The sequence below is a fragment of the Xenopus tropicalis genome, chromosome 7, assembly GCF_000004195.4.
Source record: "Xenopus tropicalis strain Nigerian chromosome 7, UCB_Xtro_10.0, whole genome shotgun sequence".
Lineage (NCBI taxonomy): Eukaryota > Metazoa > Chordata > Amphibia > Anura > Pipidae > Xenopus > Xenopus tropicalis.
In genome coordinates this window covers 11899911-11971999 of record NC_030683.2, presented here as the reverse complement: position 1 = coordinate 11971999, position 72089 = coordinate 11899911, and the positions used below count along the sequence as shown (strand labels likewise).

General features: G+C 38.1%; 2 protein-coding genes and 2 pseudogenes across 2 annotated transcripts; all 4 read left to right on the top strand.

Annotated features, from left to right (window-relative positions):
- Window positions 1-799: 799 nt before the first annotated feature.
- On the top strand, window positions 800-10749 carry LOC116412180 (olfactory receptor 8H3-like; the record flags this gene model as incomplete). The annotated part of the gene is made up of 3 exons (XM_031905819.1): window positions 800-1056; window positions 8994-9500; window positions 10641-10749. Coding segments are annotated over 3 exons (873 nt in total), but the record flags the coding sequence as incomplete, so codon positions are not given.
- A 27114-nt stretch (window positions 10750-37863) lies between these two features.
- LOC116412179 (olfactory receptor 8H3-like) lies at window positions 37864-38808 on the top strand. Its single transcript, XM_031905818.1, has one exon. The coding sequence runs from the start codon at window positions 37864-37866 to the stop codon at window positions 38806-38808; it is 945 nt and encodes a 314-aa protein (XP_031761678.1).
- A 13293-nt stretch (window positions 38809-52101) lies between these two features.
- LOC116412247 lies at window positions 52102-53951 on the top strand (annotated as a pseudogene).
- Window positions 53952-58724: 4773 nt separating this feature from the next.
- LOC101730644 lies at window positions 58725-60552 on the top strand (annotated as a pseudogene).
- Window positions 60553-72089: the final 11537 nt, after the last annotated feature.

Here is a 72089-nt window from a genome sequence, read left to right as displayed (position 1 = left end):
TTAGAGAAATGTGTATAACCCAAGAGTTTGAAAACTAACAAAATACGGATGTTAGTACATGGGCCCCTACCGGCCTGCATAAATTAAATACAAAATAGGAATATTAATATGAAGTAGTGTAATCTCTTTTATAAAGGTGACATTTGTAGCCAAAAATGTTTAATTAAATCAGCACAAAAGTAACTGAAGCTTTTACATCTCCCAATGTTCTCTCTCAACTGTTGAATTGAGTAAAACTTCTGCAAACCATCTTGTTTCTCAGCTTCTCCTCAGACTCTTTAACCTTTTTGTGCCTTCCTTGTACTTTTCAGGGTGTTGGGAAGGGCATTTACTCATATACACTGTCTCTGAGCTGGGATTAGTTCTTATGGACTGGATAAGGCTCCTCTCCTAAAGATCTGAGCACAGAAACATTAGCAGGGGGCACGGCTGTGCCTGCAACTAATAGGATCAGTTGGGTTACCAGCAATGTCCAATGGTAAGTAATAACAAAATATAATGCATATCAGACATAGATGGGGGCTCCTTTATTAATATCATTATATATTTCCATATTGGATATATTTTTTTGTAGTCTACATTCAGGAAGGAAGACTTGAAAATGACCTCAGGAACTAAAGAAAATGTTTCAATATTTATTCTCCAAGGATTCGCTGATACTCCTGAACTTCAAATCTCTCTTTTTGTGCTATTCCTTGGAATCTATCTCATCATTCTGCTGGGAAATCTCATCATATTCTTAGTCATTTCATGCAATCCTCACTTACACACCCCCATGTACATATTCTTGCAGAACCTTTCACTCATAGACATTTCTTCCACCTCAAATATTTTACCTAATTTGCTACATATTCTTCTCACACAACAAAATAACATTTCATTCTTGGGGTGTATGACTCAAATGTATGTTTTTGTCTCTTTGGCTGCCAGTGAGTACTTTCTCCTGACGGCCATGGCATATGATCGTTATGTTGCCATCTGTGATCCCCTTCATTACATTGCCCGAATGAGCAGGAAACACTGTGCTGGGCTTATAACTGCAGCATTCACTGTTGGGTTTGTTCAACCTGTTGGCCTTGTTGTCCTTATTTCTAATCTGTCATATTGTGCTTCCCGTCTTATTAACCATTTCTTCTGTGATGTCACACCATTACTACAACTTTCCTGCAGCAGCACTTTTAGTGTGGAACTTTTAATCTACGTTGAAGGCTCAATGCTGACTTTCAATGCCTTCCTCCTTACTCTGACCTCATACATATTTATCATCTCTGCTATCCTGAAAATACAATCCTCAGAGGGGAGACAAAAAGCCTTTTCTACCTGTGCTTCTCACCTGGCCTGTGTGATAACCCTTTATGGGACAGCATTTTTCTTGTATATGAGACCCACCAGAAGTTATCCCCTAAAAAACTACAATTTTTTCTCACTGCTGTACATTGTCCTGGGCCCTGTGCTAAATCCTCTTATTTACACACTGAAAAATAGAGAATTTCAATCTTCCCTAAATAAAACAAGGCAGAGATGTTTATATTTTTATTTTATTTTAGATAAGTGTTAGCTAATACCAGTCACTAATATTTCAGTCTGAAAAGGATAATTCTCAATACGCTGTGAGTAAGGGGAGTTTAATGAATAAAATAGTGATGAGCGAATCTGTCCAGAAAAATTTGCAAAACGCATTGAAGTCAATAGGTAACAAATTTTACACACAATTTTTTTTTTTACTTCAAATGCATTAAAATCAATGGGCATTTTTTTGTATCAGTGATTTTTTTTGTCTTGGCGACATTTATGTCTCGGCAACATTTTTGTTTTGGTGATATTTTTGTCTTGAAGACTTTTTGTTGCGGCAAATTTTTTTCACGTCAAAGTTTGCAGATGCCGAAATGCAGAATTTTGCTTCAAATCCATGCGTTTCACTAGTATAAAACAATTCAAACAGTGGCACTATTCCATAGGGCTAAAGTGGTTCAGTCTCATCCCATTTATTGTTTACCACACAGCACCCAACATTTCGGGGGCTCTGCCCTTTCGTCAGGTGTACAATAATAATTAATGTTTAATAAATTTATATTATGTATAGCTTATATCAGTGTTCCATCCCTTCATCAAGTGTACAGTTATACATATCTAACAGCTTAATATATCTGTGCATTGCTTACATCACAATGTAACAAGCTAGCGATGACGGAATCTGTCTTGTTTCTCTTTGCCGAAAAATTCCTGAAACAGCTGAAAAATCTGTGATATTTTCAAAATTCAATTGAGATGATGATGCCTTTTTTGAGGTGACCATAACTTTTTTTTGACGCAACTGTGACTTTCTTTTCTCTTTCAGTGAAGGTTTTCTTGCAGTAAATTTATTTTAGAAGTTTCACAGAAAAAATCGCCATACGTAAAATGAGGAATTTTGCAGCAAATCCATGCCTGGTGAATAGTTACATAGTAACAAAGTAACATAGTGAGTTGGGTTGAAAAAAGACATACGTCCATCAAGTTCAACCATAATGCCTATATATAACCTGCCTAACTGCTAGTTGATCCAGAGGAAGGCAAAAAACCCCATCTGAAGCCTCTCTAATTTGCCGCAGAGGGGAAAAAATTCCTTCCTGACTCCAAGATGGCAATCGGACCAGTCCCTGGATCAACTTGTACTAAGAGCTATCTCCCATAACCCTGTATTCCCTCACTTGCTAAGAATCCATCCAGCCCCTTCTTAAAGTTATATAATGTATCAGCCAGCACGATTCGGGGAGGGAATTCCACAACTTCACAGCTCTCACTGTAAAAAATCCTTTCCGAATGTTTAAATGGAACCTCCCTTCTTCTAAACGAAGTGGGTGCCCTCGTGTTAGCTAATATCAGGTATGCAGATAAATGAAACTCCCCATTTAACCTTTTTGGTACCCAAATCTGTAATGTCCAAATCCAATGACATTTTTGTATAGTCATTACTACACACTTTATCCAACACCATCCATCTCAAGGCAGATTGCGGCATTGTTCAAAAAGTGCTTGGGTACATTTCTGTCTCCTTTATTTTTCTTATTTTTTTTCCTGCTCCATATCTGAGCTATAATTGCTAGTATTCATTTTATGCTCATTTAATGACACCTCACTTGTTGAGAGGTCTGTTCTACACAATTTAAGGCACAAGTGCACCTAGGACCCAGTTGAATTACAAGTATGGTAACACAATTGTATGACCGTTATATGGATGAGTAACACCATCACCAGGGAAGATAGCACCACCATTGGCACATTGTCAACATGGAAATGTACCTACTGGATTGTGCCCTCCCACAAGATTTTTCACTTCCTTTTTTATACTTAAGTTTCTTGTCATTCTTAATTAACTGTCCTATATTTGTACTCTTTTTATATGAAAATAATGGGGGAACTGAAATCAAAATTTAGGATCATTTATTAGAACATCCCATTACTACTGGTTTTACCGACCAAGGTATTATCAAAAATAGTGATGAAAGATATTTGGCCACCTTTTCAGGACTTCTTAATACTCTTTTGTAACAGCTCATTTCTTGGAATAGTGCTAAACTCTTCTTTAGCCTTCAATAATTCTTTTCTACCATTGGAGCTTTTGCAAACCCTTCTTCCATTTTATCTGCCTCCTCATTTTATAACTTGTCTGCTGATTACAGGCTTACTGAGGCAGACTGAGGATCAAGAAAACAGGGGGTGGCAGATAGTGATGAGCGAATCTGTGCCATTTTGATTAATTGCTGAAAAATGTATGGAACACAGAAAATTTGCAGAATGCCATCTCCCATAGACTCCCATTATAAGCAAATAATTATAATTAAAAATGAATTCATTTTTTTCTTTAATAAACAGTACCTTGTACTTGATCTCAACTAAAGTATAATTACCCCTTATTGGGGGCAGAACAGCCCTATTGGGTTTATTTAATGGTTAAATGATTCCCTTTTCTCTGTAATAATAAAACAGTACCTGTACTTGATCCCAACTAAGATATAATTACCCCTTATTGGGGGCAGAACAGCCCTATTGGGTTTATTTAATGGTTAAATGATTCCCTTTTCTCTGTAATAATAAAACAGTACCTGTACTTGATCCAACTAAGATATAATTACCCCTTATTGGGGCAGAACAGCCCTATTGGGTTTATTTAATGGTTAAATGATTCCCTTTTCTCTGTAATAATAAAACAGTACCTGTACTTGATCCAACTAAGATATAATTACCCCTTATTGGGGGCAGAACAGTCCTATTGGGTTTATTTAATGGTTAAATGATCCCTTTTCTCTGTAATAATAAAACAGTACCTGTACTTGATCCCAACTAAGATATAATTACCCTTTATTGGGGCAAAACAGTTCCTATTGGGTTTATTTAATGGTAAATGATTCCCTTTTCTCTGTAATAATTAAAACAATCCTGTACTTGATCCCAACTAAGATATAATTACCCCTTATTGGGGGCAGAACAGTCCTATTGGGTTTATTTAATGGTTAAATGATTCCCTTTTCTCTGTAATAATAAAACAGTACCTGTACTTGATCCCAACTAAGATATAATTACCCCTTATTGGGGGCAGAACAGCCCTATTGGGTTTATTTAATGGTTAAATGATTCCCTTTTCTCTGTAATAATAAAACAGTACCTGTACTTGATCCCAACTAAGATATAATTACCTCTTATTGGGGGCAGAACAGCCCTATTGGGTTTATTTCATGGTTAAATGATTCCCTTTTCTCTGTAATAATAAAACAGTACCTGTACTTGATCCCAACTAAGATATAATTACCCCTTATTGGGGCAGAACAGCCCTATTGGGTTTATTTCATGGTTAAATGATTCTCTTTTCTCTGTAATAATAAAACAGTACCTGTACTTGATCCCAACTAAGATATAATTACCCCTTATTGGGGGCAGAACAGCCCTATTGGGTTTATTTAATTTTTAAATTATTTTTGGTAGACTTAAGGAATGGTGATCCAATTTAAAGAATGAACCCTTATCCGGAAACCCCAGGTTCCAAACATTCTGGATAATAGATCCCATAACTGTATATTGAACCATGACCACTTCACTGTTATACAAATTGACTGGACCCACCGAATGGAGAAACCTAAAGCAGCTTACCTAAAGCTGCCTAAAGCCCTGTGTATTTGCTTATACAGCTGTGCACTGAAGGAGGAAATACTAACAATATATAAAGATGTTCGTAACCTCCTAAATGAAGAATGCACTCAAAATATCGTAGGAGAGCTCCAGTAATGGACTTATCATTTCAAGGGGAATGACTTCAGGTAACTCCCCCAAACTGCGCGTATCTCACACCAAAATGAGGGGTTCCAGAGAGCACCTAAGATCACCCTTATCCATTGAACTTTCACCCACTGATGAATACACTTTAAAAAATCACTTAGTAAAGAACAGGAAGTGGGTGAAGTCGATAGAGAGGGCACTTTTCAGGAAATACTAAGTTCATTGGTACAAGGAATTTTTTTTTTTTCTCTTTTCCTGAAAAGCAGTTCTCTGTACTCAGTCTTGGTACTTTTCATTTTTACTAAGATATTCTATGATTCTGAGGTTTGCTAAAACTTCAGTCTGACTCTTCCGCCTGCCTTGTACTTTGTAGAGCATCAAGAGTGGAATTAACTCATAAACTGTCTCTGAGGTATGAGAAGTTCTTTCAGAATATCCAGCCATAGAGTACAGATGGAGCCTATTCCATTTTATCCATATGTGATACATTTTTTGCTGTAATTTGTTTTAATACAGAGGAATAAAAAATGGCAACAAGAAGTTAAGAAACTTTCAGGATTCATTACCCAAGGGTTTTCTTCTCTATTCTTTATTCCTTATTTTAGATAAGTGTTAATGCCAGTCAATAGAATAAGACAATGCTGAATACACTGCGAGTGATGGACAGTAGTGATGAGTGTATCTGTCCCGTTTCGCTTCGCCATAAAATTTTCAAAACGCATTTGTCGCGCGATTTTTTTTGTTGGCGCACCCTTTTTTTGACTCAACCGAGCCAGATTTGACATGACCGCACCCTTTTTTGATGCAGCCCTTTTTGCCGTGACCGCGCCCGATGAAATTCTCTGTTGCGAATTTTTGCTGAAGTTTCGCGAAACAATTCGCCAATGGCTTAGGAATTCGCCAATGGTTTAGGAATCACATATCTAGGTGAATGCAAGGTGAAGCTGTTTTGATTGTGCTACAAATTGACTAATTACAGAATTTTATAGTGGATTATTCCACTAGTAAATTTCCGGTGTCACGTCTCTGAAGACTTATAATGTGACATTGTGATTGGATTAATGGAAGAGTTTACATGCCAAGGGTTTACCAATCAGTTGAACTGCAGAAGCTGAGTAGTGAAACGTCTTCAGTGATTACTCAGCAAGTCCAGTTGATCTAGCTTTACGTCTACTAGATATCACTCTGTCTGCTTTATTCATGGTTCTAAAATAGATAATAGAACTGACAAGACAATAAATGAAAAGAATTCCTATCAAGGGGTGAAATGCTTCTATTTTTTTTATATATGAAAAATATAAACAAAATAACAAAAATAAATCCAAAAACCTACATACAATTTGTACATATGTAATGATGAGTGAAATTTTTTGCCAGGCATGTATTTGCTGCGAAATTCTGCATTTTGCCACTGGCAAATGTTTGCACAAAACAGGCACAAACATTTGCCATAAAAAACTTCTCCAAGTGAGGACAAAGTTGCAGTCTTATCCAAAAAGTCAGTGTCCCATCACAAAAAGTTGCTCGTCAAAATTTGTTTCTCAGTTTTTTTTACCATTTCATGAATTTTTCATGAAGTTTTTACCAAAACGGGAAAAATTAGCTCATTGCTATACAAAACTTGAGATAAACGGCAACCTAAATACTGCTAATTGCTTAATATGGTTATTCAATGGATACACAAAGTTGCCAAAGTATAAAGGGCACAATACATTCTCTACCATCAAGAGACGTGAAGGTACTGTATACATGGTTCTTAGCTGGAAAAATAATTTTTGAATGCCCCAAGGAAAAGTCATGTATTTTGTGTGCCTCTTCCTAAAAAATATATATCAATGTATGTCCAATCCAGCAGAGAGGCCAGTCGATAGTACTCTTATAAAACAAGAGGGATTTAAAGAATTTCATCAAAGTTATCTGTAGTAATAAGTCAAACCAATGGACTTGCTGTGTTTTTCTTGAAGACATTTTGCAAGTCATCCAGCTGGCTCTCTCAATTCAGAATAGAGAAAGCCAGTTGGATGACTGGCGTCTTCAAGGAAAACACAGTAAGTCCAGTTGATTTGACTTATTACTCAAGTATTTTTTTTTTACGCAACCGCAACTCTTTTTTTTTGACATGCGACAAATTTTTCGGTGACGAATTGTCTTGGAAGTTTAGCGAAACAATTTGCCAATGGCTAAATGCGTAAATTTACTGTGAATCCATGCCTGGTGAAAAAATTCGCTCATCGCTAGTGACAGGTAGCTAGAAACTCAAGATGGTAGTGGGCCATATTTGCAAAATAAAGATTACTGATCAAGGACCTGTTCAAGGGAAAGGGTTGGATACTAAAAGACATTTATTACTGGCACTAGTTTTCAAGAGACTTGACCAAGACATGAGTTGAACTTGAATCTTATTAAAGTGAATTTGTAGGTCAAACATAAATAGCCTTCAGTGGTTCCAGTGAAATATGTATGCCAGCAAAGAACCCCAGGATTCAGTTAGTGTGAAATTGTTATAATTAGAATCTATATTTCATTTTTGCTTTATTTATACATCATTGGTGCCTAGGGGATAATGCTTATATTTCCAAAGCTATGGCCTAGCCAGTAATTGAGCTAAAGTGGATATATACTCAAGGGAATGTATCTGTTTATATAAGGAAATGTAAAGGACTGTATTTCTCTATTTCTGTGGAAATGGGACACTTGAACACATTAATCAATTCTGGCAAATCGACGGTAATACTGTATTTATTGAGCTGAGGCACAATCACATTTTACCGCAGACTTTCTACAACAAAATTTCCCTTCCATGATAGAGTAATATTTGAATTCGAATGACTTTGGTTTTTTTTCTTTCATTTTTAGAGAGGAATGAAGAGGTAAAATTTCCAAATTAAAACAAGTTTTCATTTCAAGCAGAGTGTGAATTAATTGAGGAAAATCTGGGATTTTGTCATGTAAGATAAAATAAGAATGAATGTATACCTTGCTATATAATTACAGATGTGCAGAAAAAAAATAAAGTAAATGATATTTCACATGCTAGGCTATTTCAAAGATATTTTATTGTATTGTCTGTACAAGCTTTGAGTGGATATGAATGAATTTGACCTACTGGAAGGCAAAAGCCATACTAGCATAGTATTATAGTATCTCTGGGTTCAGTTTATAAGCAAACATGAACAAAGCACTTACAGTTCAACAGAAGATACACAGAACACTAATAACAACTCATCATCTATCCAAAGTCAAATCCTGAACAGATCAATAATTGTGTCATAATTCCAAAAAATGCCATCGGAAAATGAAGGAAATAATCAGGGAAACGTGTCGGGGTTCATAATCCAAGGTTTCTCTGACAATCCTGAGGTACAGCTTTCCTTTTTCCTTTTCATCTATCTTTTGATTCTCCTTGGAAATGTCACTGTTATTTTAGTGATTTCATTACATTCTCACTTACACACCCCCATGTACTTATTTCTGTTGACTCTTTCAATGAATGATATCGGTTCCGCCACTAATATTTTTCCTAAATTTTTACACACCCTTTTCACACAAAACAAGAATGTTTCCTTTTTAGGGTGCATGGCTCAGCTGTATTTCTTCTTGTTTTCGGTTGTTACTGAATACACTACACTGACCATCATGGCGTATGATCGCTATGTTGCCATTTGTGATCCTCTTCATTATATTGCTCGTATGACCCATCAACACTGCGCTCAGTTGGTAACTGCATCATTGGTTGTTAGTCTTTTGGTTCCAACTGGACATGTTGTCCTTATATCTAAATTATCATACTGTGGTTCCCACGTCATTGAGCATTTCTTCTGTGACATCATTCCATTACTTAAACTTTCCTGCAGTGACACCTTTAATGTGGAGCTATTAACATATATTGAAGGGACGCTGGTGGCTTCCAGTTGTTTTCTATTTACTTTGATCTCATACGTTTGTATCATCTCTTCTATCCTGAAAATACAGTCTTTGGAGGGAAGAAAAAAAGCTTTCTCTACCTGTGCATCACATTTGACCTCTGTGATCATTTTTTATGGGACTCTGATCTCTGTGTATGTCAGACCCACCACAAGCTATTGTCCAAATAGAGACACATTTTTTGCCCTTTTGTACATTGTACTGATCCCTCTGCTGAATCCTCTGATTTACACACTGAAGAATAGAGAATTTCAATCAGCTCTTATTAAACTATATTCAGATGGAAGGATGGGTCTTCACGATGTGGAAGGATCAAGGGGGAGGTAGTTCAACTGCAACTCACTTTATTGTGTGCGGAAGTTAAATAAATAACGGACACCAGAAGGTTCTTGCATCGAAATAGAACTGGTTTGTTGTCCAATTATTGTACAATTTTTGTTGTAGCAATTTTTTTGTGGCTGTTTCATGAAAGAATTTTCCAAAGGCGAAATGCGGAATTTTGCGGTTTGGTCCTGTATAGATCCTCATTAGCAGTGGCACATCATCATCATAATTTCATTGCCATCAACATCCAGCCAAAAAGCCTTACTCAAAGTTGGTAAGGGAAAAAAAAAGTTCTTCTAATGTTCTTCTAAGTCTAACTTTGTCAAATCATCAGTTATACTACTACTAGTTGTAATATTTCATTTTACCGTAAGAAACAATACTCCTGAGTCCTGTCGGAGTTGTTCTTGTGCTGATTACCACTAGTGCTGTGCCGATAGTTACCAAGTTTGGCCCTGTGCAGATGCTCATTAGCAGTTGTACATCATCATCATTTCATTGCCATCAACATCCAGTCAAAACGCCTTACTCAAAGTTGGTAAGGGAAAAAAATGTTCTTCTAATATTCTTCTAAGTTCTTCTGAGTCTTTCAAGTTCTTCTGAGTCTTCTAATGTTCTTCTAAGTTCTTCTGAGTCTTCTAAGTTCTTCTAAGTCTTCTAATGTTCTTCTAATTCTAATGTCTAACTTTGTCAAATCATCAATCATACTACTACTACGACTAGTAGATTAGTCAAGAATCATGAGATGCCATTGCTGCTGACTCTGAGCAGAAAAAGTAGTATGAACTCAGTCACAGTACCATTCTTTATTTTCTGTGGCAGCCCTGTTAAGTAATATATGGTGCAAAGTGTGATGGAGGAGGCAGCGTGGTGGTCTGGTCAGTGACATTGACAGTCTGAGACTGAGATTTTTTAATTTGTCACCTGCAGGTTATAACAACAAGTGCAGCTAATCAGTCCAGTCTGGAAACATTTCACAGTTAAAGAGGGTGATTGAAGGAAAGCAAAATGTAGTATTTGCTCTATAGAATTATCTCGAGGTGGCAAGGAGGCAAAACAGTATACCAAATCACCACTGTTAAAACATCTACGTGTGAGGCATTCAGCAGAGTATAAAAACATTCTATGTTTTGCTCCAGGTACTACTACTCCAGGTACCACTTCTACCATAATCACCTCTACAATGACCAGCAGCGCATCTGCAGAGGTTTCCAGTACGGTAACTCCAAATCCACCAGAAAACAGTGAGAAATCCACTTGTGTGAATTGTGGCCGAATTGGCACTTAAAGCAAGCAACAGTTAATGAGTTTACAAAAGCTTGACATCAGTGGGCCTCCAATAACCTTCATGCAGTTACAATTCACAATGCTATTGGTAAGATGATGGCAGTAGATTTGCAGCCTTACTCAATTGTTGAGGATGCTGGATTTACTGAACTGGTGAATCTCCTAGAACCAAAGTACAAAACTCCATCCCATTGTTTTTTTTCTGACAAAGTAATACCTGACATGTATGATAAGGGGATAAAGCAAGTTAGAAATGCAGTTGACAGAGCAAATGCCCCAGTTTTCACATGCGACACGTGGACATCAGAGTACACTATCCAATCATATCTCAGGTTGACAGCACATTGGATTGATGTTGAATTCAGTTGGTCATTTTAAAGTTTAAACACTCATCAAGTGCAAAAGCAAGATTTACTGGGTTGCAGTCAGAGTTAGGCTTCCAAAAACAATCAACGCACCAGAGGTCACCCCTTTAGATTAGAGGAACGGAGCTTCCATTTGAAGCAGCGTAGGGGTTTTTTCACGGTGAGGGCAGTGAGGTTGTGGAATGCCCTTCCTAGTGATGTGGTAATGGCAGACTCTGTTAATGCCTATAAGAGGGGCCTGGATGAGTTCTTGATCAATCAGAATATCCAAGGCTATTGTGATACTAATATCTACAGGTAGTACTAGTGGTTGTATTTATAGTTTATATATGTGAGTGTATAGATTGGTAGGTGTGGGTTAGGTGTGCTGGGTTTACTTGGATGGGTTGAACTTGATGGACACTGGTCTTTTTTCAACCCTATGTAACTATGTAACTATGTAAATCATAACCTTATTCGAGATGTTGTTGTTACTAGATGGAATTCTTCTTACCTGATATTTAACAGTCTAATCTTCAACAGTCTTGTCTTCAACAGTCTTCAGTTGTCTTCAACTGTCTTCAACTCAGTATGGCATGTACAGTCTGTGAATTCTGGATTTATTCAATTCATTATGTCTTCTACAACTCCTCAATCAATAAAAAGGCAGCAGTAACACATGAAACATCTCTCTTTTTTATTTTATTTTATTAAGTATGGCATAATAAAAATTACAATCAATTTCAGTTACATACATTCTTATTCTTTGGCAACTAAAAAGTGTTTACCATACATTAAAATAATTAAACAAGCTGTAGGCAAAGGCTGGCTTTCTGTAATACCCTAGCCCTGCTCTACATATGTTTCCAATGTTTTCTGTAGCTTTAGTAAATGTTTTACTATCTACTCAATAGGATTCAATAGGATTCGGTTCAGGATTTGGCAGAATCCTTCAGGGTGGATTCGGTGCATCCCTAGTATAATCTAGTATTATAAATTGCTGCACTGACCGCTGGAGAGGCAATTTTTGAAAAAAAACCACAATCATAAACTGCCAAAAAAAAAATCACATGTAAATCTCGAAAAAAAAAAACCCCCACAAAATTAAAACTTTTCTCAGAAAACCTTAATAAACGTACCAAGTACCAGTTTAATTTTAATCAACAGAAAAGGATGGCAAACATTTTTTGTATGGCACTGTCTGGGAAAGTAGTAAATGGGGGATACAGGATTCCTAGGTTTTTACATAGTGGAGGGGCGTTTGGTTTAAGAATAATTGGCCTCAGTTGGCTCATACTGGGTGGGAAGTTTGGTTTCCCAGTCTATATATAGACTGAAGATCCTATTATAAAAGGGGAAGACAACTTTTTTTTATTCCATCCCCCTGAAAGGTGAGTGCAGGTTAGGGCCCGGGTATAGATAGGCCCAATAGGAAAAGCTAGTGTGAGGATAGTTCTGTAATAGCTCGCTCCAGGAATGAGAGATAGGATTGGGTAAGCAAGTAGCCCAAGGTTCTGCTAGGGGAAATTGGAAGGATTAAGGTCCTGGTTATAACTCCCATAGAGTAGGGATTCAAGTGTACAGACTTAGGGACTACTGTAGCTCACGTAGGTTCCACTTGAAGGGCCTTATAGTTGTGATTGACCACTTATGTCAGGGGGCTCAAACTCAATTTACCTGGGGACCGCAGGAGGCAAAGTCAGGATGAGGCTGGGCCGCATAAGGGATTTCACAAAAAAAAGTCGTGAGCTGCTGATTGCGGAAATGACGTTATACCATCATAACAGTTATTATGGGAAGACGTTCTGTGTGCACAATTAGCTCCTTACGTCTTCCCATAATAACTGTTATGATGGCATAACGTCATTTCCGCAATCAGCAGCTCCCGCCGCTGTGCCTTGCATTATCCCTTGAATCGCAATAAAAATCGCGATCCATTTATTCGGCGTTGGTGCGGGCCACAAAATATTGTACCGAGGGCCGCGAGTTTGAGACCCCTGACTTATGTGTTGATTAAATCCAGTTTGATTAATGACCCCTGATGGATAAAGAAGTGTTCTTTGTACACGAGTAACTGCTGAATATTTGTGCTATATACTAACCACCTGGAAGCTGTGCTACATTGCTGTAAATTTAAAGTTGTCTGTTATCCTGAGAATCACTCAGATTCTATTTTAGTTAAATAAATAATCTAATTTAAAAAGATTATCTTATTTTTCTCTGTAATAATAAAACATTACCTTATACATTTTTCTTACTAAGCTGCATGAATCTATATTGGGGGCAAAACAATCCAATTGGGTTTATTTAATATTTAAATCATTCTCAGACTAGATCTAAATTATGGAAAAGGTTTCTTTTCTGGAAAACCTCAAGTCCCAAGCATTCTGGATAATAGATCATTTACCTGTGCATCAAAGAACCAAAAATGAATCATGATACCTCAACTTGTGGCTGGTAGCAGCTGATCACTTGTTGAAATCGGCTCTACAAACTCATGGATGTACATTGTAAAAGCAGACTAAAACCTGAGGTTAGGAAATTTGTAAAGATTCAGAAACAAAAAAAAAAAAACATCTGAGGGGACATTTACTAATCTGCCACTTTTTCGGGTCAGGCTTTTTGTCACCAAATACTCCAAGTCACAGAATGAGTTATGTCTTTTCTGAGATTTATTATGCCATAAACTTGTGACAAAGCGCGGATGACAAAAAAATAGAAGTGGGCGACAAAAAATAGACGCGGGGCGAGAAAAAAATTGTGCGACAAATGCGTTGAGAATTTTTCACCGTTTCACAAATTTAATGCAAAGCGAAACGGGACAGATTCGCTCATCACTATCTGTGATAATTCCGAATCTGAATATACTCCATCTAAAACTTGTCATGATCGTGTAGAAGTCAATAGCAGATGTCCCTTTTACAATCGGAAGATTTTTCTTTGCTTTTAAAATTTTTTTGATGATGTCTTTTGTGCGACAAAAAAGTCAGCTGAAAAAGTTGCTGTTCTTGTGACTTTTTTCACAACCTATTTGCGCTTGTGCTTTTTTAGTTCAGATCTTCTGATACATGATTTCCATTCATGGAAATGAGTTTTGTTGTAGTAAATCTGCCCCCTAGTCACATGAGATATACCCAGTGAACAGCTGCACTACTTTAACCTGTATTTTGCACCAATTATTCTTTCTTTTATGTAACAATGTTTGATAAAATGCAACTCCACGGAATAATGCAACCACCATTTGAGTATTTTTGAGGCTATGAATCAACCATATCAGATCTCAGACCAATTAACTGGACCTCATATGATTTTAGATGCCTGTAGAAAGGGCCCTGTATTGTCTCTTTGCAAGGCAGATAGAAAGGCTTCTCACAGTTGGATAAATGGCAGTTTGTGTAAGAGTCACAGTAAACATGTTGAAGAGCAGCGTAGGTGACAGGCAAGTGCAAAGTCCAATTCACAGGCCAGAGGTCAAACTAACAGAATCAAAGCAAGGGGCAAGGCCTGTGACAGGTAGTGATGAGCGAATCTGTCCTGTTGACGTAAAATACACAAAATGGCAACAAAAAAGGAACAATGTTTTTGTCGAATTTTTCAGTGACGAATTGTCTTGGAAGTTTCGCAAAACAATTCGCCAATTGCGAAATCTGGAAATTCACTGCGGATCCATGTCTGGTGGATAAATTCCCTCATCAACAGTAACAGTATTTAGAAATTCAAGATGGTAGTGGGCCATATTAGCAAAATAAAGATTACTGATCAGGCATCGTTCATGGGAAAGGGTTGGATATTAAGACATTAATTACTGGCACTAGTTTTCAAGAAAGTTGACCGAGGCATGGTTTAAATTTTGATTATGATGTAACTTGTTACGTATAATACCCACTTAGCCTAAACTTTATACAGATTTCTACATTATACTATGTTTCTCAATATATCCTTATGTAACTCATTGACTCTTTTAACCACCTTTATTCAGTCATGTGATCCCCATGTCTGTAATTTTCCAATTATAGAAACCTTTTCATTGGCTAACCTGTCTTTAAATACCTTGTCTTTTGTAATTGAATTTAGCCTATGATTAAGTATCCTTTGGTACGAAACGCGTAAGGCTTTCCATGTTTTTACATATGGATTAAATAAAATTTATACTTTTTTACTTTAAATCCTTTTTTGGCTGCTTTTTCTCTACAAAACAATTGGATACCCGGAGTGCCTGCCTGCTTCATTTTTGATTTTCCCATGAAGGCATGAGTTGAACTTGAAACTGATTAAAGTAAATTTGTAGGTCAAACATAAATAGCCTTCAGTGGTTCCAGTGAAATATGCACATCAGCAAAGAACCCCAGGATTCAGTTAGTGTGAAATTGTTATAATTAGGGGCACATTTACTAAGACACAAATTCGAATCTGAATTGGAAAAATCCGATTGGAAAACGAACATTTTGCGATTTTTTCAGCGCCTTTACGACTTTTTCGTTACCAATACGATTTGCGCGACAAAACGCGAGTTTTTTGTAGCCATTACGATGCGCTTGTATCTTGTCGCGACTTTTTCGTATTGAGCGCTCGTAAGCGGCGGCCAAAACTTTCAGACTTAGCATGATTTTGGAAGCCTCCCATAGGGCTCAATGGCACTCTGCAGCTCCAACCCGGCCCAAGGAAAGTCTCCCATAGGGCTCAATGGCACTCTGCAGCTCCAACCCGGCCCAAGGAAAGTCTCCCATAGGTTTCAATGGCACTCTGCAGCTCCAACCTGCCCCAAGGAAAGTCTCCCATAGGGCTCAATGGCACTCTGCAGCTCCAACCTGCCCCAAGGAAAGTCTCCCATAGGGCTCAATAGCACTCTGCAGCTCCAACCTGCCCCAAGGAAAGTCTCCCATAGGGCTCAATGGCACTCTGCAGCTCCAACCTGCCCCAAGGAAAGTCTCCCATAGGGCTCAATGGCACTCTGCAGCTCCAACCTGCCCCAAGGAAAGTCTCCCATAGGGCTCAATAGCACTCTGCAGCTCCAACCCGGCCCAAGGAAAGTCTCCCATAGGGCTCAATGGCACTCTGCAGCTCAAACCCGGCCCAAGGAAAGTCTCCCACAGGGCTCAATGGCACTCTGCAGCTCCAACCCAGCCCAAGGAAAGTCTCCCATAGGGCTCAATGGCACTCTGCAGCTCCAACCCGGCTCAAGGAAAGTCTCCCATAGGGCTCAATGGCACTCTGCAGCTCCAACCCGGCCCAAGGAAAGTCTCCCATAGGGCTCAATGGCACTCTGCAGCTCCAACCCGGCCCAAGGAAAGTCTCCCATAGGGCTCAATGGCACTCTGCAGCTCCAACCTGGCCCAAGGAAAGTCTCCCATAGGGCTCAATGGCACTCTGCAGCTCCAACCCGGCCCAAGGAAAGTCTCCCATAGGGCTCAATGGCACTCTGCAGCTCCAACCCGGCCCAAGGAAAGCCTCCCATAAGGCTCAATGGCACTCTGCAGCTCCAACCCGGCCCAAGGAAAGCCTCCCATAGGGCTCAATGGCACTCTGCAGCTCCAACCCGGCCCAAGGAAAGTCTCCCATAGGGCTCAATGGCACTCTGCAGCTCCAACCCGGCCCAAGGAAAGTCTCCCATAGGGCTCAATGGTACTCTGCAGCTCCAACCTGGCCCAAGGAAAGTCTCCCATAGGGCTCAATGGCACTCTGCAGCTCCAACCCGGCCCAAGGAAAGTCTCCCATAGGGCTCAATGGCACTCTGCAGCTCCAACCCGGCCCAAGGAAAGTCTCCCATAGGGCTCAATGGCACTCTGCAGCTCCAACCCGGCCCAAGGAAAGCCTCCTATAGGGCTCAATGGCACTCTGCAGCTCCAACCTGGCCCAAGGAAAGTCTCCCATAGGGCTCAATGGCACTCTGCAGCTCCAACCTGGCCTAACGAAAGTCTCCCATAGGGCTCAATGGCACTCTGCAGCTCCAACCCGGCCCAAGGAAAGTCTCCTATAGGGCTCCATGGCACTCTGCAGCTCCAACCCAGCACAAGGAAAGTCTCCTATAGGGCTCCATGGCACTCTGCAGCTCCAACCCGGCCCAAGGAAAGTCTCCCATAGGGCTCAATGGCACTCTGCAGCTCCAACCCGGCCCAAGGAAAGTCTCCCATAGGGCTCAATGGCACTCTGCAGCTCCAACCCGGCCCAAGGAAAGTCTCCCATAGGGCTCAATGGCACTCTGCAGCTCCAACCCGGCCCAAGGAAAGCCTCCCATAGGGCTCAATGGCACTCTGCAGCTCCAACCCGGCCCAAGGAAAGTCTCCCATAGGGCTCAATGGCACTCTGCAGCTCCAACCCGGCCCAAGGAAAGTCTCCCATAGGGCTCAATGGCACTCTGCAGCTCCAACCTGGCCCAAGTAAAGTCTCCCATAGGGCTCAATGGCACTCTGCAGCTCCAACCTGGCCCAAGTAAAGTCACCCTACTGAAGCTTGAATGAATCCGAATCTTTCGTACTCGGCACGAGGGCTACGAAAAAGTCGCGACAAAATAGGAGCGCATCGTAATGGGTACGAAAAACTCGCGTTTTGTCGCGCAAATCGTATTGGTAACGAAAAAGTCGTGTCAATTTCCGAAAAAGTCGCCTAAAAAATCGCCAAATACCGATCATTACGAAAAAAACGCAATCGGGCGCATTCGGCCGGATCGTGAGTAAGTAAATGGGTCCCTTAGAGTCTAAATTTAATTTTTGCTTTATTTATACATCATTGGTGCCTAGGGGATAATGCTTATTTTTCCCAAGCTATGGCCTAGTCAGTAATTGAGCTAAAGTGGATATATACTCCAGGGAATGTATCTGTTTATATAAGGAAATGTGAAGGACTGTACATCTCTATTTCTGTGAAAATGGGACACTTCAACACATTAATCAATTCTGGCAACTCGATGGTAATACTGTATTTATTGAGCCACAATCACATTTTATCGCAGACTTTCTACAACAAATTTCCCTTCCATGATAGAGTAATATTTGAATTCGAATGACTTTGGTTTTTTTCTTTCATTTTTAGAGAGGAATGAAGAGGTAAAGTCATTTTCCAAATTAAAACAACTTTTTATTTCAAGCAGAGTGTTAATTTTTTGGGGAAAATCTGGGATTTTGTAAGATAAAATAAGAATGAATGTATACTTTGCAATATACTTACAGATGTGCAGAAACAAAATAAAGTAAATGATATTTCACATGCTAGACTATTCTATTTCAAATATATTTTATTGTATCTCTCTGTACAAGCTGTGAGTGGATATAGGGGGGCTACTCCGGCTGAATTTGACCTACTGGAAGGCAAAAGCCATGCTAGCATAGTATTATAGTATCTCTGAGCAAACATGAAACAAAGGCCTTACAGTTCAACAGAAGATACACGGAACACTAATAATAACTCATCATCTACCCAAAGTCAGTTCCTGAACAGATCAATAATTGTGTCATACGACAGTTTATTCAAAAAAATGCCATCGGAAAATGAAGGAAATAATCAGGCAAATGTGTCGGGGTTCTTAATCCAAGGTTTCTCTGACAATCCTGAGGTACAGCTTTCCTTTTTCCTTTTCATCTATCTTTTGATTCTCCTTGGAAATGCCACTGTTATTTCAGTGATTTCATTACATTCTCACTTACACACCCCCATGTATTTATTTCTGTTGAATCTTTCAATTAATGATATCTGTTCCGCCACTAATATTTTTCCTTATTTTTTACACACCCTTCTCACGCAAAACAAGAATGTTTCCTTTTTAGGGTGCATGACCCAGCTGTATTTCGTCTTGTTTTCGCTGGTTACTGAATACACTACACTGACCATCATGGCGTATGATCGCTATGTTGCCATTTGTGATCCCCTTCATTACATTGCTCGTATGACCCAGCAACACTGCGCTCAGTTGATAACTGCGTCATTGGCTGTTAGTCTTTTGGTTCCAACTGGACATGTTGTCCTTATATCTAAATTATCATATTGTGGTTCCCATGTCATTGAGCACTTCTTCTGTGACATCATTCCATTACTTAAACTTTCCTGCAGTGACACCTTTAATGTGGAGCTTTTAACATATATTGAAGGGACCCTGGTGGCTTCCAGTTGTTTTCTATATACGTTGACCTCATATGTTTGTATCATCTCTTCTATCCTGAAAATACAGTCTTTGGAGGGAAGAAAAAAAGCTTTCTCCACCTGTGCTTCACATTTGACCTCTGTGATCATTTTTTATGGGACTCTGATCTCTGTGTATGTCAGACCCACCACAAGCTATTGCCCAAACAGAGACACATTTTTTGCCCTTTTGTACATTGTGCTGATCCCTCTGCTGAATCCTCTGATTTACACACTGAAGAATAGAGAATTTCAATCAGCTCTTATTAAACTATATTCAGATGGAAGGATGGGCCTTCACAATGTAGAAGGATTAAGGGGGAGGTAGTTCAACGTGACAGCTTTATCCAGTCTTCACCCGCTTTAGACATTGCACAAAATGGCTGCTTCAGGTGAGCATGCGAAGGGGAACAGGGGTCGGAGGTGCCGCTGGGCGGGTAATAGGGTGGCTGCGCTGAGGAGCACTGGCTGGGAGACACAGTTGGAAGATGCGCTGGCTGGGAGGCACAGTTTTAAGACACGCAGGCTGGGAGACACAGTTGGAAGACATGCAGGCTGGGAGGCACGAGGAGCCCAAATGAAGGGAGAATATGGTGCTGCCTATACTGGTTTTGGAGCGCATTCCATGTAACTCAGGATGTTATGGGGAGGGAAACAATCTTTCCCGCCGCGCCACCATCACAATTAACTTTCATTTGCATCAATGAAGGTGGTTTTTTGCGGTGAGGGCAGTGAGGCTGGGATATCCTCACTAGCAGTGGCACATCATCATCATCATCATCATTTCATTGCCATCAACATCCATCCAAAAAGCCTTACTCAGAGTTGGTAATGGAAAAAATGTTCTTCTAATGTTCTTCTAAGTCTAACTTTGCCAAATCATCAGTCATACTACTACTACTAGTTGTAATATTTCATTTTACAGTAAGAGACAATACTCCTGAGTCCTGTCGGATTTGTTCTTGTGCTGATTACCACTAGTGCTGTGCTGATAGTTACCAAGTTTGGCCCTGTGTAGATCCTCATTAGCACTGGCACATCATCATCATCATCATATCATTGCCATCAACATCCAGCCAAAAAGCCTTACTCAAAGTTGGTAAGGGAAAAAAATGTTCTTCTAATATTCTTCTAAGTTCTTCTAAGTCTTGTAATGTTCTTCTAAGTCTTGTAATGTTCTTCTAATTCTATCGTCTAACTTTGTCAAATCATCAATCATACTTCTACTACCACGACCAGTAGACTAGTCAAGAATCATGAGATGTCATTGCTGCTGATTCTGAGCAGAAAAAGTAGTATGAACTCAGTCACAGTACCATTCTTTATTTTCTGTTGCAGCCCTGTTAAAGAATAAGTAAACCTTTTTTTTTCTAATAATAAAATTACTCTAAGCAGCTTCCCAGATTGCCTGTCTGTGTCCCTCTGTTCTTTCTTACCTGGTTGCTGAGTTACATTCTGCTCTATTCCACTCCTTCCTTGTTCAGAGTGAAGCTCCGCCCCCACTTCCTGTTCAGGTCTCTCACTACACCGACAACTTGCCGGGGGGGGGGGGGGGGGGAGAGCCCTTCTTAGCATGCCTGGAGGCAGCAGGAGCCTGTGTATGAGCAGGCTTTTTTTTCCAGGAGGGTGGGGGCTTCTGCTCCTTCAGAAGAACTTTCAAACATGGCACATGTGACTGCAAAACACCAGGGGGAAGTGCTGAACATAGTGGATTAAGGTAGTCTTATATTAAAAATTAAGGTAGTGTAAAGTGTAGAGAATAGTAGTTTAAGGCTAAATATATGATTTGTTATTTTAACATTTACATCTCCTTTAAGTAATATATGGTGCAAAGTGTGATGGAGGAGGCAGTGTGGTGGTCTGGTCAGTGACACTGACAGTCTGAGACTGAGATTTTTTAATTTGTCACCTGCAGGTTATAACAACAAGTGCAGCTAATGGAAAAAATCCCAAAAATCAGTCCAGTCTGGAAACATTTCACAGTTAAAGAGGGTGATTCAAGGAAAACAAAATGTAGTATTTGCTCTATAGAATTATCTCGAGGTGGCAAGGAGGCAAAACAGTATACCACATCACCACTGTTAAAACATCTACGTGTGAGGCATTCAGCAGAGTTTAAAAACATTCTATGTTTTGCTCCAGGTACTACTACTCCAGGTACTACTTCTACCATAATCACCTCTACAATGACCGGCAGGGCATCTGCAGAGGTTTCCAGTACGGTAACTCCAAGTCCACCAGAAAACAGTGAGAAATCCACTTGTGTGAATTGTGGCCGAATTGGCAACTTAAAGCAAGCAACAGTTAATGAGTTTACAAAAGCTTGACAACAGTGGGCCTCCAATAACCTTCATGCAGTTACAATTCACAATGCTATTGGTAAGATGATGGCAGTAGATTTGCAGCCTTACTCAATTGTTACTGAACTGGTGAATCTCCTAGAACCAAAGTACAAAACTCCATCCCGTTGTTTTTTTTCTGACAAAGTAATACCTGACATGTATGATAAGGGGATAAAGCAAGTTAGAAATGCAGTTGACAGAGCAAATGCCCCAGTTTTCACATGGGACACATGGACATCAGAGTACACTATCCAATCATATCTCAGCACATTGGATTGATGTTGAATTCAGTTGGTCATTTTAAAGTTTAAAGACTCATCAAGTGCAAAAGCAAGATTTACTGAGTTGCAGTCAGAGTCAGGCTTCCAAATCATAACCTTATTCAAGATGTTGTTGTTACTAGATGGAATTCTTCTTACCTGATATTTAACAGTCTAATCTTCAACCGTCTTGTCTTCAACAGTCTTGTCTTCAACTGTCTTCAACTGTCTTCAACTGTCTTCAACTGTCTTCAACTCAGTATGGCATGTACAGTTTGTGAATTCTGGATTTATTACATTACATTACATTAACATTTATTTATAAAGCGCCAACATATCCCGCAGCGCTGTACAATAAGTGGGTTACATACATTGGACATACAGAGTAACATATAAAGCAATCAATAACCGATACAAGAGGTGAAGAGGGCCCTGCCTTGAATTATTCAATTCATTATGTCTTCTACAACTCCTCAATCAATAAAAAGGCAGCAGTAACACATGAAACATCTCTCTTTTTTATTTTATTTTATAAAGTATAGCATAATAAAAATTACAATCAATTTGAGTTACATACATTCTTATTTTTTGGCAACTAAAAAGTGTTTACCATATATTACAATAATTAAACAAGCTGTAGGCAAAGGCGGGCTTTCTGTAATACCCTAGCCCTGCTCTACATATGTTTCCAATGTTTTCTGTAGCTTTAGTAAATGTTTTACTATCTAATCAATAGGATTTGGTTCAGGATTTGGCAGAACCCTTCAGGGTGGATTCGGTGCATCCCTTATATAATCTAGTATAAAAAATTGCTGCACTGACCGCTGGAGAGGTAATTTTTGAAAAAAAAAACAATCATAAACTGCCAAAAAAAACACAAGTAAATCTCGAAAAAAAAACCCCCACAAAATAAAAAACTTTTCTCAGAAAAACCTTAATAAACTTACCAAGTACCAGTTTAATTTTATTCAACAGAATAGGATGCCAAACATTTTTTGTATGGCACTGTCTGGGAAAGTAGTAAATGGGGGATACAGGATTCCTAGGTTTTTACATAGTGGAGGGGCGTCTGGTTTAAGAATAATTGGCCTCAGTTGGCTCATACTGGGTGGGAAGTTTGGTTTCCCAGTCCATATATAGACTGTAGATCCTATTATAAAAGGGGAAGACAACTTTTTTTTATTCCATCCCCCTGAAAGGTGAGTGCAGGTTAGGGCCCGGGTATAGATAGGCCCAATAGGAAAAGCTAGTGTGAGGATAGTTCTGTAATAGCTCGCTCCAGGAATGAGAGATAGGATTGGGTAAGCAAGTAGCCCAAGGTTCTGCCAGGGGAAATTGGAAGGATTAAGGTCCTGGTTATAACTCCCATAGAGTAGGGATTCAAGTGTACAGACTTAGGGACTACTGTAGCTCACGTAGGTTCCACTTGAAGGGCCTTATAGTTGTGATTGAACACTTATGTGTTGATTAAATCCAGTTTGATTAATGACCCCTGATGGATAAAGAAGTGTTCTTTGTACACGAGTAACTGCTGAATATTTGTGCTATATACTAACCACCTGGAAGCTGTGCTACATTGCATTGTCTGTTATCCTGAGAATCACTCCGATTCTATTTTAGTTAAATAAATAATCTAATTTAAAAAGATTATCTTATTTTTCTCTGTAATAATAAAACATTACCTTATACATTTTTCTTACTAAGCTGCATGAATCTATACTGGGGGCAAAACAATCCAATTGGGTTTATTTAATATTTAAATCATTCTCAGACTAGATCCAAATTATGGAAAAGGTTTCTTTTCTGGAAAACCTCAAGTCCCAAGCATTCTGGATAATAGATCATTTACCTGTGCATCAAAGAACCAAAAATGAATCATGATACCTCAACTTGTGGCTGGTAGCAGCCGATCGCTTGTTGAAATCGGCTCTACAAACTCATGGATGGACATTGTAAAAGCAGACTAAAACCTGAGGTTGGGAAATTTGTAAAGATTCAGAAACAAAAAAAAAACATCTGAGGGGACATTTACTAATCTGCCACTTTTTCGGGTCAGGCTTTTTGTCACCAAATACTCCAAGTCACAGAATGAGTTACATCTTTTCATTTGAACTGAAGAAGCCACTCGGATGAGTGGTGAAACGTTTTCAAGAAAAACTCAGAAAAGTCCAGTTGTTTTAGACTTAATTCTACTAGATACTGTATCTTTTCTGAGATTTATTATGCCATAAACTTGTGACAAAGCGCGGACGACAAAAAAATAGAAGTGGGTGACAAAAAAATAGACGCGGGCGACAGATGCAGAATTTTTCACCGTTTCACAAATTTAATGCAAAGCGAAACGGGACATATTCGCTTATCACTATCTGTGATAGTTCCGAATCTGAATATACTCCATCTAAAACGTGTCATGATCGTGTAGAAGTCAATAGCAGATGTCCCTTTTACAGTCGGAAGATTTTTCTTTGCTTTTTGTTTTTAAAAGTTTTTTGATGATGTCTTTTGTGCGACAAAAAAAGTCAGCCGAAAAAGTTGCTGTTCTTGTGACTTTTTTCACAACCTATTTGCGCTTGTGCTTTTTTAGTTCAGATCTTCTGATACAGGATTTCCATTCATGGAAATGAGTTTTGTCGTAGTAAATCTGCCCCCTAGTCACATAAGATATACCCAGTGAACAGCTGCACTACTTTAACCTGTATTTTGTACCAATTATTCTTTCTTTTATGTAACAATGTTTGATGAAATGCAACTCCACAGAATAATGCAACCACCATTTGAGTATTTTTGAGGCTATTCTCAGACCAATTAACTGGACCTCATATGATTTTAGATGCCTGTAGAAAGGGCCCTGTGTTGTCTCCTTGCAAGGCAGATAGAAAGGGTTCTCATAGTTGGATAAATGGGAGATTGTGTAAGAGTCACAGTAAACATGTTGAAGAGCAGCGTAGGTGACAGACAAGTGCAAAGTCCAATTCACAGGCCAGAGGTCAGAACTATAAGAATCAAAGCAAGGGGCAAGGCCTGTGGCAGGTAGTGATGAGCTAATCTGTCCTGTTGTGCTTTGCCGTAAGATACGCAAAATGGCAACAAAATCAACAACGTGTTTGTCGAATTTTTCGGTGACAAATTGTCTTGGAAGTTTCGCAAAACAATTCGCCAGTTGTGAAATCTGGAAATTCGCTGCGGATCCATGTCTGCCGGATAAATTCCCTCATCACAAGTGACAGTATTTAGAAATTCAAGATGGTAGTGGGCCATATTAGCAAAATAAAGATTACTGATCAGGCATCGTTCATGGGAAAGGGTTGGATATTAAGACATTAATTACTGGCACTAGTTTTCAAGAAAGTTGACCGAGGGATGAGTTGCAATCCAAATACAATTATAGGGGTGATCACAACTTTTCGTGTATATAGTAAATCTTACCCAGTAGTAAGGAAAGTAATATAGTAAGTAACCTGCACCAAATGCATGAAACAATACGTAGGTCAGACTAGTATAAAGTTGAAAGATAGAATTAGAGAACATGTATTAAATATCACAAACGAAAACTGTTATACAACTGTTGCAAAACACTTTCATGAATGTTCAAACAGATCTTTCTCATACCTTAGAGTCATAGGAATTGATAAAGTAACTCCCAATCCCAGAGGTGGTAACATTTGCTCCATTTTAATAAGAAAAGAAACAAAATGGATATTCTTTTTGAAAACTTGACAACCAAATGGTTTAAATTTTGATTATGATGTAACTTGTTAAGTATAATACCCACTTAGCCTAAACTTTATACAGATATCTACATTATACTATGTTTCTCAATATATCCTTATGTAACTCATTGACTCTTTTAACCACCCTTATTATTCAGTCATGTGATCCCCATGTCTGTAATTTTCCAATTATAGAAACCTTTTCATTGGCTAACCCGTCTTTAAATACCTTGTCTTTTGTAATTGAATTTAGCCTATGATTAAGTATCCTTTGGTACGAAACGCGTAAGGCTTTCCATGTTTTTACATATGGATTAAATAAAATTTATACTTTTTTTACTTTAAATCCTTTTTTTGCTGCTTTTTCTCTACAAAACGATTGGATACCCAGAGTGCCTGCCTGCTTCATTTTTGATTTTCCCATGAAGGCATGAGTTGAACTTGAAACTGATTAAAGTAAATTTGTAGGTCAAACATAAATAGCCTTCAGTGGTTCCAGTGAAATATGCACATCAGCAAAGAACCCCAGGATTCAGTTAGTGTGAAATTGTTATAATTAGAGTCTAAATTTAATTTTTGCTATATTTATACATCATTGGTGCCTAGGGGATAATGCTTATTTTTCCCAAGCTATGGCCTAGCCAGTAATTGAGCTAAAGTGGATATATACTCCAGGGAATGTATCTGTTTATATAAGGAAATGTGAAGGACTGTACGTCTCTATTTCTGTGGAAATGGGACACTTCAACACATTAATCAATTCTGGCAACTCGATGGTAATATATATTGAGCTGAGACACAATCACATTTTATCGCAGACTTTCTACAACAAATTTTCCCTTCCATGATAGAGTAATATTTGCATTCGAATGACTTTGGTTCTTTTCTTTCATTTTTAGAGAGGAATGAAGAGGTAAAGTCATTTTCCAAATTAAAACAACTTTTTATTTCAAGCAGAGTGTGAATTGTTTGGGGAAAATCTGGGATTTTGTAAGATAAAATAAGAATGAATGTATACTTTGCGATATACTTACAGACGTGCAGAAACAAAATAAAGTAAATGATATTTCACATGCTAGAATATTCTATTTCAAATATATTTTATTGTATCTCTCTGTACAAGCTGTGAGTGGGGGGCTACTCCGGCTGAATTTGACCTACTGGAAGGCAAAAGCCATGCTAGCATAGTATTATAGTATCTCTGAGCAAACATGAACAAAGCACTTACAGTTCAACAGAAGATACACGGAACACTAATAATAACTCATCATCTACCCAAAGTCAGTTCCTGAACAGGTCAATAATTGTGTCATACGATAATACGTTCATTCCAAAAAATGCCATCGGAAAATGAAGGAAATAATCAAGGTAATGTGTCGGGGTTCTTAATCCAAGGTTTCTCTGACAATCCTGAGGTACAGCTTTCCCTTTTCCTTTTCCTCTATCTTTTGATTCTGCTTTTAAATCTCACTGTTATTTTAGTGATTTCATTACATTCTCACTTACACACCCCCATGTATTTATTTCTGTTGAATCTTTCATGGAATGATATCTGTTCCACCACCAATATTTTTCCTAATTTTTTACACACCCTTTTCACACAAAAAAAGAATGTTTCCTTTTTAGGGTGCATGGCTCAGCTGTATTTCTTCATGTTTTCGGTTGTTATTGAATACACTACACTGACCATCATGGCGTATGATCGCTATGTTGCCATTTGTGATCCTCTTCATTATATTACACAAATGACCCTGAAACACTGCGCTCAGTTGGTAACTGCGTCATTGGCTGTTAGTTTTTTGGTTCCAACTGGACATGCTGTTCTCATATCTAGATTATCATATTGTGGTTCCCACGTCATTGAGCATTTCTTCTGTGACGTCATTCCATTGCTTAAACTTTCCTGCAGTGACACCTTTAATGTGGAGCTTTTAACTTATATCGAAGGGACGCTGGTGGCTTTTAGTTGTTTTCTATTTACTTTGATCTCCTATATATGTATCATCTCTTCTATCCTGAAAATACAGTCTTTGGAGGGAAGAAAAAAAGCTTTCTCCACCTGTGCTTCACATTTGACTTCTGTGATCATTTTTCATGGGACTCTGATCTCTGTGTATGTCAGACCCACCACAAGCTATGTTCCAAATAGAGACACATTTTTTGCCTTTTTGTACATTGTGCTGATCCCTCTGCTGAATCCTCTGATTTACACACTGAAGAATAGAGAATTTCAATCAGCTTTTATTAAACTATATTCAGATGGAAGGATGGGCCTTCACGATGTGGAAGGATGAAGGGAGAGGTAGCTCAACTACGACTCACTTTGCTGTGTGCAGAAGTTCAAGAAAAAAGGACGCCAGAAGGTTTCTGCATCAGAATAGAACTGATAACTGGTTTATTGTCCAAGACAATCATGGAAGTGCAGGGTTAATACTCAACAGCTTTACTGTGGCCTTGTTGATCCCGAGCTTAGTGGTACATCCATCTGGTTCAACAGATGCAGGCCTAAGAGGAAGTGCAACCCCTTGCTAAACACTACATTACAGTGCAGGAAGTGGTCATAAGGCACATAAGCCAATGATACATAATATGCTAATAGCAAAATAGATACATGAGCATCTGCCCAGTAACAGTTAAATAAGGAAATGGTTTAAGCTATAGGGGTGTTTACCCTATTGGTCCCTATAAGTGATAAGGGAGTCCCATTTCGCTTCACCGAAAACTCACGAAACAGTGAAAAATTCGCTAAATGCATTGAATTCAAAATTTAACACGGGTGAATTTTTTACTCATGACTTTTTTATACTCCAAATGCATGAAAATCAACGGCCATTTTTTTTCCTACTGAAAATGGCTTGTCCAAAGGAAGGTAAACCACTATCCATGATTTAAGTGTTTGATCAAACTGCAACATTTAATTTATAAAGTTCATTGAGAGCAGGATTTTGCCCTGTGCCTAATTTGTTCATTTTTTAGCTGCAATATTCTGCCATATCCTGCTTCTAATTATAGTCAGCCTTTAAGGAAAATAGGACACTGGTACCTTGGTTGCTGTTAGTTTCAAATTAAAGAACTACAGAGAACAAAATACCCCTTTCCAACTGTCATTGCTCCTCACAGCACTTACAATAAAGCACTATATTTAAGTGGTAACATACAAACCATGGCTCCAGTGTTTTGCCACTGATGTTTACTTTCCACTATTAGGAACAATGAAGGTGGAAAGGAGACAGTTATACGTTTCTGTTCTCCACCAGAGGGCAGTAGCAGAGAAAAAGTGTGCCATCATTTTAAGAAAATCTATAGAAGGAATCTCCCCCAAAACAGTTTATCTAGAGAGGGATGATAAGACTTATAAGTGGGTTCAGGGCTGCCATCATAAATCACAGTGCCCTCAACGACAAAATTATCAGGGTCCCCCCACCTATTTGTAATGTATTTAAAAAAAAAAAATCTGTACCGTTTTTATAAAAAATCTATTCCCTTGCCTGAGATTCAGGTAAAGACAGGATATAGGATAAAGCCTAAGAGAAAAGGCTCATTATGTGCTTCTGAATAGTGATGGGCGGAAAAATTTGCTCATCACTACTTCTACAGAGTACAGAGAAAGGAATCTCTTCTATAATAAGTTCAGCTTAACCAGTCAGGAAATACACATGAGCCAAATTCATCAAGACTTTTTTTGACAAAACTGCAATTTATTTGACGTGACTGCAACTTTTTTCCTCATTCACCAAAATTTTATTGCATCGATTTTTTTGCAGCTGTTTCAGTTTTGTGACAATTTTTTTTCGACACGCAACATTTTCGGCGTCTCCTGAATTCATAGCCATTTCACAAATCTTTTGAAAGATTTGCAAATTTTCTGGCGAAGCGAAACGGGACAGATTCACTTTTGAATAGTGATGGCCAGGCATAGCTTCACAACGAATTTCCGCGTTTCGACATTGGTGGATTTTTTTGAGAAATGGGCAAGAAACTTTGCCTTTGTCCAAAAATTGTTGCGAGCGGAAGATAGATTTGATGCATGCATCTATAAAATTGTCATGCACGTTGGAAGAATTGCTTGAAATTTGTTTTGACGAGCAACATTTTCGCCGTTTCGCCGGACAGATTCGCTCATCACTAGTTCTAAAGGTTCAGCTTTACCAGTGAGTAAATACACATGAGCCAAGTTCATCCTTCTGGTGCCAAATGGTGTGAATATCAGAGCTCGGTATATAATCTGGTCACTTGATATCTGGCTAGTGATGAGCCAATCTGTCCCGTTTCACCGAAAAAATTAGTGAAACTGCTATTGTGACTCTGCTGAAAGACTTGTTAAAAAAAGCAAAAAAATTCATGAATTGCGGCTACCAGGTGACTTTTTTGATGCGGACATATTTTTACGCGACTGCAAATATTTTTTCATGCTATCAAGACTTCTTTTTGACAAAACTGCAATTTATTTGACGTGACTGCAACTTTTTTCCTCATTCACTGAATTTTTATTGTATCGATTTTTTTGCAGCTGTTTCAGTTTTGTGACAATTTTTTTTGACACACAACATTTTCGCCGTCTCCTGAATTTATCGCCGTTTCACATATCTTTTGAAAGATTTGCAAATTTTCTGGCGAAGCAAAACGGGACAGATTCGCTTCTGAATAGTGATGGGCAGAAAAAATTACAGGCATAGTTTCAAAGCGAATTTCCGCGTTTCGACACTGGTGGATTTTTTTGCAAAATGGGCAAGAAACTTTGCCTTTGTCGAAAAATTTGTTGCATGCATCTATAGAATTTTCGTGCACGTCTAAAGAATTGCTTGAAATTTTTTTTTGACGAGCAACATTTTCGCTGTTTTGTGAATTTTTTGCCGTTTCACAAATCTTTTGAAAGATTTGCACATTTTCTGGTAAAGTGAAACGGGACAGATTCACTTATCACTATCAGTTTCTTATAGAAACATTTTAAAACAAAATAAAATAATCCATACATTTATGGCAAAATAAGAAAAATAATTAAATATATCGCTCACTCAAGTAAAATGGCAACACATTTTTAAGGCACACCTACAAACATTTACAACAACAAAAATGCAAGAAGTGGGTTATACAATTATGTCACGATGGTATCATACTCCAAGTAAGATGTACAAAATATATGGTATTTTAGAATTATACTGAAGATTTTGATTAGAAAAGGGAACATATTATCACCTATGGTTTGATTGTAAAAAGGTCAAGCCAGTTGGAAACAAAAAACAAAAAGTTTGATACCGCAATCACCACATTGAAATGCAAGATTGGTACAATATTGTGGAAGAATTAAGAGGAATTGAGGAGATAACTGCTATAAAAAAGGGGAAAAATCATTTCAAAATAGAGTAGTTATAGGTTTACTATATTGAGGATCAAGGTATGACCTACAGTATATGGAAAAATAATGGAACTATGGAACTATTCTATAGTATGTGATAATGTAATATTAAGTGAAACTAGAAAATATGTCAGAATCAAATTATTCGGGTGTTTTTCTCGGTATTTTCCCTATTATGTTTAAGATATGATTAAAGGGATGAAGTATTGTTTATGTTTTTCCTTTTGTTTTTCTTTTCTCTTTGCAATCCTACTGTGCTTAAATTTGGATACAAAATCAATAAAATGTGATTAAAAAAATAACAATAATAATTGTTATCATATATTGCTTGAATCTTGCTCTAATATGAATGGTGTTGACAATGGCACCAGTGCCCGATTCACTTGGCACAATTCAGACTACTGATACATGTTGAGACACTCACTTATGACGGGTAAGTTCTGTATAATGGGACACATAAAATCCCCCAGTGTCCCCTATAAAGACAACCCAAGGCAGGTGAGGTAGGAGATAAAGGTACAAAAATACTATATATGCAAGGTATAAAAAAGAACTAAAAGCCTAGTATACCATCTTATAAAATCACAAGGGTCAGACATGATAATGCTGACTAGCTAAGACCCTACATGCACTTTGCTATTTGCACAGCTGTAGTCACAGAGCACACAGACAGTTGTAAAAGGGGCATCATATACTTTTTAGATAAGGTATGACATCTTCTATAAAAGGCTAAGACTTTCAGGGTCTCATTTGAAGCTGTTAGTGACACATTTCAGTTACTGTTCTGTGTTGCTGAAAGCTTCCACAAGACTCTGTCTTTGATTAATGAATAAAGTATCAGTTATGCTGAGAACCTTGTCTCAGAGTCTTGTCCTATAATAAGGTTCTGGTTGGTTAAAATTACCAACATACAATTCACTAAGGCAGTGATCCCCAACCAGTGGTTTGTGAGCAACATGTTGCTCCCCACCCCCATGGATGTTGCTCCCAGTGGTCTCAAAGCAGGTGCTTATTTACAATTCCTAAAGTTTTGGTGCCAGTGCACATAGGAGCTACCAAATAACCAGCCACAGTCTCCTTGTTTGGCACCTCCAGGAACATAGTATATGCTTGTGTTGCTCCCCAAATCTTTTTACAGTATACAGGGCCGCCATCAGGGGGGTACAGGGGGGACAATCGTCCTGGGCCCTGTGAGTTTTGGCTCTTAAGGGGGGGCCTGCTCTACTGCACTTACCTTTATTAGCCAGGCCCCCCTGCTGTCAGCAGCTAAACCTTCCTTTACCCAAGATCATTGCACTGCCCGCCCCCAGCACTGCTTGCCCATCCCGATTGGCCCAGCCCGGATTGGCCCAGCCTGGATTGGTCCAGCCCGCCAAAGCCCAGATTGGCCCAGCCCGCCCCCAACCCGATTGGCCCAGCCAGCAGCAGCCCGGATTGGCCCAGCCAGGCCCAGCCAGCCCGGATTGGCCCAGTCCACCCCCAGCCCGGATTGCCCAGCACTCCATAGCCTGGATTGGCCCAGCCCTCCCCCATAGAGAAAAGCATGTGAAAAACAAGGAATGGGTAAGAAAAAGTGTTTGGCAGAAAAATATGGTGAATGGGAGAGTGAAGAGTTTGAGAGAAACAGAAAGGGAGAGTGTGTAGAGAAAAACAAAGAAGTGAGGAAAGGTGGGTGATCCACTAGCAGAGATGACAGTGTGAAATATGGACAAAAAGGTTAAAAGAGAAGAAAAGTAGTATAAGCTGGAAGAAGAAAGTGAAAGAAAGCAGGACAGAAAAACAAAGCAGGAATCAGAGAACAGCAAAATCAAAAAAAAAGAAAGTGAGCAGAATTTTGCGTTTGCATATTTTTTATATATCCAAGCCTTATATTGCTTGTGTACATAGCAAGTGGCGCAGCAGTATAAGTGTACATTTTTTATCAATGGAAATTGGCTGATGAGATTTGTTGCTATGTGCAAGTGACAGATCTTCTGAAAATACCACTCCCTTCACTAACATTCACATCACAGCATATAAAACACCTTACTTGTGGCAATTCAGCATAAATGCTGAAATATGTGTAAGAAGGGAGAGGTATTTTCGTAAGATTTGTCGCCCACATAGCCAACAGTTCCCCCAGTCTCCCCTTGTGCCATAACCATTAGCACTGCTGTTGTCACGTCTCCCTCTTGTTGGTTACACGGTACCCATGGCCACCAATATGTGTTCTGGTTTTTAACCATTAGGCCTCTGGGGGGCCCTGATAATTTTGTTGTACGGGGCCCCGTGATTTCTGATGGCAGCCCTGACAGTATAGCTTGGGGATCCCTGCAAGGTAACCCTGAGATTACTGCCACTGCCAGCCTGGTAGGGTTTCCTTGCATCAATGCTTATTTTTGTATGCAATTCATTAGACCTGCCTTGGTGGGTGCATTTGTGGTATCTCAAGCTTCTAGGAGCAAGTATTTCAAAGATACCTTTGTTCTTCACTTGTGATTATAAATGATTAGTTACAAAACAAAGTACACTCTTAAAATATATTGAGGTGCTAGTCCAAAAGGAGAGGACATATTAAGCAAGTATACAGAAAGGACTGAACACTTAAAGAATAATTATTCACATCAGTGTAGTGTAGTGTGATCCAGAGCACAAGGGACAAAGCTACTATTCCATGGAGAAACTCCTGTTAGCTATAAAGTGCTCAAGGGAGTAGGCTATCTAATAAAAAGCTAAACAGACGAGACATGTCTTTAGCAATTTCTTGTAGTCTACACAAGTGCATTCTACAGATTATTAAATGGCAAGCCTGGGCAATTGTATCCTACAGTGAGATCCTCAGAATGTATTGAGGCACTGCAACTTGACTTTATTGAGGGACTAAGACACAGAAGGCAAGTGTTGCAGATAATTATATGTGAAAGTCTAATGTTTGGAGCAGTATTGAAAATGCATTGAACTCTGTGCCATGTTTTCTATATAATAGGTTTGAGACAGGGAAACTAGAACTTAAATGAAATGGCGGGAACCTATGGTTCATGTTAAATGACTATATACTGTGTCACTGATACAAACGTGCTCACAAATGTCATGCAACCAAATAAGTGCAATTGTAAGGGGCATCCTACTTGACTTATCAACAAAGAGCAAACATAAAATATACCATCACTTTGAAATGAAAAGTACTATTGATATAATCCCATTTGAGCTGTATTGGTTTCTCATCACAAGCATCAGGAGTAAAGATTCGGGTAGGTAACTGAGCAGCTCCAGCAAAAACCTTTAGGTAACTGAGCAGCTCCAGCAAAAACCATTATATGTCGGCGCTGTCTTTCTTTCAATGGACAACTCAGTAAGAACAGTGTTTTGTAGCTTTCTAGGATACTATCAGACTTATACATTGCAAATGTTTGCTCAAAATTGTCCAATGAATGTAAGAGATTCTAGGGGCGTATGGGTCAATACAATAAGTAGTGAGATTGCTTTCAAATTGAAATAAATATTTCTCATATAGGTCTTTTATTTGTACTAAAAAATGCTGCCAGATATTCTTAGTTAAATCTATTTAACATTGGATGGCAATTTTACAATACAGGTATAGGACCTGTTATCCAGAATGCTCGGGACCCAGGGCTTTCCAGGGCTTTTCTTTCCGTAATTTAGATCTCCATACCTTATGTCTACTAAAAATCATTAGTACAGGTACTGTTTTATTATTACAGAGAAAAGGGAATCATTTAACCATTAAATAAACCCAATAGGGCTGTTCTGCCCCCAATAAGGGGTAATTATATCTTAGTTGGGATCAAGTACAGGTACTGTTTTATTATTACAGAGAAAAGGGAATCATTTAACCATTAAATAAACCCAATAGGGCTGTTCTGCCCCCAATAAGGGGTAATTATATCTTAGTTGGGATCAAGTACAGGTACTGTTTTATTATTACAGAGAAAAGGGAATCATTTAAACCATTAAATAAACCCAATAGGGCTGTTTCTGCCCCCAATAAGGGGTAATTATATCTTAGTTGGGATCAAGTACAGGTACTGTTTTATTATTACAGAGGAAAAGGGAATCATTTAACCATTAAAATAAACCCAATAGGGTTGTTCTGCCCCCAATAAGGGGTAATTATATCTTAGTTGGGATCAAGTACAGGTACTGTTTTATTATTACAGAGAAAAGGGAATCATTTAACCATTAAATAAACCCAATAGGGCTGTTCTGCCCCAATAAGGGGTAATTATATCTTAGTTGGGATCAAGTACAGGTACTGTTTTATTATTACAGAGAAAAGGGAATCATTTAACCATTAAATAAACCCAATAGGGCTGTTCTGCCCCAATAAGGGGTAATTATATCTTAGTTGGGATCAAGTACAAGTACTGTTTTATTATTACAGAGAAAAGGGAATCATTTAACCATTAAATAAACCCAATAGGGCTGTTCTGCACAAATATATTTATCAAGTTGTTTACTTGATAAAGGGTTTTTTTTGGAAAATGGAAAATGTCTTTGGAGCTGAATTGACAAAAATGTGATCATAATACTGAATTTATATAAAACATAACTCAATTATTACAGCCGTTCCATTAACTCAAACTTGACAACGCTTAAAAATCAATTATAGTGTAGTATTTCCCAACACTGCTTGTATAACACACATTTCCATTTGGCAACTTGACTCACATTAAACAAGAGCACCTGGAACTATTCATACAGATTTCATGACTTATTTCTGCTTAGAAGCTTTGACGTTGGAAAGGGAGAGAGGAGTGAAATATAATAACCAAGGACAGAAAAGGCCCATTGTGTAGTATTTAATCCTGCATCTGGTCTACATATGCTGAACTACCTTGTCTATTCAGTTATCATCAAAAGGGAATTTAATACTCTGCCCATTGGCTGTATGAGAACTGTTCTAATTTTATCTCAATTAATCTTTAACACAATATTAACAATTTGGTCAAAATGTGCCATTTGGTTGCAGCTAAAAACTAAATGGAAATATTTCAGCAATGGACTCCCATTGCTTTCTGTAATATGAAAACAGTAGTGCAAAAGTTTTTATTTTATTTTTTTTTTTTTTTTAAAAAAGTAAATATGTTTTGTAACCTGCAGTAGTGAAGTTCTCAGCAATTAATCTTTTTTATTTTCATTTTGTCTCTATGTAAAAAAAAAAAAACAATTGGGGATGAGTTTTCAGATACAGGTATCGGACCCCTTATCCGGAAACCCGTTATCCAGAAAGCTCCGAATTACGGAAAGCCCATCTCCCATAGACTCCATTTTAATCAAATAATTCAGAATTTTAAAACTGATTTCCTTTTTCTCTGTAATAATAAAACAGTACCTGTACTTGATCCCAACTAAGATATAATTACCCCTTATTGGGGGCAGAACAGCCCTATTGGGTTTATTTCATGGTTAAATGATTCCCTTTTCTCTGTAATAATAAAAAAGTACCTGTACTTGATCCCAACTAAGATATAATTACCCCTTATTGGGGCAGAACAGCCCAATTGGGTTTATTTAATGGTTAAATGATTCCCTTTTCTCTGTAATAATAAAACAGTACCTGTACTTGATCCCAACTAAGATATAATTACCCCTTATTGGGGCAGAACAGCCCTATTGGGTTTATTTCATGGTTAAATGATTCCCTTTTCTCTGTAATAATAAAACAGTACCTGTACTTGATCCCAACTAAGATATAATTACCCCTTATTGGGGGCAGAACAGTCCTATTGGGTTTATTTAATGGTTAAATGATTCCCTTTTCTCTGTAATAATAAAACAGTACATGTACTTGATCCCAACTAAGATATAATTACCCCTTATTGGGGCAGAACAGCCCTATTGGGTTTATTTCATGGTTAAATGATTCCCTTTTCTCTGTAATAATAAAACAGTACCTGTACTTGATCCCAACTAAGATATAATTACCCCTTATTGGGGCAGAACAGCCCTATTGGGTTTATTTAATGGTTAAATGATTCCCTTTTCTCTGTAATAATAAAACAGTACCTGTACTTGATCCCAACTAAGATATAATTACCCCTTATTGGGGGCAGAACAGCCCTATTGGGTTTATTTAATGGTTAAATGATTCCCTTTTCTCTGTAATAATAAAACAGTACCTGTACTTGATCCCAACTAAGATATAATTACCCCTTATTGGGGGCAGAACAGCCCTATTGGGTTTATTTAATGGTTAAATGATTCCCTTTTCTCTGTAATAATAAAACAGTACCTGTAATTGATCCCAACTAAGATATAAATGATCCTTATTGGGGCAGAACAGCCCTATTGGGTTTAATTAATGTTTTATTGATTTTTTAGCAGACTTAAGGTATGGAGATCCAAATTATGGAAAGACCCCTTATCTGGAATACCCTTGGTCCCGAGCATTCTGGATAACGGGTCCTATACCTGTAATACCTTATGCTATGCAAGTACAAGTCTTCTTGAGTGGTCACAAGTTCCATTATGAAATTAAACATATACTACGGGTTGTACAGGGCATCAACAGGTACTCATATTTTATTGTAAGTGTGTAAGGTAGTAAGATTAGTAATTGTTTTATGTAACACAATACAATGGGTTGCATGATAACAGCATTGCTTGCCCTGCTTCACTTAACGGTTTGCGGGCATTGTAATACCTCAAGGACCCAAAACCTGATCATGTGACTATCACAGAAGAGGCAAAATGTATATGTAAAAAACAATGTAAAAGGTGCCAATGCCATGGTACAGTACAAGCAAGTGTCAAATATAACAGGTAAGAGTTGGTAGGGGTAGGAAATTGTAGGTGTAAAAGGTTTTAAGTATTTGGTGGTGACAATAAAGCCTTAACATTTGCACAAAGGCCTATGGACAAAAAGTTAAGCCAAAGTTAGTTAATAAGCCCCAAACTGTGCAGTTTATGAGGTATGATAAAATTCTGTTTTTTTATATACAGGAGAAAGACATGGCCATAGAAAATCAAGGAAATGTATCAGGATTCCTTATACAAGGATTATCTGATACTCCCAGGTTCCATCTTCCACTCTTTGTGCTATTCCTTGGAATCTATCTCATCATTCTGCTGGGAAATCTCATCATATTCTTAGTCATTTCATGCAATCCTCACTTACACACCCCCATGTACATATTCTTGCTGAACCTTTCACTCATAGACATTTCTTTCCCCTCAACTGTTTTACCTAATTTGCTACATATTCTTCTCACACAACAAAATAACATTTCATTCTTGGGGTGTATGACTCAAATGTACCTTTTTATGGCTCTGGGATGCAGTGAGTACTTTCTCCTGACGGCCATGGCATATGATCGTTATGTTGCCATCTGTGATCCCCTTCATTACATTGCCCGAATGAGCAGGAAACACTGTGCTGGGCTTATAACTGCAGCATTCACTGTTGGGTTTGTTGACCCTGTTGGCCTTGTTATACTTATATCTAAACTATCATATTGTGCTTCCCGTCTTATTAACCATTTCTTTTGTGACATTTCACCATTGCTTAAACTTTCCTGCAGCAAAATCCTCAGTGTGGAACTTTTCATTTATATTGGAGGGACATTATTTACATTCAATGCCTTCCTCCTTACTCTGACCTCATACATATTTATCATCTCTGCTATCCTGAAAATACAATCCTCAGAGGGGAGACAAAAAGCCTTTTCTACCTGTGCTTCTCACCTGGCCTGTGTGATAACCCTTTATGGGACAGTTATTTGCCTGTATATGAGACCCACCACAAGTTATTCTTTAAAAAGGGACATGTTTTTTTCCCTGCTGTACATTGTCCTGGTCCCTGTGCTAAATCCTCTTATTTACACACTGAAAAATAGAGAATTTCAAATTTGCCTTAATAAAGTAAGACAAAGATTATATATTAAACGGTTTTGGTGAATTTAACCATAAAATAGTATATTTTTTACATATATCCCTTGCCCATGAAATGACTGTGCAACATATCAATGGGGAAAAAAGTAGGTTTTCATGAAAAAAGTCAGGTAATTATCACTGTAAATGGAGTGACCCAACAGGACATATTGAGCTATGTATGCAAAATGTTTAATTGAATTTTGCCCAATCTGTATCTGCTTAGCTACTGAGAATGCTGGTTTCTTGGTTTTAGGATATGATCATAAATGCATGCTCTGTGGATACAAGTCCGGCCAAACAGTCTAAATTTCAAGAAACACTCACAATTTCTGATGGGACAAAATGAATTGTTTATGTTTTCATATATTTCTAGAAAAAGATATTCTATCGAGGATTGACTCAGGAAAGACACAACATAAAGACTCATGCATCAACTGTTTTTTTGCTGGTATTATGGTACCAGAAGTCTTAATTCTGATAGTTAATAGTAAAAATATGAAGCAAGAATGGGTGGGAACCTTATTATCCCGGGGGGGTACGTTGGTTGATGAGAACGGGGGAAAAGCAGACATTTTGAACTCTTATTTGTCATCTGTCTATACATCTGAGGAGCCAGATAATGAAGGCTCCCCTTTTAATAGACCCAATTCTTGTTATATAACTACTGATACATAGGTCCCCAAGGTGGAAATTCAAGAGACTTGAACATGTGAAAGTAAACAAAGGTCCACGACTGGATGGGATTCATCCCATGGTATTAAAGGAGCTTAGTGCGGTGATTGCCAAACCTCTTTACTTAATTTTTCAGGATTCGTTGAGGTCTGGGATCCCGTTCTCAGCCTGAAAACTATAGGCCTGTTAGTCTGACATCAGTAGTAGGAAAACTTTTGGAAGGGGTAATAAGGGATAGGGTACTTGAATACATTGCAATTCACAATACTAGGTGAGGTGAGCAGGAACCTCGATGCTGGAATGGCAGTTGATGTCATTTACTAAGACTTTACTAAAGCATTTGATACAGTACCTCACAGAAAGTTAAGGTACTGAGTATATCCAAATTTATTTTTTGTCCCTTTCATTAACAGTTGAAACGAAGACTCAAACCTCCCACTGCCTCCTAGCTATCTCCAATTGGATGAACCAACACCACCTCAAACTGAAGCTAACAAAACTGAACTAATGATCTTTCCACCTAAGCCTAGTCCTAACTCCCCCTTTACAATCTCTATCAATGGCACGCTCAACAACCCTGTTGGCTCAGCACGTTGTTTGAGGGGTGAATGCTTCTCCTTCTCTGCCCATATTAACACCACTGTTACAACCTGTCACTTCTTCTCTGCAATATTGCCAAAATCCAACCTGTCTGCAGTAAGATAGGAAAATAATAAAAGTAATAAGATTGATGGTGTCCATGGACCGAAGAAATCGACCATGTAGTAATTATCAGGGGATTACTGCCCATTCAACTATCTGTTGGCCATTGACCTACCCACATACAGTATGCTGATGGGAGTAAAAAAAAAAAAAAAGGCTACAAATTTTTAATCGAAATGGCACTAAATGCTGAATATGGTTATTCAAGGGTTTCACAATTAATATTTATTCTATATTCTGTGTATTGGTAATGGGGGCAATGAATTCAAGAACAGATATCGATGAGTGCACATTTCAAGTGGCACACAATATAGAATATAATGTTATAACATTAATATCAATATAGAATGGCAGTGAGTGTACAAAGTAAAAATAAAGTGACTGATGGCAGTGTACATATAGGTACATACACACCACCAAAAGATGAGCGCCAGTGGGCACGGTAAGTAGCAGAAGAAAGGTGAGGTCAAAGTCAAGGGATAGGCTTTATCCATAATGATAAATGAAATAAGCAGATTAGTAATTAGAAACTGGGCCAATGTGAGACAAAGGGGCTGATTTACTAACCCACGAATCCGACCCGAATTGGAAAAGTTCCGACTTGAAAACGAACATTTTGCGACTTTTTCGTATTTGTTGCGATTTTTTCGGCTTCTTTACGAATTTTTCGTTACCAATACGATTTTTGCGTAAAAACGCGAGTTTTTCGTAGCCATTACGAAAGTTGCGCTTTTTTCGTAGCGTTAAAACTTACGCGAAAAGTTGCGCTTTTTTCGTAGCGTTAAAACTTAAAAGGTGCAAAGTTTCGCGTAAGTTTTAACGCTACGAAAAATCGGCAGATTTTACGCAACTTTCGTAATGGCTACGAAAAACTCGCGTTTTTACGCAAAAATCGTATTGGTAACGAAAAATTCGTAAAGAAGCCGAAAAAATCGCAAAATACCGATCATTACGAAAAAAACGCAATCGGACTCATTTCGACCCGTTTGTGGGTAAGTAAATCAGCCCCAAAGAATAATGATCAACATGTATTGAACATTCCCCCCTCAATCAAAGAAATTTAATAAATAGGTGATAAGGGGCCTTCACTTCTATTTGTTGGAAAGACAAATGCTATAAACCATGTTATAGAAAGAAATCATGTATAATGGGTTAACAAAAATATTACAGACCATTTTCCCCTTGAGAGATATTCATCATAACGATGCCACATTTCACAGATTACAGGTTTTTTTTGGTGCACAAAGTATATATATATAGAAAATGCATTGGTAATTGTGTATTCTCGGAAGAATTCCCTTTCTCACACTGGTTATATAAACTGGGTTCCTAAAGAGACCGGCAGACTCTGTGCCCCTGCATGGAAGAACCTTTCATTTCTTTATAATTAAACAAAGACTTTTATATCTGCGTGATAAAAGGTGCCTGATTTTTTCTATATAGGATCCCTGCAAGGTTAGAATTAAGGTAAGTAATTGGGGGCAGTGTGGGGTTCATACAGGAGATGTTTTCCCTGATGACAATGATGACAAGAAAAAGACAGATTTGGTACTAACATTAGTAATTTTTTAAAGAAGGTAGGGAAAATACTGTAGATGACTGCAAACATTGTGGGCAAAAATATATATATTTTTTAAACAAAGAAATATAGGACAGGCTAAAGGCAAAAAATAAGACACTTTTTAGGTTCTTCACTTTAAAAGAGAGATATCTCTACTATATTTTTCCTAAATATATCTACATGTACATGAAGTCAGAGACTAGGGAATTTTATGAAAACCGGTACGTAAGGTATATTGAAGATATCTTTATTTTTAATTTCAGAACCTAAAAATTAGCTTTTATCTTTAGAATGCCCTATAGGAATATGGCTATGTTTTATAAAAATTTATGAAGAATCACAGGTCTTTAAAAAAAAAAAAAAAAAAAGAAAATCACAGAAAAGATGAGATTCAAAGGTTTATTTGTTATAGTATACATTTATAATGTGGTATGTAATCAAATAATTCACTAAACAGATTAAAAAATGTATTAAAAAAACATGCTGGCAGTAGAGTAAAAAATGACAATGGTTGCACTGTAAATTAAAATAATCCCTAACTGAAAAGGATATTGAGCTAGTAACCAACTACAATTCAGTACGGATAATATAAGGAAAAACTAGGTGCCTGGAAGCTGAATATAACATAATATTATTATACAGGTATGGGACCTGGGGTTTTCCGGATAAGGAGTCTTTCTGTAATTTGGATCTCCTACCTTAAGTCTACTAAAAAAAAAATATTTAAACAGTAATTAAACCCAAAAGGATTGTTTGGGCTCCAATAAGGATTATTTATATTTTTGTTGGGATCAAATACAAGGTACAGGTATGGGATCCCTTATCCGGAAACCCGTTATCCAGAAAGCTCCGAATTACCGAATGCCCGTCTCCCATAGACTCCATTTTAATCAAATAATTCAGAATTTTAAAACTGATTTCCTTTTTCTCTGTAGAAATAAAACAGTACCTGTACTTGATCCCAACTAAGATATAATTACCCCTTATTGGGGCAGAACAGCCCTATTGGGTTTATTTAATGTTAAAACTAGAATTACCCCTTTTGGCAAAGGTCCTGGTAATAATAAAATATCCCTGTAAAAACAGCTGTACTGGTGATCCCAACTAAGATATAATTACCCTTATTGGGGCAGAACAGCCCTATTGGGTTTATTTCAATGGTTAAATGATTCCCTTTCTCTGTAATAATAAAACAGTACCTGTACTTGATCCCAACTAAGATATAATTACCCCTTATTGGGGCAGAAACAGCCCTATTGGGCTTATTTAATGGTTAAATGATTCCTTTTCTCTGTAATAATAAAACAGTACCTGTACTTGATCCCAAACTAAGATATAATTACCCCTTATTGGGGGCAGAACAGCCCTATTGGGTTTATTTAATGGTTAAATGATTCCCTTTTCTCTGTAATAATAAAACAGTTCCTGTACTTGATCCCAACTAAGATATAATTACCCCTTATTGGATGCAAAACAATCTTATTGAGTTTAATTAATGTTTTATTGATTTTTTAGTAGACTTAAGGTATGGAGATCCAAATTACGGAAAGACCCCTTATCCGTAATACCCTTGGTCCCGAGCATTCTGGATAACGGGTCCTATACCTGTACTGATAAATTACAGAGAAAAAGGAAACTTTCTGGATAACGGGTTTCCGGATAAGGGGTCCGATACCTGCACTATTTTTCTCTAAAAGTAATAGAATGGCGTACAGTGTAATTCATTTTACTGATTTACATTTTACAAAGTAAATATGTACGGGGTTTTGATTTAGAGCAGAGATACCATAGGGCTCATTTCTAGTGATTAGCGATTTTTTTTTTTTTTTTTTTGCCAGGCATGGACTTGCTGTGAGAAATTTGCAGAGTAAGGAAAAAAGTTGATTTTGCATCAATAAATTTACTTTGTAAAAAAAAGTTGTGCTGTAGCCGCATCTCGTGAATTTTTTGGCATTTTGCAAAATGGATTCGCTCATCACTAATGATTTTTTTTTCACTAATTAAATTTTTTTACCAGGCTTGGATACATGGCAAATTTTCACGTTTTGCCATTGGCAGATTTTTTTCCCAAAATGGGTGCAAAAAATTGGCACAGAAAAGAAAGATGCACGTGTCAAAAAAAATGTCAAAAAAGTTTATGCACTGGACAATTTTTTTGGCGCATCATTTTTTTGATGCACATTATTTTATGTGTTTCGAAATTTGCCATTTCGCAAATTTTTTTCACAGTTTTGGAAAGAGGATAGACTGGCTCATCACTACTACTTTCTGACATGAGTACACTTAATTTGCTGAGTCAAACCATAAGTATAACGGTCTTTTTAGTTGCAGAGAGAGTGCATAAATAAAAACTGTGGGGCTGCATTGAACGTGAAGTAAAACCAGTATAAACCTGGTGAATGGAGTGAAAGCACTGTGACTAGTAATGAGCAAATTTGTCCAATCTCACTTTGCCAAAAAATTATGGAAAAATTTGCGAAACAGCAAAATCGAATTTTTTTGATGCACACAATTTTTTTTGAGCATGCCTTTTTTACATGACCGTGCCCTTTTTTTACGTGACTGCGCCTTTTTTTAATGCAACCACAAATGTTTTACGCTGAAATTTTGCAGAAGTTTTGCAAAACAATTTGCCAATGGCAAAGTGTGGAATTTCACTGCAAATCCATGCCTGGCGAAAAAATGCACTCTAACCGTGACCTCTGTGTTTCTCAGGTTCTCCATATAAACTCAAGGTTTTTTATAATTTATATTTGCACAGCAGATAAACATCCAAAGAATATTTGCTATTTTTAACTTATGATAAGTATTGTGTTTGTGGATCTTGACCTTAAACCCAAGAAAATAAAGTGATGAGCAAATTTTTCCCCAGACATGGATTCATGGTGAAATTCCGTATTTTGCTATTGCCAATCTTTTTTGTGAAAAAATTCACTGCTGAAAAAAATAGTTGTGATTTTGGAGTAAGAAAAGATGCCCATAGACTTAAATGCATTTGGAGTGAGAAGAAACTTTAGAAATGTGCCCAAAAAAACACACAAAAAAAGTAAAACACGTAAAAAAAAAAAACCCCAAAAAAACCAGTAGCATTTAATTAATTTTTTGGCTTTTCAAAAAATTTTCGGCAATTTTGCAAATTTTTTCCTGAAGCAAAATGGCACAGATTCCCTTATCACTTATAAAGAAAGAAGAATCTGATACATATGAGTTTTTTTTTTATTCTGAAACAAAAATATGTTAAAATATTAAAAGTGCTATAGGCACATCATAGACACGTGACAGTTGTTTTATAAAATGCAATTGTAACACAACTCAACAAATATATCCCTGATTTTTGTTTTGTGGAATTCTGAAAAGGTACCAAATCTTGATGGGAGAAAATTAGGAGAGGGGGGTACTGATGGAATAGAGCAGGAAATTTAGATGCAACACCACAAGGAAAAGTTAACTTCTTTGTGGCAACATATTGATGCACAGTATAGCTATTCAAGCATACCATTGTTGAACAGACATAATTATTATCCATAGTGATGAGCAAATCTATCCCATTTTGCTTTGCCAAAAATCTACTGAAAATTCTAGAAAATGCATTGAAGTCAATAGGCGCCTTTTTTTATGAACAAAAATTTTTACACAGGCAACATTTATTACGTGAAACATTTTTGTAAATGTGGCTGTTTTTTTCCTCACTTCAAGTGCATTAAAGTCACTGAGCATTTTTTTTGGCTACTTTTTTGCCTTAGCAACATTTCTTTTTTGGCAAATTTTTTTGCGGTAAATTTTTGCTGCCGTTTCCAAAAAAATTCACTAATGGTGAAAAGCTAAATTTTGCTGCAAATCCATGTCTGCCGAAAAAATTCTCTCATCACCACTTATCTTCTGTAAAATATGAAGGCGTTAAAGTGGCAATGTTCTATAAACTAATGGCAGCATTGCATTCCTAGTTAGTGATGGGCAGAAAAATTTGCCAGGCTTGGATTCATTGCAAATTTCCGCGTTTCACCATTGGTGGATTTGTTCTCGAAATGGGCATGGAAATGGGGAATGGAAAAATTTGCTGCGTGTCAAAAAGAATCGTCTCGGCCCAAAAAGAATTGTCTCTCTCATCAAAAGAATTGTCTCGTACATTAAAAGAATTGTCTCGGGTAAAAAGAATTCTCTCTCATCAAAAGAATTGTTGCACGGCAAAAAGAAGTTTCTCAGGCCAAAAAGAATTTTCTCAGGCCAAAAAGAATGGTCTCTCGGGCCAAAAACAATTGTCTCTCTCATCAAAAGAATTGCCTCGCTTCAAAAGAATTGTTTTTGTTTTTTTTTAACCAAATTTTTTTTGATGCACAACAATTTTGGCGTTAAGTGGATTTTTTGCCGTTTCGTGAATCTTTTGAAAGATTTGCAAATTTTTTTGGACAGATTCGCTCATCACTATTCCTAGTGCATTCCTGTCACTTAAAAAGCAAAGAACTAAATAAATAATGGAATATTGTAGTTGCAGCTGTACCAAATGTACTCATATCTTTAGGCCCACGGCACACAGGGAAAATGTTTTACTGTTGGCTCATTTTCCAGCTTGAGGGGAAAGCTGCATAATTCTCTCTTTAAAAACTTTCTTGACCTTGCCTGTGCGCCATGCTAGGCATTTATTTTTTTTTTAGAAATGTAACAATTAGCAATTGCTTTAATCATGTGTGTACTGCAGGGATCAGAGAATTGCCATGAAATTCAATGAATTGACAAATTTGAGCATTTTGCAATATATTTCCCCCAAACTGGAAATCACACAGATGATACAATGATCATATCTGCCCTGTGTGCCATAGCATACTACTTTAGAGCAGAACTAAAACCTAAAACTGAATATGGCTAAAATGGCTCAATTCAGTAATTATCTGTATTAAATTACAAATCAACCCTGTATTGTGACATTTTTATTAAGTATATACAGTATACACAGTCAGTCCCTATGCTCAATGAGCTGATACGGTCCCCGGTGTGATGGGAATATTAAATCTGCCTGATTGCCATATAGCCAATTTTAGGCCAGTTATTGGTCAGGTAAGCCATCATGGGTCCTCATACATGGGCAGATAAGGACCCAAATCTGCCCTGTATGGGCACCTTAAGTTATATGAGTCAATGATCTTGTATCTTGTCTTTTTAACTTTTATCACTTAGGAGCCCATTTATCAATGTACAAATCCGAATCATGAAATACAATCATTTCAGGTGATAGAAAATGTCCCGAAAATTCTTTACATTTCAATACAATTGTAAGCTCTTTTGGGCAGGGCTCTCTTCCCCTCCTGTATTGGTTATTGGTTGCTTTATATGTTACTCTGTATGTCCAATGTATGTAACCCACTTATTGTACAGCGCTGCGGGATATGTTGGTGCTTTATAAATAAATGTTAATGTAATGTAATACAAGTTACAAAATTTTCGTATCCGAATAATCGTAAATGGTGCAAAACCCTTTCTGACTTTGAGCCTTCAAGCACGATTTTGGAAGCCTTCAGTAGAACTCAATGGCACTCTGCAGCTCCAACCTGGCCAAAAGGAATGAATTCCGAAACTTTCGTACTCGTTGTGACAAGTGCAATTTTGTTGCACAAATTGTCATAAAGCATAAAAAAGAAATGGAAATTAATGAAAAAAATCACAGAAAATGCGCACAGTTCTAAAAGTTAGAAAAGAACAGGTTTTTTTTGTAATCGTAACCAATCGTATATTGATAAATGGGCCCCTTAATCTTTAATGTAAATTACATTATATTTATTTTTTTGGTTCTGTTCTGCTGCTTTCATAAGAAGTGCTATATGCATATATACATAATGTCACCATACGCTAAAAGCTAAAAATCTAAATGTGAGAGCATGGGTACATAATGGAGAGCTACTCTAACTATAATATGTGATATATTTTAACTATAATTTGCATTCATACACAGGAAGGAAGACTTGAAAAATGGCCCCAGTATTTAAAGAAAATGTCTCAGGATTCATCATCCAAGGGTTCTCTGATACTCCTGAGCTTCAGATCTCTCTTTTTGTGCTATTCCTTGGAATCTATCTCATCATTCTGCTGGGAAATCTCATCATATTCTTAGTCATTTCATGCAATCCTCACTTACACACCCCCATGTACATATTCTTGCAGAACCTTTCACTCATAGACATTTCTTCCACCTCAAATATTTTACCCAATTTGCTACATATTCTTCTCACTCAGCAAAATAACATTTCATTCTTGGGGTGTATGACTCAAATGTATGTTTTTGGGTCCTTGGCTGCCAGTGAATTCTTTCTCCTGACGGCCATGGCATATGATCGTTATGTTGCCATCTGTGATCCCCTTCATTACATTGCCCGAATGAGCAGGAAACACTGTGCTGGGCTTATAACTGCAGCATTCACTGTTGGCGTAGGTGAATCAACTATCATTGTCAAACTTATCTTTAAACTATCATATTGTGCTTCCCGTCTTATTAAACATTTTTTCTGTGATGCCCCACCATTGCTAAAACTTTCCTGCAGCAGCACTTTTAGTGTGGAACTTGTAATTTACATTGAAGGGACATCACTGGCTTTGAATTCCTTTCTCCCTACTCTGACCTCCTACATATTTATCATCTCTGCTATCCTGAAAATACAATCCTCAGAGGGGAGACAAAAAGCCTTTTCTACCTGTGCTTCTCACCTGGCCTGTGTGATAACCCTTTATGGGACAGTTATTTGCCTGTATATGAGACCCACCACAAGTTTTTCTTTAAAAAGAGACAAGTATTTCTCACTGCTGTACATTGCCCTGGGCCCTGTGCTAAATCCTCTTATTTACACATTGAAAAATAAAGAATTCCAGTGTTCTTTAAATAAAATGAGGGAAAGATGTGAATCATGTATTTTTAGATAATGCCAGCCGTTAAAATCTAAATCAGACCCGAGTAGTCACCAATGGCTCATATATATATATATATATACAGTATATATATACATATATTAGTTTAAGTTGCATGATTCAAACAAATTCAACCTTCTATTGCAAAATATTATATAAGTAGTGATTCCACTAAGGGCCTTTCCCATAATTTAGGGTCTAATGCAAGAAAAACTTTATTTCATACATAATGTTCCCCGTTATGATACCCAACCAATGGCTCGGGGGCAACATGTTGCTCCCCAACCCCTTGGGTGTTGCTCTCAGTGCCCCCAAACCAGGTAGTTATTTTTGAATTCCTGACTTGGGGGCAAGTTTTGGTTGAATAAAAGCAAGATTTCCTACCAAATAAAGCCCCTGTAAACTGATAGAGTGCATAGAGGCTGCCTAATAGCCAATCACAGCCCTTATTTGGCACCTCCATGAACTTTTATGGTGCTTGTGTTGCTCTTTTTACATTTTACTGTGGCCCATGAGTAAGAAAAGTGGGGGACCCCTGAAGTATGTGCTAAAATTACATATAACTATAAATTGTTATTGTCATAGGATGTAATGTCAATGTTTTATCAGATTCTTCTGATAAACACTTGAGGGCTGATTTATCAGTTTTTATATCTGAAATTAAAAAGTTGAATCACAAAAATAAATTGTGAAAAAGGAAAATGTGTTTTTTACATTAAATTTTCTTTTTTAGGTAAGAAACAAAATTTAGCAAGCTTATCCTAGGGTTGGAAAGAAACATGTATATTGTAACTTATGAGGCTGACTGAAGTATTCAGCTGCCAAAGGCTGCATCTTGAGAGGCTTCTATGTCCAACCTATAAAACTTTGCGAATGTATGAATACTGCTCCACGTTGCAGACCTAGATATGTCAGCTGCAGAAATTAAAGACTTTTCAGTCCATGATGTGGAAACCGCTCTAGTTGAATTGGCTTTAATCAGTTTCAGAGAATGTTGACCAGAAACTGAATAGGCCGTAAGGATTGAGTTCTTATACCAAGTTGCAATGATTGGTTTTGAAGCCTTCAAACCTTTCCTCTTCCCCGAAAAGAGAATGAATAAATGTTAAGACTGCCTAAAAGGCATTGACCTCTTAATATAGATGGAGAGACATCTACAAATATCCAGGCTTTGCAACTTAGTTTCTGGAACTGACAAGGAATCCTCTATACTCAGAAGAATCATCTCAGAATTAATATTACTGGTGACTTTAGGTTGAAAAAGGTTGAGCTCTCATTACAACTTCTTCCAAGGACTTAGAAAGCATACCCTTAAACCAAGACACAATGCTTCTACTTAAGCAAGTTGTTGAGCATCAGCAGTTTGAGCAGAATTTTGACTGATTGCAGTCCTCAGGAAGAGGCTGGTCAAAGCTTGAGCAAAAGTTCTACTTTGCTTTCCTTTTTCTCTTTCCAGATTTAATTTCAGACAACTAAGAGAAAAAAAGGAAAGGTACGCTTAACATAGGATTAAAAACATGATTAGAGAGAGGAATCTGCTAAAGGAAAGGATTTACCTTAGCCCCAGCAACCCCACCACAATGCAGCCTGGCAGCAAGAAGCCACAGGAACTACAGCCAAAGGCACACTGTGGAGAGGAGGTATAAATAGGTAAGAGAGGCTGCCACCACTGTCAACTGGCAAACCTAAGGGACACGGAATCCCCTGAACTGTCGGATTTTCAGATAAGATAATTATTAATTACAAGAATATTCTGATTTGTTAATGATAACATGTGATTATGTTACTTAATAGAATATATATTCATGAATGATATTATGCTTTTTGATGAATCATATAGGAATAAATAATGAATGTTATTTTGTTTAGTTGATCAGAAACGTATATGTTGAAAAGGAGGTTTGTATCGGATTACTAGCCCAGATGTATAACCTTTGGGTTAAAGCAAATATCAAAGGTTATATAATCCTTGGTGTCTAGGTGAACAAGATGAGAACACCTTGAAGGATCTTACAAACTCTCCACAATATAGAGCATACCTGTTGAGAGGGTAATAATTAATCAAGGACAGACCAATGACATATATTGTATGTGTACTAAGGTATTAAGTAGTTACACAGCATTGTTCTAGTGTGGAGCAATGTCAACAATAGTGTGTAACATCGAATTAAGGAAGGTCAAAAGTTATTTTATATTTTCTGAATATTTTCAGACCACAATATTGAGGAAACAGTGACATCCACAGATGGTGGAGGACATTACGGATCCAAAGGTCACTGTAACAAATATTTAAATCAACTGGTGATAGATTAACTTAAAGACTATCCTTTGATGCCAGTTGGCTAGTTGATAAATCCCAGAGGTGGAGTTTTAGATAGAGATGAGGGATAAGTTAGGAGACAGGAGGACTAGAAGGAAATAAGAGGAATAAGAAAAAAAGAAAGAGGGATCTAAAAGAAAGAACCTGAAAAAGAAAATCTAAGGGGATCTAAAAACTGGAAGAGGAAGGAGAAACTACTCTCAACTATAAGAAAACTCTACTCTGGTAAATATATATTTTGTTATACTTTTTCTCGATTAAGTTGTATGCTTGGATATTTATTATTCCTATGTATATTATAGTCTTACCCTAAACATTGACTTTCCCAGAGTTGCAAACTGGGAATAATCTGTTTAATTTGGGTCCATTTTATTTTTCATTAGTATAGATATATGATATCCAAGTTAACAATCTAATGGGGAAATAAGAACATTTAAAGATAGAATTCCTTAAGACCTCAAAATCAATCATTTACCCTTCCTTTGATTCAACATATTTAATTACCTTGTTATTAAGTATTGAAAGTGAACACATATATATTATCTTGTGGATGCTTGCCATTTATTGAATAATGTCTATTGGTCAATGTTCATTTTGATTAATTATTAGATAGATATCAGGGTGTGTTAAGTAATAATTTAATTTTTGTAATATTCATTTTTAAATAAATTAATTATTTTATTAAATAATTGTCATGATTTCTCACCCTTGTACCAATTGATTGGGAAAGCTCGATATCGAATTCAGAGTTGGGCATATATTATTTAAGACTCCTCCTGTTACTAAAAAGGAGCCTTAAATTCTTTTAGATATACGCAGAATTAGCCCGACATATATTTGGAGGCACTGCTGAGATCGAGATTATTTTCTCATATTGGTACAAATAGTGAAAAAACCATTCCAATACTTCTGTCAAGCTAATTATTTTGTTTATTAATTGAGACCATGAGTGTTGCAAGCAGTGAGAATGGGAATACCCCAGAGCAAATGATCCACAGAATTGTTGAATTCATATATACACGGGTAAAATTTGATATAGGGATGGATGTTTGGATTAATGATTTGAAGAGAAATGCTAGAGCAGACCTTAATGATATCTGGGCAACAGACGGCCTGGTTGAACGATATTTAACATGTATGAACTTAGCCTCTAACAGTTCAGAAAAAGAAAAAAAAATAATTTGTGTCCTACCTCCTGTTTTATATGCATTAATGGAGGTAGATACCCTATCAAAAGCTAGAAAAGAAAATGTAGAAAAATTGAGGTCTCAGTTACATGAGATAGAATCAGATATCCAACATATGAAATCTGATAAAAACCAACTAGATAGATATCTCAAACAAGGAAGCTTTTATTAGGGATTTAGAAACTGATGCTGAACGTAGTCGCATAGCATACTGTAAGCTCAGAAAGGATTTTGAAGAATTACAACAACAGCACATTAAAAGTCAACAGTCAGGTGTATATGGTGTGGAGAGATCTCCTGATCCTCCAATAATCACTCCCCAATATAAAAATTGGGCACCATATATTTCTAGAGCCAAACCAATTGATAATGTTGATTCAGAGGCACAAGATGTTTTGGGCCGGTTGGCTGAAGCTTGCCAAGCTGTGACCACCTTAATAGGTAATCACAGAACAAGGAATCTTAGAGATTCTTCTTCAGACACGTCCCCAGAGAGGAATGTGAGGAATGTGCGAAATCAAACACCTATGTCAAATGTATCCCATAGAAGTAGTGTTTCCAATACTGATGCAAGTGAAGTTGAGAGTGATGAGAGAGCATGGGGATCCGGTCCTTTCCCAAACAGGGGGAAGAATACCCATAAGAGGGGTTCAAAAGGGAAAAATCCCCAATCTCCAAAAGAAAAACAAAATTCTGCCAGCATAATTAAATTTTTGAATACTGCTATACCAAAATTTTCTAAGAAAGGTTCTTCCCAAATTGCAAACCACTTAGAACTATATGAATCTACTATGGATTCATTAAAATTATCTGAGGCAGACAAAATCAGGTTTCTTCCATGGGCCTTTGATGACAGATACCGTCATTACTTTTCCTCCTTTAAAGAGAGAGGAATCACCAAATGGCAGTCAGTCCTACATGAAATTAAATCAGAATTTGGGCCCTATCGAACTACCACTGCCGCAAAGAGAGAAATTTATAAACTCACATGTAGATCTAATCAAAGCCCTCGAGAATTTCTCTCTGTACTTAAAAATGCCTATGGTTTAGCTTACAGAAACCCCGATTGGGAATCTGTGGAATTTAAACAAGTATTCTATGAGGCCTTACCAACCCAGATCAAATTAAGTCTAGCTCATGATCTGGATTTTGAAAACCCTCTAGAAAGACTGGTAACATCAGCAACTTTGCTGTTTAACATTAGTGAGGGCCAAAACTTAAATGATAGGAAATTTAAAAAATTCCCAGAGCACAATGTTGATGAGTCCAGGGTAAAATCTCATTTAAATTTTGAGTCCCAGCCAAAGAAAATACCTTCAGCCACTGGACCTAATCAACAAAACCAAAAACAGCTAAATCCCAGACAAACTAAACCTCAAATTGCCAAGGGGTCAGAAGGTAATAGTTCAGGTTCTGGAAGCCAAGGTTACCGTCCTCGTTTCAACCAAGGTTACCAAGGATACCGAGGTAACCAAAGATATGGGGGTTACCAAGGATACCGAGGTAACCAAAGATATGGGGGTTACCAAGGATACCGGGATCCCCAGGGATACAAACGTTGGAACAATAGGCCCAGGCAGCAATGGAGAAAAGGGCAGGAATCACCAGATTCACCCAGGGGTAAATCACCCACAGGGAACCAAAATGGTCCACGGAATCAAAACCCAGGTAGACCTAGCAGATTTGATCAGCTTGCAGATCAGGTTTCCAAGTTAACTGACATTGTAAGTAAATTATCCCAAGTTTCTGCAGGAAAACAACCTGAAGTTTTTTTAGAGGTAAAAGCGGGGCCAAGCTCCGCCAAATAAAGGAAGCAGAACCAAATTGCTATATGGAAATGGACAGGAAAGAATTAAATACAATCAATGATCATGTTTTGCATTGCCCCGACCCTGAATTCAGGGCCGGGAAGGGAAAATCTAATATTTCATCTGTTTTACAGCCTAATAAGGACAATTCTTATAATCCGGTGTTATTTGAACCAGTGTGTGAAGTACCTTCGGTTCAGTCTGTTCCATTTATAGAGTCCATAGGAACACAAATGCCCTGCAGACAGAACAAGGAGGAGCAATCTCCAAATATCCTGACGCTGCAGAGAGATCACTTTTTAAATCAACAGATGATAAAACACTCCAATTTCCTCTGTAATCTCTTACAGTTAGATGGCCGGTATTTTATAGATATTTGTCTCCCGGATGGATGTGTCGGACCAATCCAAGGTTTATTGGATACCGGATCTCAGGTCACTATTTTGTCTTTCAGCTATTTCCAACAGATCTTAGAGTCCTCAAAGAATAAACCGAGATTGACGGTATTTGATGGATCTCTGGTAAGTGTAGGTGGTGATAGTCTACAAGTGAAAGGCAAGTCCTGGCTGACATATAAGATTGGTAAAAAGACCATTAGACATCCAACATTGATTGTAGATCTTCCATATGATCGGCTGATCATTGGAATTGATCTGCTCAAAAGGTTAAGATCCATAATTGACTTTATTAATGAAGCAATATGGACTCAGGTAAAACCCCAATCTCTTTTGAACGTTCCCACAATGCAAAATCGCAAAATAGTTGCCATATGATTGAAGAAAGACCTAATTCTGTCGAAATCCATTTCCGGAACAGTCAGGTACCAGATGTCTCAATCCTAAAAACGGTAAACCTGAAGAAAGCATTAATACTTCCTTCCACATCATTAATATCCAAAAGGACAAAATTGAAAAGATAATCCTAGAGGATGATGTGTTAACCATTTCTCTTAAAGGGGGAAATCGGGAAGTAGCAGGCATAACCAGACATATCCAACCATTGGTTAAAATCGAGAAGACCAATGATACTATGCTGGTTCCCGTACAGGTAAATAATATTGCCCGGGTGAAATATGCCAAGCTGGATCTCAAATCCGAAGTCAGCTATATAAGTTTAGGACTTCTGAAGCAGGTTACAAATCCTCAGATGATTAAATTTTCTTCCTTACAGGAATGGGTTTATGACCTGGACAAAGATGACCAGAGTCAAAATGTGATTGCAAAATGCATTTTATCTATCTCCCTAGGAAACAAATCTGCGGAACACGTTTTCAATGTGTTAAAGGAACCACAATATCAAATATATTTAGGAAATGACATTATACATCGATTTGCCATACAGGTTGATTTGATCAATAATGTTTTGTGGTCCAGACTATCAGGGAATCCAGAGGAATTCCAGGATAAAGAACAAGCCTTGAGATGGGGACAACGAATACCCTATGCAGTGGATATCTTAGTCGCCGGAAAGGTAAAAGTCCCTGGGGGATGTAAATCATTTCTTTTACCCATTCGAGTAAAGAAGGGGCAAAAGCTGAGGAATCCAGATGCATTAATTTGCTTATCCAATCGAATGCAACAATTTGGATTGAAGGTAAAACCGAATCCTATAATAAATATTCAGCAGGATCCATTATATATGGTTATCGATAACATGAGTCCTTATAACATTATGTTACAAGAGGACACAATGATTGGCCTAGCCATCGATTCAGAATATTATACTTTTGGGTTCCAAAATGATATAATTGGATTAATACCTGACGAATATCTAACAGAAGAACAAATGGTGGATCAACATTGCTTTTCAACACCTGAGGGATTGTTCATTATTCACTCTGTTTATCCTTTCAATCCTGAGGATGGTACATGTTACGTTGAGGAGACATCATTGATCTTTAACCATGAAATCGAGAAAGGTGAGTATGAGTCATTCCAACAGGGGAAAGATCAGATATATCACACCCCAGATGACCTGACCAGCAAGCTTGAAGAAGCTTATGAGGTAAATCAACCTGAAATTTTCCCAGAATTTCAAGAGCGGGTGGAAGAGCAACTCTCTATAGCTGATGCATGTTCTGATGAATCAGAACGACAACAGCTAAAAGAACTATTTTGGGAATTCCAGGATATGTTTGCCAAGGATTCTTATGACTGCGGGGAAACTAACCTACATGTTACAAGAATCCAGACCGATCCAGATGCACCCCCTGTATTTATTAAACAATACCGACTTCCGTTAGCGGCTTATGAGTCACTCTCGGAAATCGTTAAAAATCTGGAGAAGAAGGGTATCATCCGCCCAGTACATAGTTCTTTTAATCATCCAATACTTGGAGTCCTTAAACCCAATGGTCAGTTTCGTCTTTGCTCAGACTTGAGACAGTTGAACAAACAAGTCTACATGTCTGGTTGGCCTGTACCATACATTGACCAATGCTTGGCACAAATCCAAGGGTCTAAAATTTTTACCGCCCTTGATTGCGCACAAGGATATTGGACAATTAAAATAGATGAAAGGGATCAATATAAACTAGCCTTTACATTTGGAAAGCAACAATATGCATGGACCCAATTACCTTTCGGATACATTAATGCAGGCCATGAGTTTGCTGTATTCATGCACAAAGCCATGCCTGATGCTGCTGAACGAGGTACATTATCATATGTGGATGACATATTGATAAAAAGTACAACTTTTGAAGAACATATTGCAGAATTGAGATATGTATTAAATCAACTAAAGAAGGCAGGTGTTAAACTTTCTTTACAGAAGGCTCAATGGTGCCGATCTAAGGTAAATTTCCTTGGTCATGAAATTACTGCCGAAGGAATCATCCACAGAAAAGAAAGTGGAAGCGATAAAGAACATGAAAACTCCTACAGATCTCAAGGAGTTAAGATCGTTCCTGAGTATGATGAAGGAAGAGTTTGAAAACCCTAAGTAATTTTCCTAAAATGTTCATATTATAGGAAACATTTTAGAAAAACAAGGGGGATTTGTCGGATTTTCAGATAAGATAATTATTAATTACAAGAATATTCTGATTTGTTAATGATAACATGTGATTATGTTACTTAATAGAATATATATTCATGAATGATATTATGCTTTTTGATGAATCATATAGGAATAAATAATGAATGTTATTTTGTTTAGTTGATCAGAAACGTATATGTTGAAAAGGAGGTTTGTATCGGATTACTAGCCCAGATGTATAACCTTTGGGTTAAAGCAAATATCAAAGGTTATATAATCCTTGGTGTCTAGGTGAACAAGATGAGAACACCTTGAAGGATCTTACAAACTCTCCACAATATAGAGCATACCTGTTGAGAGGGTAATAATTAATCAAGGACAGACCAATGACATATATTGTATGTGTACTAAGGTATTAAGTAGTTACACAGCATTGTTCTAGTGTGGAGCAATGTCAACAATAGTGTGTAACATCGAATTAAGGAAGGTCAAAAGTTATTTTATATTTTCTGAATATTTTCAGACCACAATATTGAGGAAACAGTGACATCCACAGATGGTGGAGGACATTACGGATCCAAAGGTCACTGTAACAAATATTTAAATCAACTGGTGATAGATTAACTTAAAGACTATCCTTTGATGCCAGTTGGCTAGTTGATAAATCCCAGAGGTGGAGTTTTAGATAGAGATGAGGGATAAGTTAGGAGACAGGAGGACTAGAAGGAAATAAGAGGAATAAGAAAAAAGAAAGAGGGATCTAAAAGAAAGAACCTGAAAAGAAAATCTAAGGGGATCTAAAAACTGGAAGAGGAAGGAGAAACTACTCTCAACTATAAGAAAACTCTACTCTGGTAAATATATATTTTGTTATACTTTTTCTCGATTAAGTTGTATGCTTGGATATTTATTATTCCTATGTATATTATAGTCTTACCCTAAACATTGACTTTCCCAGAGTTGCAAACTGGGAATAATCTGTTTAATTTGGGTCCATTTTATTTTTCATTAGTATAGATATATGATATCCAAGTTAACAATCTAATGGGGAAATAAGAACATTTAAAGATAGAATTCCTTAAGACCTCAAAATCAATCATTTACCCTTCCTTTGATTCAACATATTTAATTACCTTGTTATTAAGTATTGAAAGTGAACACATATATATTATCTTGTGGATGCTTGCCATTTATTGAATAATGTCTATTGGTCAATGTTCATTTTGATTAATTATTAGATAGATATCAGGGTGTGTTAAGTAATAATTTAATTTTTGTAATATTCATTTTTAAATAAATTAATTATTTTATTAAATAATTGTCATGATTTCTCACCCTTGTACCAATTGATTGGGAAAGCTCGATATCGAATTCAGAGTTGGGCATATATTATTTAAGACTCCTCCTGTTACTAAAAAGGAGCCTTAAATTCTTTTAGATATACGCAGAATTAGCCCGACATATATTTGGAGGCACTGCTGAGATCGAGATTATTTTCTCATATTGGTACAAATAGTGAAAAACCATTCCAATACTTCTGTCAAGCTAATTATTTTGTTTATTAATTGAGACCATGAGTGTTGCAAGCAGTGAGAATGGGAATACCCCAGAGCAAATGATCCACAGAATTGTTGAATTCATATATACACGGGTAAAATTTGATATAGGGATGGATGTTTGGATTAATGATTTGAAGAGAAATGCTAGAGCAGACCTTAATGATATCTGGGCAACAGACGGCCTGGTTGAACGATATTTAACATGTATGAACTTAGCCTCTAACAGTTCAGAAAAGAAAAAAAAATAATTTGTGTCCTACCTCCTGTTTTATATGCATTAATGGAGGTAGATACCCTATCAAAAGCTAGAAAAGAAAATGTAGAAAAATTGAGGTCTCAGTTACATGAGATAGAATCAGATATCCAACATATGAAATCTGATAAAAACCAACTAGATAGATATCTCAAACAAGGAAGCTTTTATTAGGGATTTAGAAACTGATGCTGAACGTAGTCGCATAGCATACTGTAAGCTCAGAAAGGATTTTGAAGAATTACAACAACAGCACATTAAAAGTCAACAGTCAGGTGTATATGGTGTGGAGAGATCTCCTGATCCTCCAATAATCACTCCCCAATATAAAAATTGGGCACCATATATTTCTAGAGCCAAACCAATTGATAATGTTGATTCAGAGGCACAAGATGTTTTGGGCCGGTTGGCTGAAGCTTGCCAAGCTGTGACCACCTTAATAGGTAATCACAGAACAAGGAATCTTAGAGATTCTTCTTCAGACACGTCCCCAGAGAGGAATGTGAGGAATGTGCGAAATCAAACACCTATGTCAAATGTATCCCATAGAAGTAGTGTTTCCAATACTGATGCAAGTGAAGTTGAGAGTGATGAGAGAGCATGGGGATCCGGTCCTTTCCCAAACAGGGGGAAGAATACCCATAAGAGGGGTTCAAAAGGGAAAAATCCCCAATCTCCAAAAGAAAAACAAAATTCTGCCAGCATAATTAAATTTTTGAATACTGCTATACCAAAATTTTCTAAGAAAGGTTCTTCCCAAATTGCAAACCACTTAGAACTATATGAATCTACTATGGATTCATTAAAATTATCTGAGGCAGACAAAATCAGGTTTCTTCCATGGGCCTTTGATGACAGATACCGTCATTACTTTTCCTCCTTTAAAGAGAGAGGAATCACCAAATGGCAGTCAGTCCTACATGAAATTAAATCAGAATTTGGGCCCTATCGAACTACCACTGCCGCAAAGAGAGAAATTTATAAACTCACATGTAGATCTAATCAAAGCCCTCGAGAATTTCTCTCTGTACTTAAAAATGCCTATGGTTTAGCTTACAGAAACCCCGATTGGGAATCTGTGGAATTTAAACAAGTATTCTATGAGGCCTTACCAACCCAGATCAAATTAAGTCTAGCTCATGATCTGGATTTTGAAAACCCTCTAGAAAGACTGGTAACATCAGCAACTTTGCTGTTTAACATTAGTGAGGGCCAAAACTTAAATGATAGGAAATTTAAAAAATTCCCAGAGCACAATGTTGATGAGTCCAGGGTAAAATCTCATTTAAATTTTGAGTCCCAGCCAAAGAAAATACCTTCAGCCACTGGACCTAATCAACAAAACCAAAAACAGCTAAATCCCAGACAAACTAAACCTCAAATTGCCAAGGGGTCAGAAGGTAATAGTTCAGGTTCTGGAAGCCAAGGTTACCGTCCTCGTTTCAACCAAGGTTACCAAGGATACCGAGGTAACCAAAGATATGGGGGTTACCAAGGATACCGAGGTAACCAAAGATATGGGGGTTACCAAGGATACCGGGATCCCCAGGGATACAAACGTTGGAACAATAGGCCCAGGCAGCAATGGAGAAAAGGGCAGGAATCACCAGATTCACCCAGGGGTAAATCACCCACAGGGAACCAAAATGGTCCACGGAATCAAAACCCAGGTAGACCTAGCAGATTTGATCAGCTTGCAGATCAGGTTTCCAAGTTAACTGACATTGTAAGTAAATTATCCCAAGTTTCTGCAGGAAAACAACCTGAAGTTTTTTTAGAGGTAAAAGCGGGGCCAAGCTCCGCCAAATAAAGGAAGCAGAACCAAATTGCTATATGGAAATGGACAGGAAAGAATTAAATACAATCAATGATCATGTTTTGCATTGCCCCGACCCTGAATTCAGGGCCGGGAAGGGAAAATCTAATATTTCATCTGTTTTACAGCCTAATAAGGACAATTCTTATAATCCGGTGTTATTTGAACCAGTGTGTGAAGTACCTTCGGTTCAGTCTGTTCCATTTATAGAGTCCATAGGAACACAAATGCCCTGCAGACAGAACAAGGAGGAGCAATCTCCAAATATCCTGACGCTGCAGAGAGATCACTTTTTAAATCAACAGATGATAAAACACTCCAATTTCCTCTGTAATCTCTTACAGTTAGATGGCCGGTATTTTATAGATATTTGTCTCCCGGATGGATGTGTCGGACCAATCCAAGGTTTATTGGATACCGGATCTCAGGTCACTATTTTGTCTTTCAGCTATTTCCAACAGATCTTAGAGTCCTCAAAGAATAAACCGAGATTGACGGTATTTGATGGATCTCTGGTAAGTGTAGGTGGTGATAGTCTACAAGTGAAAGGCAAGTCCTGGCTGACATATAAGATTGGTAAAAAGACCATTAGACATCCAACATTGATTGTAGATCTTCCATATGATCGGCTGATCATTGGAATTGATCTGCTCAAAAGGTTAAGATCCATAATTGACTTTATTAATGAAGCAATATGGACTCAGGTAAAAACCCCAATCTCTTTTGAACGTTCCCACAATGCAAAATCGCAAAATAGTTGCCATATGATTGAAGAAAGACCTAATTCTGTCGAAATCCATTTCCGGAACAGTCAGGTACCAGATGTCTCAATCCTAAAAAACGGTAAACCTGAAGAAAGCATTAATACTTCCTTCCACATCATTAATATCCAAAAGGACAAATTGAAAAGATAATCCTAGAGGATGATGTGTTAACCATTTCTCTTAAAGGGGGAAATCGGGAAGTAGCAGGCATAACCAGACATATCCAACCATTGGTTAAAATCGAGAAGACCAATGATACTATGCTGGTTCCCGTACAGGTAAATAATATTGCCCGGGTGAAATATGCCAAGCTGGATCTCAAATCCGAAGTCAGCTATATAAGTTTAGGACTTCTGAAGCAGGTTACAAATCCTCAGATGATTAAATTTTCTTCCTTACAGGAATGGGTTTATGACCTGGACAAAGATGACCAGAGTCAAAATGTGATTGCAAAATGCATTTTATCTATCTCCCTAGGAAACAAATCTGCGGAACACGTTTTCAATGTGTTAAAGGAACCACAATATCAAATATATTTAGGAAATGACATTATACATCGATTTGCCATACAGGTTGATTTGATCAATAATGTTTTGTGGTCCAGACTATCAGGGAATCCAGAGGAATTCCAGGATAAAGAACAAGCCTTGAGATGGGGACAACGAATACCCTATGCAGTGGATATCTTAGTCGCCGGAAAGGTAAAAGTCCCTGGGGGATGTAAATCATTTCTTTTACCCATTCGAGTAAAGAAGGGGCAAAAGCTGAGGAATCCAGATGCATTAATTTGCTTATCCAATCGAATGCAACAATTTGGATTGAAGGTAAAACCGAATCCTATAATAAATATTCAGCAGGATCCATTATATATGGTTATCGATAACATGAGTCCTTATAACATTATGTTACAAGAGGACACAATGATTGGCCTAGCCATCGATTCAGAATATTATACTTTTGGGTTCCAAAATGATATAATTGGATTAATACCTGACGAATATCTAACAGAAGAACAAATGGTGGATCAACATTGCTTTTCAACACCTGAGGGATTGTTCATTATTCACTCTGTTTATCCTTTCAATCCTGAGGATGGTACATGTTACGTTGAGGAGACATCATTGATCTTTAACCATGAAATCGAGAAAGGTGAGTATGAGTCATTCCAACAGGGGAAAGATCAGATATATCACACCCCAGATGACCTGACCAGCAAGCTTGAAGAAGCTTATGAGGTAAATCAACCTGAAATTTTCCCAGAATTTCAAGAGCGGGTGGAAGAGCAACTCTCTATAGCTGATGCATGTTCTGATGAATCAGAACGACAACAGCTAAAAGAACTATTTTGGGAATTCCAGGATATGTTTGCCAAGGATTCTTATGACTGCGGGGAAACTAACCTACATGTTACAAGAATCCAGACCGATCCAGATGCACCCCCTGTATTTATTAAACAATACCGACTTCCGTTAGCGGCTTATGAGTCACTCTCGGAAATCGTTAAAAATCTGGAGAAGAAGGGTATCATCCGCCCAGTACATAGTTCTTTTAATCATCCAATACTTGGAGTCCTTAAACCCAATGGTCAGTTTCGTCTTTGCTCAGACTTGAGACAGTTGAACAAACAAGTCTACATGTCTGGTTGGCCTGTACCATACATTGACCAATGCTTGGCACAAATCCAAGGGTCTAAAATTTTTACCGCCCTTGATTGCGCACAAGGATATTGGACAATTAAAATAGATGAAAGGGATCAATATAAACTAGCCTTTACATTTGGAAAGCAACAATATGCATGGACCCAATTACCTTTCGGATACATTAATGCAGGCCATGAGTTTGCTGTATTCATGCACAAAGCCATGCCTGATGCTGCTGAACGAGGTACATTATCATATGTGGATGACATATTGATAAAAAGTACAACTTTTGAAGAACATATTGCAGAATTGAGATATGTATTAAATCAACTAAAGAAGGCAGGTGTTAAACTTTCTTTACAGAAGGCTCAATGGTGCCGATCTAAGGTAAATTTCCTTGGTCATGAAATTACTGCCGAAGGAATCAATCCACAGAAAAAGAAAGTGGAAGCGATAAAGAACATGAAAACTCCTACAGATCTCAAGGAGTTAAGATCGTTCCTGAGTATGATGAAGGAAGAGTTTGAAAACCCTAAGTAATTTTCCTAAAATGTTCATATTATAGGAAACATTTTAGAAAAACAAGGGGGATTTGTCGGATTTTCAGATAAGATAATTATTAATTACAAGAATATTCTGATTTGTTAATGATAACATGTGATTATGTTACTTAATAGAATATATATTCATGAATGATATTATGCTTTTTGATGAATCATATAGGAATAAATAATGAATGTTATTTTGTTTAGTTGATCAGAAACGTATATGTTGAAAAGGAGGTTTGTATCGGATTACTAGCCCAGATGTATAACCTTTGGGTTAAAGCAAATATCAAAGGTTATATAATCCTTGGTGTCTAGGTGAACAAGATGAGAACACCTTGAAGGATCTTACAAACTCTCCACAATATAGAGCATACCTGTTGAGAGGGTAATAATTAATCAAGGACAGACCAATGACATATATTGTATGTGTACTAAGGTATTAAGTAGTTACACAGCATTGTTCTAGTGTGGAGCAATGTCAACAATAGTGTGTAACATCGAATTAAGGAAGGTCAAAAGTTATTTTATATTTTCTGAATATTTTCAGACCACAATATTGAGGAAACAGTGACATCCACAGATGGTGGAGGACATTACGGATCCAAAGGTCACTGTAACAAATATTTAAATCAACTGGTGATAGATTAACTTAAAGACTATCCTTTGATGCCAGTTGGCTAGTTGATAAATCCCAGAGGTGGAGTTTTAGATAGAGATGAGGGATAAGTTAGGAGACAGGAGGACTAGAAGGAAATAAGAGGAATAAGAAAAAAAGAAAGAGGGATCTAAAAGAAAGAACCTGAAAAAGAAAATCTAAGGGGATCTAAAAACTGGAAGAGGAAGGAGAAACTACTCTCAACTATAAGAAAACTCTACTCTGGTAAATATATATTTTGTTATACTTTTTCTCGATTAAGTTGTATGCTTGGATATTTATTATTCCTATGTATATTATAGTCTTACCCTAAACATTGACTTTCCCAGAGTTGCAAACTGGGAATAATCTGTTTAATTTGGGTCCATTTTATTTTTCATTAGTATAGATATATGATATCCAAGTTAACAATCTAATGGGGAAATAAGAACATTTAAAGATAGAATTCCTTAAGACCTCAAAATCAATCATTTACCCTTCCTTTGATTCAACATATTTAATTACCTTGTTATTAAGTATTGAAAGTGAACACATATATATTATCTTGTGGATGCTTGCCATTTATTGAATAATGTCTATTGGTCAATGTTCATTTTGATTAATTATTAGATAGATATCAGGGTGTGTTAAGTAATAATTTAATTTTTGTAATATTCATTTTTAAATAAATTAATTATTTTATTAAATAATTGTCATGATTTCTCACCCTTGTACCAATTGATTGGGAAAGCTCGATATCGAATTCAGAGTTGGGCATATATTATTTAAGACTCCTCCTGTTACTAAAAAGGAGCCTTAAATTCTTTTAGATATACGCAGAATTAGCCCGACAGAACAACCCACCCATAAGGTGGTTAGTCATGCGGCCTTCGGGTTTACTGAACCTGGATCTTCAGACCAATGGTCATCTTCCTCTGCCTATTCTTTGAGGACAGAAAATAACATTACCAGTAAGGTGGCTGGGGGAGGTTTTACAATCTTGTTTCTGGTTGATCTGTTTGTCAATGTCCTATCAAAGGAGGAACTGACTGTTAACCCATTGGAGTGCTACCTGAAGGACACAAAGAGAAATACTTGTATGCAACCATGCTTTTTAATTCTCCATTATTAGCATATTTATGATAAAACTTGTATTCCATTGTATGGAATAATTGGAACTGAATTTAGTCATGGAAAAATAAATCTAATCGAATTGTTCTATTTACTTTTAATAAGTAACACAAATAATTTCCTTGAATGATTCAGATAAAATTCTTTTAGCGCAAGACAATTCTTTTTGATGAGAGACAAATCTTTTCATGGGCGACAGTGCGTTTGACGCTCACAACAATACATGCCTGGTGAATTTTTTTCACCCATCACTATATATAAGACCTTGAATATTAATATGATGTATACAGAGTATCAGTTTGGAACTGTTAGCCTTGTACAATTTTCTAAGTTTGCTGAAATTTCCTACATTTCCCAGAATTTTTTGATGAACTAAAATTTGAAAGATTCACTCTTCACTATCCATCAGTAAGGTCAGTAATAAGATTCTGTCTGGGTTGTTAGAAAGATAAAAAAAATAGATTTGTATGAATGTTCTGTGAAAAATAATATTATTTCAAAAATAAAGTAGGACAGAGATAAATAGTTGCTTGAATTTTGTGCTGACCTAACCTAAGACTTTAAAAGGCAAAAATATGAAGAATGTGAAATATAAGGGCTCTCAAGGCAACTTCCGCGATTTCACTGAAATCGCGCCGCTGCGCATGCCATCCCACAGGTGATATATATTTTCGCCGGTGGGATGGCAATTCGGGGAGATTAGTTGCCCACGAACAGGGAGATTTGTCGCGGTCGACTAATCTCCCAATGTGCCGGAGCCCTTAATGAGCCCTTTTACCTGTATGTACTGATCAATTATATTTATTTCTAATAGACAATATCAGACTTGGAAACCTGGCCCTACCTGAGAACCTGAAGCCAAGGAGGATCATGAAATTGTCGCTGCAAATGCACATCTGCTAGCAGAATCTCTTATTTGTTCCAGGGTAATTAGAAGTGATGAGCAAATCTGTCCCGTTTAGATACGCTAAAAAAATCAGTAAAGTGGTGGAAAATTCATGAAACGCTGGTTTAAAGAAGGTTTTCACGGAAGGTTTGCCAAACAATTCGCCAATGCTGAAATTCCCTGCAAATCCATGCCTGGCAAAAACATTCGCTCATGACTGTTAATTAGATCAGCTTAGACAATGGGGTCAAATAAGACCACAAGTTGGAATCTTACAATTTCCCCTCAGTCAGTTGCACATAAAACATTCATTGAAGATCCTTGTCTTTGATTAAGCAGGGGAAATCCTGGAGCTACCACCACCTTCAAACCAGGTGGGAGCTCCAGTGATGCCTCCATGCCCTGCATCAATAGGGCCAGCACAGATACACCAAAATAACCGGGCACACAGTTCACTCTCATGACCAATGATGGAAATGAGGTCAGGCCAAATAATGTGTACAATTGTGAAAGATTCATGTCAAAGTCGGTATTGAATTGCATTGGATGCAATTTCAAAGGTTACCACAATGACAATGGAATTCAGGTAAAAACACTGCATTTTAAAAAAAAAAAAAAAACATGCCAATTGCACAAAATTGCACTTTGCACAATTTGGGTGTGGAGGTAAATAAACCCTTATGTTTACTTACAAGTGACTGATACATAAACACCTAACTGCAGAAAAGGTATAGTGTGTCCTTCTAGGACAGGGTCCTCCGTGAGAATGGGTTGTCCTAAGCTATATTATGACAGCTATGTGTTGAACCAGGTTGGTGAGGACAGAATGAGTTGGACACCATTTGAGTTAAAAGTTGGTTGGCAGTACAGACTTTTTAATGAGATTGTAACTGAGTGCACCTCTCAAAATAGTAGGCGACGCTGCCGGAAATTAATACCATGTCGAGTTTATATGACTTTCAAGGCCCAGAAAAATTAATTTTACTATATGTGCCCATTGGAGTTGATTTTTTCCCTTTCAAAACACATTTGAAAAAGCCTACTGATTGATGCTATATCCATTAGACATGGAAAACTGTAAAAGAATATTACAAGAAGAAGTGTTTGTACATTAGTATAATCAGAAAACAGATAGAGGTTCACTGAAGCAGATAATGAGTAAAATATAATAACGCAACACAAGTTTGGACAAGTATCAGCTCCATATGTGTCACGGTCGGTATCCCAAAACTCAGAACAGTTTCCAAGGGCTTGGTCTCGGCTCACGCTTCTGCCTATAACCGCCGCCTTTCACGTCGGGAGGAGCCCTTCGCTACTCGGATGCCGCCAGGTCTTACAGTGAGAAGCCCAAGGAAAGAGTTCTGAGCAGGCAAGGGAACCCGAACCGTTCTAAAAGGGAAATGGGCACAAGAAAACACAGTCGGAGATCAGGCCAGGGTCAGCAACGTTCAGAGAGTAAAGTACCAAATCAGAGTCCAAAAGGGTAGTCAGAGGTCAGGCCGGGGTCAACAACGAAAAGGCAGCACGGTACCAAACAGAATCCGGAAGAGTAGTCAAAATACAGGCAAGGGTCGGTTCAGGCAGCAGTACAGGAAGGTCGAGGACAGGCAGAGGTCAAAACAGATCAGCAGAACAGGAATAACACACCCAGGAACTCACAGGAGGAAAACCTACGTTGGGCAATGATTTTGCTCTGAGAACCGCTTTAAATATTCAAATCTCGCGCCAAAATGACGTCATCCGCAGCGCAACGCGGAAGAAGGAAAGTGCGCATGCGCGCGCAGCACAGGGGAGAAGGCGCATGCGCAGATGCGAGCGCACGTCAAAAGGTGATGGACGTGCGCGCGCCACTAAGAACCGGAGAGCGGGCGTCCCCGCACAGGCAGCGGCGGGCGTCCCCGCCGAGCCCCTAGACCACCAGGTAACCTCACATTACCCCCCCCTCCAGAGGGGGCCACCGGACCCCTAGGTTTATCAGGAAACTTGGTATGAAACAGTCGTACAAGACGATCTGCCCGAACATCAGGTGCTGGAATCCAAGACCTTTCCTCCGGGCCATACCCTTTCCAATGCACCAGATATTGAAGTTTACCCCTGGAGAGGCGAGAGTCCACTATCCTTTGCACTACATACTCGGACTGACCTTCCACAGATATTGGAGGAGGAGGAGTCCTCTGCCGAACTACTCTAGCGGGCTTTAACAAAGAAACATGAAAAGAGTTAGAAATTTTGAGTTCGGGAGGAAGCTCTAAACGGACAGTGTTGGGGTTTATAACTTCGGACACTGAAAAAGGACCAATAAATTTGGGCCCAAATTTAGTGGATGGAACTTTTAAGGGAACATTTTTAGAGGAAAGCCACACTCTATCACCAACCTGATATTCAGGTGATGCTTTATGATGCTTGTCAAAGGCTTTCTTTTGAGCAGCTATTGCGGTGGATAATGATTTTTGAACCTTTTGCCAAATGTTGGAGAACTGACCGGCTAGAGAATTAACCGCAGGCACATCCGAAGATGCGGTAGAAAAAGAGAATACCCTGGGATGATACCCAAAAACAATAAAAAATGGGGATTCCCCAGTGGAAGAGTGAGTGGAATTATTGAATGCAAACTCAGCCCATGGAAGGAAATCTGCCCAAAGGGATTGGTTACTGGAAACATAACATCTGAGATACTGTTCCAGAGACTGATTTGTCTGCCCATTAGTCTGTGGATGATAGGCTGAGGAGAAGGACAATTCTGTACCCATCAAAGAGCAGAAGGCTCGCCAAAACCTGGAAACAAACTGAACCCCCCTATCAGAGACAATGTTCAGCGGGGCACCATGGAGCCTAAAAATATCGGACAAGAACCGTTCAGCAAGGGACTTGGCAGATGGGAGGGCTGGGAGGGGAATAAAATGCGACATTTTACTAAAGCGGTCCACTACCACCCATATGACCGTATTCCCATTGGAAGGAGGTAAATCTACAATAAAATCCATGGAGATGTGAGTCCATGGCTTTTCAGGAACAGGAAGTGGCTGTAGCAGACCCTGGGGCAAAGACCTGGATGGTTTGGAGCGTTGACAGACCGGACAGGAGTCAACATAATTACCAACGTCTTGTTTCAAAGTAGGCCACCAGAGGATATGGGATAGGAGAGAACAGGTTTTGTTGCGCCCCGGGTGCCCGGCCACCCTAGAGTCATGGGTTTCCAACAAAACCGCCTCACGAAGGTTTTCAGGAACAAATAATTTTCCTGGAGGTAAATTAGGAGGTGGATTACCCTGGGCTTTGGACAAGGAGGAATGTAAATCCGGACTCAGGCCTGCAATAATCACAGTTTTAGAGATAATGGGACCAGGGTTCCCCTCTTCCCGTGGGTTGGAATCAAAACTCCTGGACAGGGCATCTGCTTTGACATTTTTGTCCCCTGGTCTATAAGTTATGATAAAATTAAAACGAGAAAAGAATAGAGCCCATCTGGCTTGTCTAGGATTTAGGCGCTTAGCAGACTCAATATACAAGAGATTCTTATGATCTGTAAACACCGTAACCACATGTTTAGCCCCGTCCAGAAGGTGTCTCCACTCTTCAAATGCCAACTTTATGGCCAATAACTCCCTATTACCAATGTCATAATTCATCTCAGTAGGAGAGAATTTTTTGGAAAAGTACCCGCAGGGGTGGACCTTATTGGTGACTGGATGACGCTGAGACAGAACTGCTCCTGCCCCAATCTCAGAAGCATCCACCTCTACCAAAAATGGGAGAGTAGTATCTGGATGCTGCAGTACAGGAGCAGAAACGAAAGCTTCCTTTAGTTTTTTGAAGGCAAGCAGGGCTTCCTCAGGCCACATAGTAGGATCAGCACCTCTCTTAGTAAGGGCAGTAATTGGAGCCATGAGGGAGGAATAGTTCTTAATAAATTGTCTGTAGTAATTAGCAAAACCCAAAAATCTTTGAATGGCACGCAAAGACAACGGTTGTACCCACTCTAGAATAGCCTGAACCTTGGCAGGATCCATTTCCAGACCCCTTTTGGAAATAATATACCCCAGAAAATGAACTGACGAGACCTCAAAAACACATTTTTCAATTTTAGCATACAGATGATTTTGTCTCAATCTTAATAAAACTTCCTGGACATGGGCACGATGATCAGACAAATTGTTAGAATAAATCAGAATATCGTCCAAGTAAACTACCACAGTTCGGCCTAAGAGATCACGGAAAATGTCATTTACTAATTCCTGGAAAACTGCAGGAGCGTTACATAAACCAAAGGGCATTACAAGATATTCGTAGTGCCCATCACGGGTATTAAAGGCCGTTTTCCACTCGTCCCCCTCCCGAATTCGTATTAAGTTGTAAGCTCCTCTAAGATCAAGTTTAGAGAAGATAGTGGCTCCCTTCACCCTGTCAAAGAGTTCTGAAATCAAAGGAAGGGGATAACGATTTTTGACTGTGATTTTATTTAGACCCCTATAGTCGATGCATGGCCTGAGCCCCCCATCTTTCTTCTCCACGAAGAAGAAGCCTGCGCCAGCAGGAGAAGAGGAGGGTCTTATGAATCCTCTTTCTAAGTTTTCTCTAATGTACTCTTCCATAGCCTGCGTCTCGGGAAGAGATAAGGGGTAGGTTCTACCTCTAGGGGGAGTAGAACCAGGAACCAGATCTATGGCACAATCGTAAGGTCTATGAGGGGGAAGGGTTTCGGCTGCCTTTTTAGAGAAGACGTCCGAAAAAGGGGAGTAATGAGCAGGTAACCCCTCAATAGAGGTAGTAGCAAGCATTTGAGAAGGCTGGGTACAAAAATACTGGCATTTATCTCCCCATTGGAGTATCTTATTAGTTGGCCAATCGATTTGCGGATTATGCTTACGTAACCAGGGGAGACCTAAAATCACGGGGGTAATGGGACAATTAATGATGAAAAAAGAGATTGACTCTGCATGGCAAGGGTTCAAAGACATAGAACATTCTACTGATTTGGAGGAAATAAAACCGGAGCCTATGGAAGTTCCATCAATAGCAAGCACCTTAACAGAAGGGAAAAAAGGAACCGTGGGTATACTGCACTTATGAGCAAAATCATCATCCAGAAAGTTCCCTTCTGCCCCAGAATCAATGAAAGCTAGGGTTTCCACAGAGCGCGTACCCCATCCCAAAAGGACCGGAACCATGACTTTAGAAGAACATTGTTGGGGAGTAGAAATGACATTGCCCAAGCAGAACTCCCCAGACCTGCTTAGGCTCTGTCATTTCCCGGCCTTTTGGGACAGGTACCACGGAAGTGACCCCTATCCCCACAGTAAAGACACAACCCATTAGACCGCCTGCGAGCTTTTTCCTCAGAAGATAAACGGGTTGAACCCAACTGCATAGGTTCTTCAGAGGACCTAGAGGAAACCGCTTCAGGTTTGGGCATATACTCTGCAGGAATGGTGTGGGGAGTGACTACTGGGACCCTCTCTTGACGTCTCTCCCTATGTCTCCTATCGATCTGAATGACAAGATGCATCAGGGAGTCTAAAGAGGGTTGAGCAGGAAAACTTACCAGACTATCTTTTACAGCATCAGATAGCCCAACCCTAAACTGACTACGTAAGGCAGTATCGTTCCAGCCCGTTTCAACCGCCCAGCGGCGGAACTCAGAACAATAATCCTCAACCCGTCGTTTGCCTTGTCTGAGGTTACGAATAGCCGAATCAGCAGAGGCAGTACGATCGGGATCATCATAAATTATTGCCATGGCCTTAAAAAAGGAGTCTAGGGATGTACGGGCTGGATCAGAAGGGGATAAGGAGAATGCCCATAATTGAGGATCCCCAATAAGAAGAGTCATGACAAAGCTAACTTTAAGCTCCTCAGTGGGAAAAGAGCGAGGGAGGAACCCAAAATACAATTTACAAGCCTCCTGGAAGGCAAAAAATTTACTTCGCTCCCCGGAAAACTTTTCGGGGAACGGT

What these genes read in the sequence shown, in the direction of transcription:
- LOC116412179 (XM_031905818.1), top strand. Translation starts at nt 37,864, where the DNA reads ATGGCCATAGAAAATCAAGGAAATGTATCAGGATTCCTTATACAAGGA.